This window comes from Miscanthus floridulus, chromosome 9 (assembly GCF_019320115.1).
Source record: "Miscanthus floridulus cultivar M001 chromosome 9, ASM1932011v1, whole genome shotgun sequence".
In the NCBI taxonomy this organism is placed as follows: Eukaryota; Viridiplantae; Streptophyta; class Magnoliopsida; order Poales; family Poaceae; genus Miscanthus; species Miscanthus floridulus.
This window is the reverse complement of record NC_089588.1, coordinates 83,881,044-83,951,869: the sequence shown is the minus strand read 5'-3', so window position 1 is coordinate 83,951,869 and position 70,826 is coordinate 83,881,044. Positions and strand designations below refer to the sequence as shown.

At 49.4% G+C, this 70,826-nt stretch overlaps 3 protein-coding genes and 1 pseudogene across 3 annotated transcripts; 2 read left to right on the top strand and 2 right to left on the bottom strand.

Moving 5' to 3' along the window:
• The first annotated feature begins 21,997 nt into the window (after positions 1–21,997).
• Positions 21,998–25,002, top strand: LOC136482279 (uncharacterized). Its single transcript, XM_066479501.1, has 7 exons — positions 21,998–22,555; positions 23,381–23,524; positions 23,670–23,742; positions 23,858–23,963; positions 24,058–24,154; positions 24,347–24,442; positions 24,538–25,002. The coding sequence occupies exons 1-7, from the start codon at positions 21,998–22,000 to the stop codon at positions 24,679–24,681; spliced, it is 1,218 nt and encodes a 405-aa protein (XP_066335598.1). The 3' UTR covers positions 24,682–25,002.
• Positions 25,003–32,144: 7,142 nt separating this feature from the next.
• LOC136480191 (uncharacterized) lies at positions 32,145–34,186 on the top strand. The gene is made up of 4 exons (XM_066477814.1): positions 32,145–32,372; positions 32,461–33,086; positions 33,170–33,665; positions 34,127–34,186. The coding sequence occupies exons 1-4, from the start codon at positions 32,145–32,147 to the stop codon at positions 34,184–34,186; spliced, it is 1,410 nt and encodes a 469-aa protein (XP_066333911.1).
• Positions 34,187–44,873: 10,687 nt separating this feature from the next.
• On the bottom strand, positions 44,874–55,510 carry LOC136482278 (uncharacterized). Its single transcript, XM_066479500.1, has 5 exons — positions 55,076–55,510; positions 47,701–48,637; positions 47,263–47,358; positions 45,828–45,964; positions 44,874–45,653 (listed from the first exon to the last, which is right to left on the bottom strand). Exons 1-5 carry the CDS (start codon positions 55,279–55,281, stop codon positions 45,488–45,490), a joined length of 1,542 nt encoding a protein of 513 aa, XP_066335597.1. The 5' UTR covers positions 55,282–55,510; the 3' UTR covers positions 44,874–45,487.
• A 4,823-nt stretch (positions 55,511–60,333) lies between these two features.
• On the bottom strand, positions 60,334–67,491 carry LOC136480190 (ankyrin repeat-containing protein At5g02620-like; annotated as a pseudogene).
• Between the last annotated feature and the right edge of the window lie 3,335 nt (positions 67,492–70,826).

Sequence of the window (70,826 nt, the reverse complement as noted above, 5' to 3'; positions counted from 1 at the left end):
CCCCTCCGTTAGCCTCAACTACAGGAGGCTTAAGAGACAGCCCAGTGTCTCCCTCGGACCCTGGCCGTCTTGGGAGGACCTATGCCGCCTCACTCTCTCTTTAGAACACTCCACATGGCATGCCCCGATGGCGCTTCCGTTCAGTCTTTGCAACACCGCGGCGATCGTTAGCCACCTTGTGGCACGACGCACGACCCCCCCCCCCCCCCGTGAACAACGAGTTTGTGGGGATGATCAAAAGCATCACATAATCCCTCCACGACCTCCTCATAGATGGACCGGGGTTGGACTCTAGGTCTGACTCTAGCAGGGGGAGCCATCACCCCTCTCGGGAATGTTTCATGGCGGGTACCCCCGAGGGACACGTGAAAAATGTCTCCGCAGATGAGGCTACCCCGACAGGCAACCTCAGCGATGGAACCAAAGGGGGGCAACGGCCCCACCTCACATAGGGGTGGAGCAGCTGAGAGCCTGAAAGCGGGAGATAGACGAAGTTGGACAACAGCTTGTTCAGGAGTACGCGGAGGTCGATCAGGAGATCGAGCGCTGCGGAGACGGTGGGAGTGCACGCGCATGGCCCGTGATGTGAACCGAAGGATCATCGCTGATGATGAAACCCTTCCTCACTTCACTCGGGCAAGCCAGAACATCACCACTGCAATAGCTTTGCTCCATGGCCTTCCAGAGGCCGCAATGCCCGAGGATCATCGAGCTCACCACAAAATTTGCACGCTACTTGAGCATGCGGCAGCACAGCAGGCAAAGAGCTCATTGTCTCAGTGACACGAGCTTGACACCAGCCAGTGTACGCCCTCGGTGCAACTCGCTAGGGATGCATTAGTCCACCAAGCACCACAAGGCGGCGGGCAGCACGCTGCGATCCTAGTACATCAACATCTCAGCCACAACCGCGACGCACGTAGCACCATCGACGCCCATAGACACGCATACAGCTACCCGAGGGAAGGAGCCCACTGTGGCTATCATCCTTGATGCAGCAAATGCTATGATAGTGGCGAGGACCGAAGGCCAAGCCCTGGCCTACCAGGGCCTCAGGCCTTTAGCTGACACATCCTCAATGCTGCATTCCCGCCAAGGTATCAACCACCTACCAATATCCCTAAATACTCTAGGGAGACAAACCCTAGGCTTTGGCTTAAAGACTATCGGCTTGCCTACCAAGCCAGTGGTGCGGATAATGATGACTTCATTATCCGCAATCTCCCACTGTTCTTAGCCTATTCGCCCCGAGCGTGGTTGGAACACCTGCCGTCTAACTCAATCCAGAGTTGGGCGGATCTGAAGGAGATCTTTATGGAAAACTTCTAGGGCACATACAAGCACCCTAGGAACCCATGGGACCTCAAGAACTATAGTTAGAAGACTAGTGAGACCCTCCATGGGTACATCCGGCGCTTCTCCCGGTAGTGCAATGAGCTCCCTAACATCACCGACACTGACGTGATAGGAGCCTTCCTGTCCGGGACGACCTATGAGTCCTTGGTTCATAAGCTGGGACGCAAGGGCCTATGAACCACTAAGGAACTCCTAGTCATCACCACCAGCCATGCCTCAGGAGAAGAGGCGGTTGGAGCGATCTTCGATCGCCTCGAGGGCAAGGCAAGGCAAGACAAGGGTGCCAGCGAAGGCACCTCCAATTGTTTCGCCAAAAGAAAGAATAAGAAACAACGGCGTGAGGACTCGCTCGTGGCCACTGCTGACCGCAAGGGTGGTCAAAAGCCCACAGAGAGCACTCTAAACCACTTCAAAAAAATGCTCGAGGGGCCATGCCCGAACCACGCCTTTCTTGTTAGGCATCTGCTCAAGGACTACAGCCTCATGCGGCGGTTCTTGTCTAGAGGCTCCAACAAAGGAGAGCAGGGGAAGGAACCTACCCCCACTATGGACGACACCGAGGGGAAGGACGACGGCTTCCCAACGCCAGACGGTTGACTCATGATCTTTAGAGGATTAGTGGCCTATGACTCCAAATGATGTCAGAACATCGCACACCGCCAAGTCTACATGGCCTAACCGGACACACCTTCCTTCCTCCGGTGGTCGGAGTCTGCCATAACCTTTAATCGGGCTGACCATCCGGATACCATCCTACACCTAGGAAGATATCCGCTTGTGGTTGACCCAATCGTTGGCCCAAAGTGACTCACCAAAGTACTGATGGACGAAGGCAGCGGCCTCAACATCATGTACGCCAAGACGCTCGATGTGATGGGCGTCGACCGGACACACCTCCACCCAACATGAGCACCCTTTTATAGCGTCGTGCCCAGGAAGTAGGCCATGCCACTCGGGCAGATCGATCTGCCCATTACCTTTGGGGATCAGTTCAATTACCGGACTAAGACCCTCACCTTCGAGATGGTTGGGTTCTCTAGAACCTTCCACATGATCCTAGGATGACCATGCTATGTGAAGTTCATGGCCATCCCCAACTATACATACCTCAAGATGAAGATGTTGGGCCCTCATGGGGTCATCACCATCAGCACCTCCTTTCAGCGTGCCTACGAGTGCGAGGTCGAATGTTGTGGCCACGCCACGGCAATCGTCGCCTCTAGAGAACTCGCCACCCTTAAGGAGGAGGTAGCCGAAGAAGCACCCGACATGAAGAAGTCGACTGGGTCGTTCAAATCATCAGAGGGCTCCAAGGGGGTCCTCATAGATCCTAGCAACTCTGAGGGTAAAGCGGTACACATTGGTACCACGCTTTCCTCTGAATAGGAAAGCGTGCTCGTTGACTTCCTCCACGGCAACAAAGACATCTTTGCGTGGAAACCCTCAGATATGCTAGGCATTTCGAGGGAGGTCACTGAGCATACCTTGAAAATTCACCCAGGCTCCAAGCCAATGAAGCAACGCCTACATCGCTTCGATAAGGAAAAGCATAGAGCCATCGGTGAAGAGATAGCAAAACTATCAGCCGCTGGATTCATCAGGAAAGTACACCACCCAGAGTGGTTGGCTAATCCCGTTCTTGTATGAAAGAAGAACAAGAAATGGTGGATGTGTTGACTACATGGGTCTCAACAAGGCATGCCCAAAGGATCTGTTTCCTTTGTTGCGCATAGATCAAATAGTCAACTCTACCTCGGAATGCGAAACCCTCTGCTTCCTTGATGTGTACTCCAGCTACCATCAAATAGCGATGAAAGAGTCTGACCAGCTCATGACATATTTCATGACCCCCTTCGGATCATTCTACTATGTCTCAATGCCGTTCGATTTGAAGAATGTTGGGGCTACGTACCAGCGTTGTATACTCAAATGCTTCGGAGACCTCATCGAGCGGACCATTGAGGCCTACATTGATGACATCGGGGTTAAATCCAAGCGGACTGACCATCTCGTTGCTGATCTTGAGCAAACCTTTGCAAAACTCTGAGCGAACGACATCAAACTCAACCCCGAAAAATGTGTTTTCGAGGTCCCGAGGGGCATACTGCTCGGCTTCATCGTCTCCGAGAGTGGCATCGAAGCCAACCTCGAGAAGATTTCTGCCATCACAAGGATGGGCCCGATTCAGAATATAAAGGGGGTTCAATGAATCATAGGGTGCCTCACCGCCCTTAGCCAATTCATCTCACGCCTCGGCGAATGAGGTTTCCCCCTCTATCAACTCCTGAAGAAAGCCGACCGCTTCGAGTGGACATTCGAGGCCTAGGAGGCACTTGACATGGTCAAACTGCTTCTGACAAGGCCCCTGATCCTAGTTCCTCCGAGCGACAGAGAATCCCTCCTGCTATACATAGTGGCCACCACACATGTGGTCAGCATTGCCCTAGTAGTGGAGCGGGAGGAAGAGGGGCACACCCTCAAGATGTAGTGCCCTATGTTCTTCATCAGCGAGGTACTATCTGACTCCAAGACCTGCTACTCCCAAATCTAGAAGCTCTTGTATGTCGTTCGCATCACCAAGAGGAAGCTATGCCACTACTTTGAATCATGCACCATGACGGTTGTGACGTCATTCCCCCTCGATAAGGTGCCATGGGAAGAACCGCGAAGTGGGCACTCGAGTTGATGGATCGAGGCATCACACCTGAACGGTGATCAAGTCCTAGGTGTTGGCTAACTTCATCGCGGAATGGACCGAGGTCTAGACACCACCAGCGGTCGTCAATCAAGACTACTGGATGATGTACTTCGATGGATCGCTGATGAAAAAGGGCACCGGTGTAGGGTTGGTTTTCGTATCACCCCTTGGGGTCCGCATGAGGTACATGGTTCGGCTCACTTTCCCCTCGTCAAATAATGTGGCTGAGTATGAAGCGCTCAACAACGGCCTACGAATCACCATCGAGTTGGGCATCCGATGCCTCGACATCTAGGGTGACTCCTAGCTGGTTGTCAACCAAGTCATGAAGGAGTTGAGCTACCACAACGCTAAGATGGCTACGTACTGCCAAGAGGTTCGATGGCTGGAGGACAAATTCGATGGCCTCAAACTCAATCACATCCCAAGAAGCCTCAATGAGGTGGCTGACGCACTTGCAAAAGCAGTGTCTAGTCAAGAGCCAGTGCCAACGGGCGTCTTCGCCAGCGACCAACATAAGCCCTCGGTATGCTACGAAGGGTCGGAATAGGCCGACGATGGCCTGTCTGATCTAGCCCTGGGGGCTGACCAACAAACTGCTCCCTCTGGCCCTGAGGTCATGGAGCTTGAGGAGGATCCAGCAATAGAGCCTAACCCTCTAGACGACTAGAGAACACTCTACCTCAACTCCCTCCTCCATGACACACTACCGACGGACAAGATGGAAGCTCGATGGCTCACACGTTGCGTTAAGTCCTTCGTTCTTGTAGAGGGTAAACTCTACAAACAGAGCCACACCGAGATCCTATAGCTCTGTATCCCCATCGAATAGGGGAAGCTTCTGCTGAGCGATATCCATAGTGGAATCTATGGTCACCACGCTGCGCCTAGAACCTTGGTTGGGAACGCATTCTGACAAGGCTTCTACTGGCCCACTACAGTAACCGACGCCGAGCAGATCGTATGCACCTGCGAAGGGTGCTAGTACTATGCTCAGCAAACTCACCTCCTGGCCCAGGCACTCTAGATGATCTCCATCACATGGCCCTTCGTGGTCTAGGGGCTCAATCTGGTTGGGCCTCTCAAGAAGGTGCCCAAGGGCTACACCCACTTACTTGTCACCATTGACAAGTTCACAAAATGGATCAAAGCTTGGCCGATCTCCGTAATCAAATCTAAGCAAGCTGTGCTATTCTTCCTCGACATCATCCATCGCTTTGGAGTACCAAACTCCATTATCATGGACAACGTCACATAGTTCACCGGTAAGAAATTCGTTCAATTCTATGATGAACAACACATCTGGGTCGATTGGGCTGCCGTCACGTACCCCTGAACAAACGGGTAGGTCAAGCACGTAGGCATCCTCCTACAAGATCTCAAGCCTAGGATCTTCAACCGGTTGAACAAGTTCAACGCACGCTGGGTTGTCGAGCTCCCTGCGGTGCTCTAGAGCCTGAGGACAACTCCCAGCCGGGCCACCGGCTACACGCCGTTCTTCATGGTCTATGGTTCTGAGGCCATCCTTCCAACCGACCTCAACTATGGAGCACCAAGATTTAGAGCATACGACGAACAGGGAGCCGAGGCATCTCACCAAGACACCATGGACCACCAGCTAGATGAAGCTCACGACATCGCCCTCCTCTATTGGCCCAAGTACCAGCAGGCGCTATGATGGTACCACAACCAACTGGTGTGGGAGCAAGCCTTCAATGTCGGGGACCTAGTTCTCTGCCTCATGTAGAGCAATAAGGACCATCATAAGCTCTCCCTACCCTAGGAAGGGCCATATGTTGTCGTAGAAGTACTCCAGCTAGGCACCTACAAGTTGAAAACCATCGACGATGAGGTCTTCGCTAATGCCTAGAACATTGAGCAGCTACATCATTTTTACCCTTAAATAAACGAATACTTTTTCTTATCAGTTCTTGTCTTCAAAAATCCCTGATCTTTAGTGACATCCGACCCCTGCAAAGTGTGAGGGGTCAGACCTCACTCGGGGGCTGATATAAGTATGTTTATCTTGCAAACACTCCCTGTGTTATCTTTGTAAACATTCTCTGAGTTTCCCCCCTTTTCTCATAGCAAGTCCTAAGGACTTGGATTTTAGGAACAAAATTTGAGTATAACTAGTAGGACTGCGGGAAACCTATGCCACAGCAGCTACGGCCTCCTTGCTCACCAGCGTGATCAGGATTGGCTCACCCGCACTTCAAGTTTTTTGCGACCTTAGCTATGGGAAGGGTCAGAAGGCACCAGACCTCTTTGCCAAAAAGAGGGAGAAGGGCTGAAAAGCTGTTTGCCATAACAAAATTTAAGAACTTGTTCATTTTTTGCACAAATTCATCGCTTACAAAGTAATTTCATCACAAAAAGGACTAATGTATTCATAAATATAGAAGACTATTCACTCAGGGGCTCCCCCACAAACTTATTCGATTATAGTTTCTGATCAGTTCCACTATGAGCACTACTACGGTCGCCGCGTCACCCTCTCCATTGGTGACGTCCTACCGCTCCGTGGGATCCTCAAGGGCACCGTCATCTGCAACGTCGAGCACCAAGTCAGCGATCGTGGTGCCCTCGTCAGGGCATTTAGGTACTACGCCATCATGATCAACCGCAACCCTAACAACGGTGTCTGGATGGGGGGCGTTTCCTACCAAAGAAAGTCCGCCACAAACAATGGCAAAACCGACGATGCTCAGCACCCTCCAGTGTACCTCCTCCTTCGGTGGAAGCGGTCCCTTCTCGGCGAAGGTGACTAGCATCATCTCATCTATGTTGGAGGACCTCCTACTTGACATCACGCTCCGGATTTATGAGCGGATCTATGAGTTTTTCTATCCCTGGCATTACCCTCTCTCACTTAGGAACCGCTACGACGCACGAACGCATTCGGTGAAAAGGAAGGAGAAGAGGTAGCGGCTCAGAAGCAGGTGAAGGAATGGGCTAAGAACTCCCCCTCCCTATTTAAGGAAGAAGCGTAACTGTTGTGGAAAGGCAAAAGGCTAGGATGAAAAACTCTCTTCCTTCCCCTACTCAATGCAGATGGAAAATCGACGCTGATGAGAATCCGAGGGGATGCGCCTGGACCGACAGGACGCACTCTGGTCGACGAGACATCGCTTGGTCAAACAATATGTTGCCTGGGCATGGCCCACCACTACCATGCATCAGGCACAAGAATCAGGGCGCGCCCTCATGTAGGCGACTCCCCGCTTCTCTAGGCAGGACCATGGAATGACCCGACGATGGAACCCAGGTAAAACGATGAACGAACGGCCACTGAAAGATAAGCACATATGTTTACTTACTTTTCGTGTTAATTTCATTACCGAGCTTCCAACCCCAGCAATGGCAGGGGCACAGACATCGCTCGAGGGCTGCCTAGAGTGTCTACTTGTTTAGACATCCTCATTTCCTGACCCCTCCTTATGTTTAAAAACCAAACACATGGGGTGCGGGTGTAAAACTTTGAGTAAAACTGGACGAACCGCTAGACCCTACGCCCCAGCAGCTATGGTGTTTTTTCACCAGCATAATCGAATTCACAGTTCCCTATACCCCAAGCTTTTGCATCTGCCTTCTCAAGAAGGGTTAGGAGGGGTCCACCTATAGAATCACCTTCAAGGAGAAGCTGTTAGGTCGCTAAGTCAATCGAATGGCTCGAATCGCCACCGAGAGACAGAAACAAAAAATCATGATGCTCATGCAAGTCACGCGGTCCCCATCGCAAACATCGGACTCAAACTCCGCACAGACATGTCTGGTAAGAGCTTCTCATCGCTCATGCCACCAAGGTAACATTACCGACCTCAACTTTCGTTTCAATTAAATCATACAATAATCCCATCATCCAAACATTGCATATGCAATCACTACATCCCAACACTTCATGTCATGTCACCAAGTGGTAGTCGCCCCATTCGATATGAGTGGCAAATGCCGAGGTTCGAAGGCCAGCCCACGAAGGGCTCAAGGCCACCTCGCGTCAAATAGAGCCAGAAGAGAAAATCCGTGATGAGCCCCAACGGCCTTGCTTGACCCCGCTCAAAAGCGGACAGGGACATCTTGACCTTTCTCGTTCTATTCTAACCTCGAGCCAAACGCATAGAATCTCCACCTGATCCTACCGAACGGCTCGGGCATCTACCGGGAGGTGGGTTAAGAAGTAGTGGAATGCCACATGAGGGCTCTACTGACCCCGTCAGTGAATGATGGACCCAGATTCCACATGAACATATCCATTAGCGAGCTCATTAAGCGTGACACTCGAGCCGTCGAGGCAAGTGTCGTCAACTCAGCCCCTCCAGTTGCAAAAACCGAGGATGGGGTGATGCGCGAAACACGGCTGACCCCTATCAGACCCTAAGGGGCTCGAGGGCTCGAGCCGCTTGGTCCAAGATCAAGAGACTAAGGTTCGTAGGATGTCCCGAGAGGGGTCCAAGGCCACCTCACATCAAACAAGAGCCAGGGGAGAAAATGCAGATGAGCCTCAGTGGCCTTTGCCCAACCTGCATTGAGGGGATGCAGTGAAACGAATGGAAGGTGGGCCATCTCAACCTTCTAGTTCAATCCAGCCTCTAGGCGAACCCATAGAATCCCCATTGAGGGGGAATCTATTGGAAGACGGGTCAAGGAGCAATGAAACATAACCCGGGGGCTTTGCTGACCCTATCGCAACGCAATGGGATCGGATTTTGTTCGAACATCCCCGTTAGCGAGCTCATCAGGCACGTCACTCGAGCCATCGAGGCAAGTGACGTCGCCCCAAAATCCTAAGTAAGGGGAACACGTGAATATGAAATCATTACATTAGACCTTTTCCTCGCATCGAGACTGGCGGCAAGGTTTGTGGGAACAGATAAACAAGCATGCCTAGTAAGACTGCAAAAAGCCCATGCCCCAATGACTATGGTAACTTTGCTCACTAGCACAATCAAAATTTCCTCTTATACACCTCGAGCCCTACAGTCTTAACGAATGGAAGGATCGGATTGCATAAACCTTTTTCTCGAATGCAAAAGGGAAGAAAGTAAGTTTAGACAAACAAAACAACATTATGAAATGAAACTACGAATATGTTTTCGGGCACAAAAGTACCGACACTTGTCCACATATTATAGATAAATGTTTATCAAACTTATTCTAACTAACTACTTCCTCAAAGGGAGAACCATGTCTTTCAGCCTGTTCGCCAGGTTCCGCGTAATGGGAGTCACCGCCTTCTCAATCTCATCTAGCTCAGAGTTTTTGTAGCCAGGCGCGAAGCCGAGGCTCATTACCTCCAAGTTGATCTCCTAATCATAGTGAGAGCGGGCAACAGTAAAGGCTTGGGTGATCCTGGTGTGAAAGGTGTCCTCCTCAAGCTGGGCCACGCTATGATAGCCGTGTCATAGGCCACAAGTGAGCTAGTTTCCTCCAGCTGCGCCACACCCAGGTCATCAAAGACCACCCCAACAGCGGTGTGTAGAAGATTGTGCTTGTCACTCTTGTCCTGAAGAGTCCCCCACACCTCGGTGAGCTCCATGCCCAACCTGGCAGAGATGCTCTCGGCCTCCAACCTTCGGGTCACTGTGACTCCAAGATCCGTCCGGAGAGAGCTGACCACCTGATGCTCCTCATTGTGCTCTCTAATGGCCCAATCACACTCCTTGTGGACCGTGCCATGCTCTGAGCGAAGTCTTTCTGTAGTCTAGTGCAACTCGTCTTGCTCCCTACGCAACCAGGCAATCACCTCAGCAAGCTAATCCGCCCTCTGCTGTAATGTCATGGACCTATCCTCGGCTTTTAGCTTGAGATTCCGCTCCATCTCTAGCTCATCCAGCAGTTCAACGGCCCATTGGCTGGCCTCGACATCCATCTAGAGCAGCTCATCCCGCTCCTTTCGGACCCTAGTGGCCACCTCCTCATCCAGCTGCACCCTTGCCTATAGGTCCTGGAACATCCCATGAATCTCCTCCATATCCCGACGCGCCTCGGCTTCCCACTGTTGGGCGGCAGCAAGCTGGGTGCCCACATCTCTGCATAGCCAGGCCTCCTCGGTGAGGCGGTCCCATTCTGCCTTCGGCTCATGGAGGAACCAGGACTTCTCCTAGCTACGAGCAATAAGGGACTAAAAAGAAGACTAGTGTAAAAAAATACATGAAGAAAGAAGAAAGCGAGAAGATCAAGCGGATACCCGGCCATTCGGAACAATGACATCACGCTAATGTCAAAAATACATGAAGAAAGAAGAAAGCGAGAAGATCAAGCGGATACTCGGCCATTCGGAACAATGACATCACGTAGGATGCTCCTGGCCTGGTTCAGGACATCCATCATCGTCGAGATCCCTTCGTCAAGACTCCCCCACTCTATGCTCTCGGTAGCATCATTGAGCGAGAAAAGGGTCAAAGTTGGATCTTGGGGATCCATCCACTGGAGCGGCAGCTCGCCCCACGTGAGTGAGCGGCTGCCCCTAACACCATGGCTGAGGGCAACCTCCTGCTGGTCCTCTCCATCACTGCCATGGTGCTCGAGGACCCTCCGGCCATGTCCCCCTCTGTCTGACCCGCCTTGGGCTCCATCGCGTGGGTTGCCAGAGGTGCGGATTGCGTCACCCCCTCGGACACCACTGTGACTGCGTCCGGCTGCTCTTGGCTTGGCACGATCGTGGCCACCTCCACTTGCGATGCCGGGGGCTCGACTTGCGGCGCCATGCCCACCATAGGAGGTGCCACAAACACGGGCAACAGCTCTGTCTGCTCCAGCATAGGCGGCGGAGTCACCTCCACCGTCGTCTGCTTGATGACCCCCGAGGGTGCTTGTTCAGCCCTGTTGCCCTCTTGACCCGCTGAGGGCAAAGGCTGGCTGGCCAATGAGGCCACAACATTAGCGCTGCTCCTACCTAAAATAGGAGCGACATCGGGCGATGGTGTCCCTCCCGCCTGAAGAGCAACGCTCTTCTTGGGTGCCAGCGCCAAAGAATGGTCCCGTCACAAAAGTCTACAAGAGGTAAGAGGCATAAGACCAAACCAAAAAATAGAAAAACATGAAAAAATAGAGAAATCGGAGACTTACTCTGGCGTTGTTGGGCGGTAGGAATGTTTTGGGGATGAACCCCTAGATTCCTGCTCCAACTCGTCTGGGCGGGACCGTTTTGAGCCTGCTCCCTGCTCTCGGGCAGGGGGGCTCATCTCCCTAGTCATCGAGGGCGCGATGGCGGAGCCACCCCCTCAGTCAGTACCTTGGGTGTGGTGGCATATCCGCCCGCCCCTATCAGCTCATGGGGCATGGTGGCAGATCTGCCTCCTCGGGTGTGGTGGCTGATCAATCGGCTCCCACCGGTCCCAAGGACGGGCCGATGATTTGGCCCATCTCTGCTGGCCTCATGGACTCATTTCCCCCCACGTGGAATAGGAAGGGACCCTATGTGGACAATTGGGTGCCCATCAGCGAATCCTTGCCCTCTAGGACATCCCAATCCACATTGCCAACTACCTCATCAAAATCCCCGTTGTCGTTGTTGTCACTGCCTATCTCCTCTCCTCGATCCCGTGTTTGCTGCTTCCATAGCATCTTCTTCTTCTTAAGCTCCCTCATCCTCCTATCCCACTCGGCCATGGTGCGATTCACTATCACCAGGATCTGGTCCTTTGGCAGTGGAGCTAGGCTATCCTCAAGGACGAGTCTCTTTAGCTGGTCCCGCTACCCCGAGGTTAGCTTCAAGAGGTTAAGAAATTCAAGTAGAGAGGAGGCACGGGAAAAGGGAACTTACGAAATCAATGAACCCTAGTTCCGGCCGCATTGGGGGATGCCCTAGCACTAGATACATGAAATCAAGGACAACACCGGCGCTGTCCTTTGAAGGCTCCATCGCCTCCTTGATTCGCTATGCCACTTCGGTGGGGGGAGTGCTTCGTTGACAAGCACCGTCCCTTCAAGCAACGCTCTGAGCCCCATTAGGTACAGGGGAGTGCGCTGCTCATCAATGGCACCACCCTCCGCGTATGGTAGGCGCTGATGATCCCTGATCCCTTCACACCCCTCTCCTTTAGAATTTGGAGGGCGGCGAGATGGTCCTTGATCCTCTTCTTGTCTTTATTCGGGACACCCCACTTCCATGACCCTGGGACCTCTTCGATGATGCACCCGGAGAACACCAGCAAGGGGGCGGCGACGTCGTTCTTCATGTAAAACCAATGTGAATGCCACCCCTTGTTGGAGGTCGACAGACACATTGATGGGTAGTCGTTCACCTAGTTGTTGCACAGATGAATGCTGGCACATCCCATCGGCATGCTCAGCTCTTGGTTCCCAACCCACTTCTTCGACAGGTTGACGACGAAGAGATATCGCCATAGATCGAAGTGGGGGGCTAATCCCTAGGAACCCCTCACATAGGGCGACAAATGCCATAATGTGTTGGACCCCATTAGGAGTAAGGTGCTACAACTCCACCTAGTAATAATCCAATAGCCCCCGAAAAGAACTTATGAGCAGGAACGACAAATCCATGCTCATGGAAGTGAGCAAAGTGTTAGACTGATCTCTAATCCTAAACTGGGCCCAACAACCTAGTTAGGCCTTTGATCCACGCCCTGATCGGGGGTGCCTAGCCCACTATGGCTAGAGGGCCTCTATCACACTATGCAATAAATAGAGGTGGGGGCCGGCGGCTCAAGTTACGAGGTTTGCCTGAGGCGAGCTCCCCATCGACAAACCCTAATCCTGATCTAGTGAGGGGCATAGCCAGTGATGGGAAGCACTTCTGCCATAGCATTGCGCTGCCTCCGGACTGTGTCACCGGACTCCACTGCCTTCACCACCGGTCACCACCACACATCACCAACGCCGTCTTCACCGACCATCGCTGCCCTAGCGTAGACACCGATTCCATGGCGGACGCGAGCAGATCCTCCTTTGTGGTGTCAACAAGCAGACGTGCTAGTTCTATGCCTAGAGATCCTTTTCTAGGGCTAATAATGGTATTAGAGATGGGTTAGTGTAGATCTAGCCTATCGGAATCCTCTATCTAGATGAAGATCTGTCAGGGGTAAGAAACAGAATAGATTCGTTCAGATCTGAGACAAGAAAGGGTCTCAAATCTCAAAAGCCAAAACCTAACCCACGAATCAGTCATGGGGAAGAACAATAGTGAACAAAACCCTAACCCTAACCAAACCCTAATCTCGATCCTAACCATAAATTAGATAGATCCAAGAAAAGAAGAAAGGAAAACCAAAGGAAAAGAAAGGGGAAGGGGAAGAGACCTACCTCGCAGCCGCACCATGCTGCCGCCTCGTCGGTGCACGGGCGGGTGCTCGGGCAAAGGGCGCCACGGCCAGGCCGCTCGATGGCGGCACGCTCACCCACTGGGGAGCGCACACACCGGCGAGAGGGCCAGCGATGGCGCCATCATCGTCTCCATGCCATCGCGAGACTGAGACAGAGGAGGTGGAGAAGAGATCAGGGTCAGATCTAGGGTTTTTGGAGGGGATCAGGGCACTGCCGCCTAGACCGCTCGACGGCGGCGTGCTTACCTACTGGAGAGCATGCACATCGGCGAGGGGACTGGCGACGGTGCCATCTTCGCACTCTCATTTTGCCTGGCTGCTCGCTGCGATGAGAAGAGAGGAGAAGAGAGAGAAAGGATGGAATGGAATGACGCTAGGGTTTTGGAATGATGACTGGTGGGGGTTTTTGATATCCCGAAGTCAACACCTGGCCGTTGGATTTGGATGAACGGCCAGCGTTGATCGGATCAACGTTCGGCCCAGGCAGGAGCGCGCAGGTGGATGGCTTTGCTGGCCCAGGCCCAAGTTGCGGCCTAGGAGGCACAGCACGCGCGCCAGCGGAGCTAGGCTGGGCCGATGTCTTGGTCGGGCCGAAGGAACAGTAAAGAAATGAGTCATTTTTTGTTTTTCTTTTTTCAGTAAATATTTATTTCCTAGAAAATGGATAAATGACTTAAAGTAAATAGAAAAGAGAATTTTCCTATGGGTAAAATTCATTAAATTTAATTATTTTTCTGCTGCGTATTTAAAGTTGTTATTTTCATTATTAAATTCGAAGCAACGGGAGAATTTAATTTTGAAAAATGGATATGTTTTTTAGTTTATTATAATATTGTTATTATTCTGACCAACATTGATTAATGGCAATATTATGATGTTTTGTCATGCATTAATTCTACTTCTGCCAACCGGTGATGTAGAATTAGTGTTGAGGATAATTGTATGTTTTAATTTTAACCAACGTTGGAACTAAGGCATGCAATTGCTATTATTATGTTTATGTTCTCACTCCATATGAACTATGTTTTTAGGTGGATACAACTTGATGGGTTGTATCAAAGAGATCCCCACTCTCAAAGGTGATAACTACACGGAGTGGAAGAAAAACATTGACCTGGCCTTCATCTTGGTTGAGGTGGACTAGGTAGTCGTCTCACCGTGTCCCACTGAGCCTGTGGCACCGGTGAGGGAGACAAACGAGGCTGATGTCGCTTGGGCAACCAGAGAAAGGGATTTTATATCCCAAAAGATGTCCTATGACCTTGAACATAGGAAGTGGGTCACTGCCAACAAGAAATGTTTGGCTGTGATAAAGAACACGATTGGGCCTGTAATTGTGGGCTAAATCCTAGAGTGTGACACCATCACCGAGTACCTCAATAGAATAAAGAGTCAGTTCACTAGCTCTTCAAAGACATATGCTACCCAACTGATAAAGCAGCTAGTGACAGAGAGGTACTCTAGAAATGGTGGCATAAGAGAGCACATACTAAGGATGAGCAATTTGGTATCCAAGCTAAAACCAATGGATCTGGCTCTCAAGGAAGAGTTCCTTATCCATCTGATTTTTGCTTGCCTGCCTAAGGAATTTGATACTTTTGTTGTCAACTACAACATATAGCACGAGAAGTGAGACTTAGAGAGGCTCATGGCTATGTGTGTGCAAGAGGAGGAGAGAATGAAAGTTGCCAATGGTGGCACTATCAATTATGTGAAAGACAACAAGAAAAAGAATAATAATGCTAACTCCTCCTCAAAGTCAAAGGGAAAGGGTCCCATGCTGCATTAGCCTCAGCAAAACAAATTCATAGTAGAGAAAGATCAGTGTCTCTATTGCAAGAAGATGGGACATTATAAGAAAGATTGTCCCGATTACTTAAAGATGATCATGGCAAAGAAAGGTGAGAACATTATTACGTTCATAAATGAATCCCTGTATGTATAGTATTCGAAATCTACTTGGTGGATTGACTCAGGTGCAACTATTCATATTGCTAATTCTTTATAGGGATTCCGTTCGACGAGGACTACGCAAAGAAGAGAAAGACACATTAAAGTTGCAAATGGAGTCCGAGCAGATGTCGAAGCCATTGGCGATCTTTCTCTAGAGCTTGCTGATGGCTTCACACTTTTACTAAGAGATGTACTTTATGTTCCCTCTTTATAGAGAAACTTGATTAGTGTTTCATGCTTGGACAATGATGGATATGATTGCTATTTTGGAAATGGCAAATGTAAGATAACATTTAATAATGCATGTGTTGGTCTTGCTATTTTACAAAATGAGCTTTATTTGTTATCACTACGTGATGATGTGAATGTTGTATGCGATGATGGGAACGTTGCGTGCGACAATGAGAATGTATCCTCGTCTACAGATGTAAACAGAAAACGAAAGAGAGCTCATGATGCGTTGTCGAAATTATGGCACTGTCATTTAGGCCATATTTCGAGGGAGAGAATAGAATGACTAGTTAAGAATGATATTCTTCCTCCATTAGAGCTCTCAGATTTAGAACAATGCAGAGAATGCATAAAAGGAAAGTATGTAAAGAAAATTAATAAAGATGTCAAACGAGTGCTAGAATTTTACAGACTATTCACATAGACATCTATGGACCGTTTCCTGTAAAGTGTGTGGATGGTTATGATTTGTTCATAACATTCATAGATGATTACTCCTGTTATGGCTACATTTATCCAATCAAAGAAAGAACATAAGCATTGGATAAATTTAAGATATTTAAGGTAGAAGTTGAAAACCAACACAATTTAAAGATTAAGATAGTTATGTCCGACCGTGGGGGGGAGTACTAAGGTCGGCATACCCCATATGGCCAAGTTCCTAGACCTTTTGTAAGGTTCTTACAGGAGAATGGCATAGTAGCCCAGTATTCTACACTAGGCGAACCTCAGCAGAATGGAGTAGCTAAAAGATGCAATCGTACCCTAATGGATATGGTACGCAGTATGATAAGTTACTCCACCTTACCGTTGAGCCTGTGGATGGAGGCGTTAAAAACCGCCATTCATATTCTCAATAGAGTACCAAGTAAGTCGGTGCCCAAAACACCATATGAGTTATGGATAGGAAGAGTACCCTCACTAAACGACTTACGTGTGGGGGGGGGGGAGGGGAGATCTGCTGAGGCTAAAGTATTTAACCTAAACATTGGGAAACTAGATCCTGAAATAGTAAGTTGCCATTTCATTGGCTACCCAGAAAAGTCAAAATGTTTTTGTTTTTACTGTCCAAACAGACATACAAAGTTTGTGGAAACAAGACACGCAGTCTTCCTAGAGGATGAAATGGTGAGGGGGAGCATGGTAGCTCGAGAAATTGACCTTGAAGAGAAGCGGGTGTATGCGCCCACTCCGATGATTCATAAGCCATTTTTCTCACTACCTGCTGTTGCTGCACCGACAGTGCAAGATACTATGGTGCCAGCACCTGTTGTTATTCTGCCTATGGCAATAATGAATGACGATGAGGAACCTATTCTTTAGAATCCAATAGAACCCATTGCCACACAAGAGGGGGAGTAACAACAACCTTAAACAGAAGATGTGCCAAATGTGGAGGCCCCTAGAAGGTCTCAAAGAGTTAAAAAATCAGCTATTCCTGCTGACTATGAAGTATACAACACTGAGGAATTTCAAATGGAGGATGATCCCACCTCATTTGAAGAAGCCATGAGAAGTGATCATTCATCAAAGTGGCTGGAGGCCATGGAAGATGAAATGAAATCAATGAATGCCAATAAAGTTTGGGACTTAGAAATAATTCCTAAAGGAGCAAAAACAGTAGGTTGTAAATTAGTCTACAAAACTAAACTTGACTCTCAAGGGAATATAGAGTGATATAAAGCGCGACTTGGGGCAAAAGGCTTTACGCAAAGAGAAGGGATTGATTACAATGAGACCTTTTCTCCAGTCTCATGTAAAGATTCCTTCAGAATCATAATGGCATTAGTGGCACATTACGATTTAGAATTACATCAGATGGATGTAAAGACATCATTTCTCAATGGGAACTTGGAGGAAAATGTTTACATGGCACAACCGAAAGGTTTTGTCATGGAAGGAAAAGAACAAATGGGATGCCGCCTAAAGAAATCCATTTATGGATTAAAACAAGCTTCAAGATAGTGGTACTTGAAGTTTGATCAGACAATAAGAAATTTTGGGTTTAAAGAGAATGTTGAGGACAATTTGTGTCTATGCAAAGTTTAAGAATGGGAAGTTTATCTTCCTTGTCCTATAAGTGGATGACATCTTACTTGCTAGTGGTGATGTCACTCTACTACTAGAGACAAAAAAGTTTTTGTCCTCAAAATTTGATATGAAAGATCTTGGTGAAGCCTCATTCGTTCTAGGGATCGAGATTCACCGAGATAGAAGTAAAGGGGTATTAGGACTGTCACAAAAGGCATAAATAAAAAGAATCTTAAAGAAATTCAGTATGCACAAATGTAGTCCCTCACCTGCTCCTATAGTTAAGGGCGACATATATGGGGATTTTCAATGCCCTAGGAACCAATATGAGATCAATCAAATGAAAGTGGTTCCATATGCTTTAGCTGTTGAAAGCTTGCAATATGCTCAAGTATGTACGCGCCCTGACTTGGCATTTGTTACCGGGTTACTTGGTAGATTCTAGAGCAATCCTAGAACAGAACATTGTAAATTAGTAAAGAAAGTCTTACAATATTTGCAAGGAACGAAAGGTATCATGATGACGTATAGAAGATCTGATTCACTCCATATAGTGAGATATTCAGATTCTGATTATGCGGGAGATGATAGAAAATCCACGTCTGGATATGTATTCATTCTCGCAGGGGGAGCTATTTCATGGAAAAGCTCAAAGCAAACTATCACTACATCATCCACAGTGTATGCTGAGTTTGTAGCGTGTTATGAGGCAACAAGGCAGGTGAACTGGCTAAAGAAGTTCATACCTAGTTTGAAGGTGGTTGACGACATCTATAGACCACTTAAGTTATATTACGATAATAATCTGACAATACAGTATGCTCACAACAATAAGTCAAGTGGTGCTATCAAACACATTAACATAAAGTATTATGTTGTGAAAGATAAAGTCCAGGATCATGTCATAAGTCTTGAGCATATAAGCACCGAAAAGATGCTTGCGGATGCGCTTACAAAAGGCTTACCACCCAACATGTTTAGAGAACATGTAGCCAGCATGAGTTTAAGGGAAAGCCTATAATTCTTGGATAAAAGAAGACCCAAAGTTAAGTATCTATTTCAGAACAGAGTGGTGTGTTGTAGCTGTTAAATCTATCGACAATTGACCATGATGATGAAATATGCTCTATGTGCTAATCTATAATGGAATGAACAAAAGTAAATGATATGACATTGAAAGATAGTAGGAGATCAAGGGGGAGATTGTTAGATTGATCTCTAATCCTAAACTGAGCCCAACGGCCTAGTTAGACCTTTGATTCGCGCCCTGATCGAGGGCGCCCAGCACGCTATGGCTGGAGGGCCCCTGTCACACTGCGTAATAAATAAAGGTGGGGGCCGGCGGCTCAAGTTATGAGGTTCGTCTGAGCTGAGCTCCACACCAACAAACCCTAAACCTGATCTAGTGAGGGGCGCAGCTAGTGACGGGAAGCACCTCCACCATAGCACAGCGCCGCCTCTGGACTGTGTCACCGGACTCCACTGCCTTCATCGCCGGTCATCACTGCGCATCACTGACACCGTCTTCACCGACCGTCGCTGCCCTAGCGTAGACATTGATTCCATGGTGGATGCGAGCGGATCCTCCTCTGTAGTGTCAGCAAGCAGACGTGCTAGTTCTATGCCTAGAGATCATGTTCTAGGGCTAACACAAAGGACATGATATATCCTTCGGGCGGCGATGGCTCGTCCTCATCACCGGGTAGCCACCACTCCTTGACGACGGTCAATGGGCAAAGGAGGCCATGGTGAATGAGGCCCTCCAAGCACTGAGGGGTGATGTTGGATCTGCACCATGGCTCCATCGAATTGATGGGGGAAGGGGGTGGATGCGAGCTTGACGGTGGCTGCGATACGGATGCGAGCTTGATGGCAGCAGCGATGCAGGTGCGGGAGGCTCAAGCGATTGGCGGCAGAGGTTGTAGATGCAAAGGCGAGGAGGCGAGGTACGGAACCCTGGGGCAAACCCCATTGTTTTATAGGGGCGATGGATGCAAGAAGAGCAACCGTCTGCCTCGGTCTTCGAGCCTGCCACGATACACCACCATGTCACGTCGCGGGATATGCATCCGCGATCCCTATCCTTTTCCACCAAAATCACGCTGGGCGTTTCGCCTTCCCAAGCAGACTAGGACTCCTTTCCCACACAGGGGATACATGTCAAAAAAGCTTCCTCTCCGGCCCACCTGGGCCCAGGACTCCAAGGACTGGCCCAACAGTCTCGACGGCCGCCCAACGAGGGATGGGCCCACGAGCGACCAGGACTCATGTACACGAGCATCAGGGGAGCCTCGATCCATAATCGAGTCCCTGCTAGGCTGACCCTGGATGAAATCCTCACGAACGGGATACTAGGGTTTCGTTAAAACTATCCAGTTGACAAAAATCAAATCTCACAGCCTTACCTGCGAAGGGTCCGAATTACCCCCCGGGCGATTCTATCCGAATCACCCAGGGGCTCGGGGGCTACACCCTCTAGCGAATCAAATTATCCCTCAGGTGATTCTGCCCAAATCACTAGGGGGCTCAGGGGCTACTATCGGGAACCTAATACCGGGGTACCCAATAAGGTAGAACTAATAACCATCGAACGTTGATGCTTCTGGTCAGACAAGAATACTGCTACACTTCTTGCCCGAACAATGGACGACTGCACCCTGCTCCTTCACGATGATAAGCACAGGGTACGACAAGACATTTGAGTCAAACCGTAGTACCGAGGACCATGCCCTGCACGCCTATAGGAAGGTACCGTCTGGATACGATGGGATGGGCGCTTTAAGCCCTTTTCGACCTAACAGTACTCGAATAGTGTTGTAGGCGTCGACTTTTGTCCCACAGTGTTGTAGGCGCCGCCATCAGCCCTCGGACGCGGATACTAACACAAGCATACGACAACCGCTACAATCCAAGGAAAAACACACATCATCTACAGTGACAGACGTATAGTCACTTCCCCGTCTACTCCTCACAGAGTCATGGCTCGGCGGCCTAACGCACCACACCGTCCGCCAGGGGAGGATGGGACATGACCACTCGCTGAGACGAAGTTAGAGCCCGGCCCTATCGGGATTGGTGGAACATGCTATCCTTGGTGTGGTCCGCCATATCAGCAGGGTAGGCTCAAGGGAAAAGGGAGACCCGGCACACTCGAAGAACTTTTTTCTACATTTGGTTTTTTCCTCTTTCTCCCATCTGTAACCCCTGCTCCCCCCTTGGTCTATAAAAGAGAGGGCAGGGCACCCCACTAAGGGGACCAATCGTTTTTGACACTCAACAAACAGCCAAGCAGCAACCGAGCTCTTGGTGTCCTTTCGACCTTCAGAGACTTGGGATCCGTCCCTCTCTCGACCGTTTGTACCCCTACTACGAACCTTTTTCGGTACTAATAACACGAGCAGCAGCAAACTGGACGTAGGGACATTCTGCCTGAACCAGTATAAACCTTGTGCTCTTTAGTACACCATCCGAGCCTAACCCGCAACAATTATAAATTTACTAGTTGGTGTTTCTTTGAAACACCGACAACTGTACTTTGTGTTTTTACTGTATCCATCTGTATGTCATGTCAGCATGCTGTAGCGTTCGTCAGTGATATACATTCATATATATATATATGTCAGTCACAAACATGCTGATATTATATTTCTGAATTAAATTGATCATGAAAATACCTAAAATTCTAACATATACCAGGTTTAAATTCTATGGATACGAAGATGGAGTTGGGATTGGCTACACTGAAGATCAAACTAATCACCACCTCAAATGTCAGCGAACCAGGACGCTGGCCATGGGGAAGCGACACGTACACTCGGGCCCATCGAACTTATGGCCCGTGCCGTGGGCCGTGAGCGACTGAGCGGGAGCAACGTACGCTTGGAGGAAAAGGGTGGCACGGACGCGGGTCAAATAAATGGACTCCTATGTCCCTGTCGTCTTTTTCTATTTATTTCTTGCTTCGATTCGATCCGATTTCTCCACGAGCTACACGACGCAGACGTATCCATCAGAGCCCCGCACCCTCACAGGGCACGACGCAGACGTATCCATCGGAGCCCCGCACCCTCACCGGTCACAGCATCGCCTCGTATGCAAGGTTTTTTTTTATCGGCTGAAATTCATGAAAATTTTCGAAATTTCCTTTCTATCCACAGGGTTCGATAAAATTTGACATCGACTAAATTTTTCTCTTCTTTCCTGCATCCACAAAGACAACCAAAATTCAGCCGTACGACAATCCCACGCTATAATGTTTTATTCTTGTCTTTATCTGTGAACAAGTGATGTTTAATAACTTAGGAATAGTTTTAAATCAAATTATACGGAATTTTTTCAAAACAATTTAAATTTTTTTTAAATTTAATCCGATATTTCCGATATATCTTACTTATTCTATTTATCCATGACCTCCGATCAATTTTTATTTCAAAACCTTGCTCGTATGCTTCGCGCGTGCACTCGCGTCGGTGGCGCGGGCGCGGGCGCCGGCGGCCTACGAGAACGCCTCATGGCCTCCCTCATCCCCTTCCCCTCTTCCTCCCCCTACTCCACTCACCTCCCGCGCCAGCCCCAGCCGCCGCCAGCCGCTACCCCGCTCGCCGCAGCCGCAGCCGCAGCGGCGCGCCCATCCCGGTTCCGCCTCCTGTTCGCGCGCGCCGCGGCGCGGCGTGACCCCGAGCCGGCGCCGGCGCCGGTGCCGGTGCCGGCGGTCGAGGAGAGGAGGTCGCTGGCCGTCAGGACGGGGGAGCTGTTCCTGGGGCTGGCGGCGCTGCTGCTGCGCGGGGCCGGGGCCGGGGCCAGGCGCAGGGGCGGGGCGGCGGCGGTGGAGGAGGTGGAGGCGAGGGACGGGGTGGTGTGGGAGCAGCGGCCCGAGGACGTGGACGCGGAGCGGGCGCGGCGGGAGCTCACTAGCCCCGGCTTCAGCTTCTCCGCGGCCGGGCTGCTCTTCCCCTACCACCTCGGCGCCGCGCAGTGCCTTATGGACCGCGGATACATCACCGTAAGCTTACCCCCGCATCTCATATTAATCTCTTCCGTGCGCATGCCTATCTGATGTTGTAATGATGCATTACAGCTTTTGATAAGATTGAAAAGATGAACTGTCAATATTGTGCTTACAAGTTGTGGAGTGTCTTTGCAAACAAGATTGACAAAATTGCACATTGCAGCCAACAACTTAGCATAGTATAGAGCAATAATGGTTGAGTCTGGCATAGATTTCTTTAGTTTAGTAGCTTCTTCGTCTCTTGGGACCATTGGCGGAGCCAAGAATTATGCATAAGGGGGGGCCGGTCAAAGAATTTCAAAATATGAGAATTGAGTGCAGCTTATTTGTTTAGATTTTTATCTCGGAATTAGACTCCTCTTTTTCTGGAATTAGTCACCGAATTGATATTGCTAAGTTAAATACGCGTTCATTAAAAATATGAAGTATAATAAAACATAAGTATTTTAATAAACCAAAAAATTTAATAGATATATCCTAAGATGGTAGGCAAATAAATTTACATAAATCAAAATATAAGTATTATAACAAGATTTTCTTTATTATACTCTTTTAATATAAACATAGACTATTTACTATGTATATTATATATATAAAAAATTTGTATTGTTAGGGTGGGTGGAGGGGCCATGGCCCCCGCTGGCCCCCCCTTGGCTCCGCCAGTCTCAAGCTAGTTTGTATGTTGCATTTACAGTTATGCATGGGAACTCATGTGTCCATGTGGTTCACGAATTTTGTGTGACATACATTATGCACTCTTACTGTTTATGTTGTGCAGCCCTCCTTATAATGATTTTGTTTTTCCGGAACTTATATTAGGAGAAAACTCCGTTAGCCGGCTCATCAGCTGGTGCCATAATCTGTGCAGTGATCGCATCTGGGAACACAATGCAAGATGCTCTGCAGGTGACCAAAGTTCTAGCTGACAACTGCCGGAGTAAAGGCACTGCGTTTCGCCTTGGGGTATGTGTTCCCATTTTTACTTTGAATTCCTCTAGGTTATGTTGCAGATGACATTTGATATCCAGTTACTAAGCAGTCCTGTGTTAGCACTTAGCAGATTCAATTTTATTTGGTTTTAACCCTTTAATTCTGTTTGCTTGTGTAGGCTGTACTCAAGGATGTCCTTGACGAGTTTCTCCCAGATGATCTTCACATTAGGTGCAATGGAAGAATTCGTGGTAAGCTTAATATTTTTTACAAGCACTGCCTCTCCATACTAGATATGTGTTTTGTTCTTGATGGGAAGTAACTCGTTTTTGCCATTTTGAGAAAACTTATATTCTTCTCATACAGTTGCTATTACTCAGCTATCCTGGAGGCCTAGGGGCTTGCTGGTGGACCAATTTGACTCCAAAGATGATGTCATTAATGCAGTCATTACATCCTCCTTTATTCCTGGGTAAGATCAGCTAGCATTTTTCTTTCCTATCTGTTTATGTATCTGTAGTTATCTTTTGATTACAAGTTAAATAACCATCTTGTTCTCATTTCAGGTACTTAGCACCCAGACCAGCTACTTTCTTCCGTAATAGGCTCTGCATCGATGGGGGCCTTACATTGTTTATGCCGCCCACTTCTGCTGCAGAAACAGTATGTGCCTTTTGGTTTCTGCAATTCTTATGCTTAATCTTAATGTATGTGACTGGCAAAATCATATTAGACAAACAGCATATTGTACCACTGGTGGCACATAGTTCCATTTCATGATACATGAATACATGATACGTACCATACTATCTGTTTGTTCTGTGGTGCTCATTACTTATCTGCCTACCATTGTAGGTCCAAATATGTGCTTTTCCAGCCAGCCGTCTGGGATTGCAAGATATTGGGATCAGTCCAGACTGCAATCCAGAGAACAGGGCTAGTCCAAGACAGGTGACTCAATTTTTTCAACTTTTACATACTTCAATTCCATGGTCTATTGCTGACTGTTGTACTTTGTTCTCAAATGCCCTCTAAACCTACTGCAGCTGTTTAACTGGGCTCTGGAACCTGCTGAAGATGAAACCCTAGACAAATTATACGAGCTTGGGTACCTGGACGCAGCTGTATGGGCCGAGCAGAATTCTGCCGAGCTTATCATCAAGAATGGTCAATCCCTTGGCGCTGATTGAATCAAGTTCTGTTTGCTCAAAACTAATTTTGGTGTCCAAAGCTGAGTTCATGGGAGTTTGTGCCTGTAATATATTGTAAAGATAACACTCACTGTCGAAGGTGGCTGTTATGACCGGCATCCCCGCAGGCCCAATAGTGGGGGCTGGCTCTGTTAAGGGGTTTAGAGGCTTAATTTATCGCTTATTTGGTATTTTCTTAGAGATAAATATAGTTCCTTAATTATAGCATCTATGGGGAAGGATAAATACTTGTAATCTGGGATGATTGGAAGATAAGCAAGGCAAACATTATTTGCCTGGCCTCAAGGGCCAAGGGCTGCATACGTGACTTCATTGCCTCCATGCCTCCTCTCACGAACAGCCCTAGGGTAGCAGCAGCGAGCAACCTTCCTCTCGTCGCCACGGCACCACGCCGTCGCCGAGAGATCAGACCTTGCTCTCCCCTCTTCCATCCCTACAACCTCCGCAGCAACTTCGGTAGGACCTCACGTCCTATCAACCTGGTATCAGGACTGTTTCAAGGAGTTGTGCAATTTGCAGTTCGGGCCGGCGTTTCGTAACACCCGACCGTCCGAACTCGCCCGCCTTCCGTTCACCTCCATGGTGCAGGACTACTCAGCTCGCTTCAACACCGTGCTCTGCCATGCTCGCAATCTCTCGGCCCCGCAGAAGGCTGAGCTGTTTGTGGGCGACCTCCCGGAGCATATCAAAGTCGACGTGGAGCTTTGGGAGCCCCAGGACCTTCAGACGGCCATGCATCTGGCCAGGGCGTTCGAGCGTCGGGCTCACGCCACTATGCCGGCCACAGGATAGTGTGGCGCCCGGCCACCCTAGTGGCCAGGTCTTCTAGTGCCCCCCGACCCCTAGCGCCCCTCCAGTAGCTATCGGTGCGGCTGCTGTTCCAGCAACAGCAGGGTCAGTAGCCCCTGCTCGGCCTTTCCGCCGCCTGTCTCTTGCCGAGCAATTGGAGCGTCGCCGCCAGGGACTCTGCTATAACTGCGACGAGCCGTATGTGCGCGGCCATGTGTGTCCACAACTCTTTTATCTAGAGTCCACGGATTTTCTCGACGACGAGGTTCCCGTGGAGGTGGCTGCGGTAGCAGCCTTCCAGGAGGATGCCGCACCTCAGGAGGTTGTTCCAGCAGCCGTCCCGGAGCCCGCAGCCCAGCCCACCATATCCCTGTATGCCATCGTTGGCATCCGGACTGAGAATGCCATGCTCCTCCCCGGTCCATGTTCATGGCCATCGTCTCGTGGCGCTCCTCGACTCGGGCTCGACGCACAACTTCATCAGCGTCGACCTCATGCGCCGTCTACGCCTCTCCACTGCGCCACATCCTTCCATGCGGGTGCTGGTGGCTAACGGGGACCGTGTGCCCTGCGAAGGGGTCGCCCGTGACATCGCTCTCGCCGTTGGTGGGGAGGAGTTTACCATCAGCTGCTTCGGCATCAACCTCAGGGGGTTCGATCTCATCCTCGGCGTCGAGTACCTCCGCACCTTGGGTCCTATTCTCTAGGACTTCGAGGATCTGTGCATGGCATTCACCCGCGGCGGCCGGCGTATTCTGTGGAAGGGCATTGGCTCTCCCCGTGACGACATTCGAGAGCCAGCCACATGGGCGGTCACGGCTACCCCATCACAGCCCCTGCTGGACCGCCTCCTCCACCAGTTCGGGCTGATCTTCGACGAACCGCAGGGGCTGCCACCGGCGCGGCCATATGATCACCGCATCGACCTGCTTCCGGGCACAGCACCCGTCACGGTTCATCCCTACCGCTACCCACAGCTACAAAAGGACGAGCTAGAATGATAGTGTGCAGCCATGCTCACCCAAGGCATCATCAGACCGAGCACGACCCCGTTCTCCGCCCCCGTGCTGTTGGTGCACAAGGCGGATAACTCCTGGCATTTTTGCATCGACTACCGCGCTCTCAACGCCAAGACATCTAAAGACAAGTTCCCAATCCCGGTGGTTGATGAGCTCCTCGACAAACTGCATGGCGCTAGGTTTTTCACCAAGCTCTACTTGCGCTCGGGCTACCATCAGGTGCGGATGCATCCTAACAACGTTGCCAAAACGGTGTTCCGCACACACCACGGGCACTTCGAGTTTCTGGTGATGCCATTCGGCCTCTCCAACGCTCTGGCAACATTCTAGGCCCTGATGAACAACGTGCTTTGCCCCTTCCTCCACAGGTTCATGCTGGTGTTCTTCGACGACATCCTCATTTTTAGCTCTTCATGGGCAGAGCACTTGCAGCACATCCACATCGTCCTCGACGCGTTACGGGCGCAAGCGCTCCATATGCTCATTTGGGGCCTCCTCGGTGGCGTACCTCGGCCATGTGATTTCAGCGGGCGGTGTCACCATGGACGCCGACAAGGGGGCTGTTGTGGCGTCGTGGCCGACCCCACGGTCCGCCCGTGGCCCACGTGGCTTCCTAGGCCTTGCCAGCTACTATCGGAAGTACATCCGCGACTTTGGCGTCATCGCAGCCCCGCTGACACGCCTCCTACGCAAGGATGCGTTCACTTGGTCTGATGAGGCGGACACAGCATTCTAGGCGCTCAAGCGGGCTCTGTCTACAGGCCTTGTACTCTAGATGCCCGACTTCGCAAAGCAGTTCACCGTGGACTGTGATGCGTTCGGCACCAGGTTCGACGCGTTTCTCCACCAAGATGTCGGACCGCTCGCCTTCTTCAGCCAGCCGTTCACTGCACATCATCTCAAGCTCGCGGCTTATGAACGTGAGTTGATCAGGCTCGTCCAGGTCGTCCGCCACTGGCGGCCATACTTGTGGGGGCGTCACTTTTTGGTCCGCACGGATCATTACAGCCTCAAGTTCTTGCTGGACCAATGCCTCTCCACCATGCCGCAACACCAATGGATCAGTAAGCTGTTTGGGTTCGACTTCGCTGTGGAATATCGCCTCGGACGGCTTAACACTATGGCGGATGCTCTGTCCCGCCGTGACGTCGAGGACGGTGCTGCTTCAAGGGCGGCTGTGCACTTGCTATCCATGCCGACATTCGCCCTCCTCGACTACATCTGTGTGGCTACAGCAGCAGCCGGGGATGCTCAGCTTCTCCTTCAGCGCCTCCAGGAAGGCACGCTGGCCACACCCTGGTGCGTCGACAATGGTCTCCTGCTCCACGGTGCTCACATATTCGTGCCATCTTATGATGACCTGTGTCACCAGGTGCTCCTCCTAGCTCACTCGGTGGGCCACAAGGGAGTCCAGAAGATGCTCCATCGCTTATGCTCGGACTTCTACATCCCGGGCGACTGCGCTCTTGTCAAAGACTTTGTGCGGGTGTGCGCCGTATGTTAGCAGAACAAGACGGAGTCCCTGTAGCCCCTCGACGTTCCGTCCTAGGTTTGGGCAGACATCTCGATGGATTTTATCGAGGGCCTGCCCAAGGTCAGCAGTAAATCCGTCATTCTCACGGTGGTTGACAGATTCTCCAAGTACGCACACTTCATCGCCCTCGCCTAGCCCTACTCCGCTGCCTCGGTCGCACGTGCATTCTTCGACGACATTGTTCATTTGCATGGGTTCCCTTCTTCCATCGTCAGCGACAGGGACCTAGTTTTCACTGGTCATGTGTGGCGTGACCTCTTCGAGACTGTCGGCGTCACGCTCCTCATGAGCACGACCTTCCACCCGCAGACAGACGGTCAGTCTAAGGTGGTCAATAAGGTCATCGCAATGTATCTTTGGTGTGTCACAGGTGACCGGCCGCGAGCGTGGGTGGACTGGCTACCCTGGGCGGAGTACTGCTACAATACTATCAATGTTTTGGGTCCGACGGGTCCTCAACTGACTAGTAAAAGTGTACTACGTGCCCCTAATCCTAGATGGTGATGCAAAGAGACACAAGGTTTATACTGGTTCAGGCAATAGGTGCCCTACGTCCAGTCTGAGAGAGCGATCTTGTATTCCTTGCACCGAGGTGCTTGTAGTAGGGGCTTACAAGCTGAGCGAGAGAGGGAGCTAGTCCTAGGTCTCTGCGTAGAGTGGCATGGGTTGCTTGAGATGTTGATCTCTTGCAGTGAGGGAGCATGTGTGTTATAGAGCGTTGTGCGTTGCTTGCATGTCTCCGTTCCTTTAGAAGCGGCCCTGGTCACTCCCTTTTATAGTCGAAGGGAGGCACAGGGGCGGTACATGTATTTGCTAAGTGGTGTTTTGTGAGCGGAGGCGGTATGTCCAAGCCCTGTAGCTCGTCACAGTGGCGGCATGGTCAGTGGAGTGGCCTTGTCCTCGGTGCACTAGAGCGACACGCCGGTCACGCCTAATCCTGTGCGACATGGGAGCTCCTACGGCTTGACGCAGGGCATGACGCGTACTGCGGATGATGTACCGGTCCTAGAGTGCTAACAACGTGGAGAGTCGAGACCTAGTCAGTGCAGAGGCTGAACCATTGTGGGGGGGCTCGGTGGGCGCGAGTCTCGAGGCTACAGGAGCCCAGAAGCGGATAGCCGAGGCTCGGAGGGAGCAGTTGGTCTTGTACGCTAATTCTGAGGCTATAGGGACCCAGACTTGACTTTCCATGCCGCGCTATCCTTGGAGCAGGGGTTAGGCAGCACAGTGCAGCATGGGTGTCAGCTGTAGGCACAGTGCCAAGCACAGCGGCCGATAACCCCTGCCTCGTCCTGTCCCGGACGGCATGGCGTCGATGTGACTCCCGTCTCATCGGCCACTCTGCTGTATCGTGCCGTCGTTCGACTGACATCGCGGGAGTGGTTGGACGTGTTGGTTGGATGTGACGTCCTATCAGAGAAGTCAGTCAAGGCAGCGGTGACAGGGTTGATGCCGAGCCGGCCTCGAGCGAGTCGGTAACTGAGTGCTCGTCCGAGGCCTCGTGACGTGGGTCCTCGGGCAAATCAGAGAATTAGTACCTCATCCGAGGCCTTGCGCGCGGGGCCTCGGGCGAGTCAGAGAATTGGTACCTCGTCCGAGGCCTTGCGCGTGGGGCCTCGAGCGAGGCGGAGAACTGGTACCTCGTCCGAGGCCTCGTGGTTTCATTCTAGGCTGAGCCCACTTTGGGTGAGCCCAGATATTGTTCAAGGTGGGCCGGGTGGTCCAGCCGGGCCTCAGATAAGGTGGGGGTTCACCGGTGGTTGTCTCTTGGCTTCGATATTTACAAGGTCTAAGCGATTTTTTCGGTTCTTGCTTAGGGGACCTCTTTTTATGGTACCCGATAGTAGCCCCTGAGCCTCGGGGAGAGTGTGAGCGCTCTCCCTGAGGTTTTGACGAGACTAGGTTCACGGCAGCTCCTGGCGGGATGGTGTTTCGTACTCGAGGCTTTGGTGGGTGCGCGCGCGAGCGCACCCACCGGGTGTAGCCCCCGAGGCCCTAGAGGAGTGGATTTATTCCTCTAGGGGCTTTTCTCATGTTGAGTGAGGGGTTTTATCACGTTTGCCGGGCCCCCGAGTGCGAGTTTGGGTCGCTGGGCCTCGGCTTGGTTGTAGGAAGAGCCCCCGAGCCTCTGCTCGGAGCAAGAGGGCAATCAGGAGTTTCCCTATCTTTTTTGTGCGGCCCTCGCGCATCCTTTTCGTTTGGAAGGAGGGGTTTTAGCGTGTTTGCCAGGCCCCCGAGTGTGAGTTTGGGTTGCTGGGCCTTGGCTTGGTTGCAGGAAGAGCCCCCGAGCCTCTGCTCAAAGCAAGAGGGCGATCAAGAGTTTCTTGGTCTTTTTTGTGGGGCCCTCGTGCATCCTTTTTGTTCGGAAGGAGGGGTTTTATCGCGTTTGTTGGGCCCCCGAGTGCGAGTTTGGGTCGCTGGGCCTCGGCTTGGTTGCAGGAAGAGCCCCCGAGCCTCTGCTCAGAGCAAGACAGTGATCAGGAGTTTCTCTGTCTTTTTTGTGCGGCCCTCGCGCATCCTTTTTGTTCGGAAGGAGGGGTGGAGTATGCCAGGCTACCCTCGGTGGGCGAGCAGTGACACCTCTGGTGATCTGTTACCGGGTAAGTCCGAGTGGAGGCCCGTGCCCCATTCGATAGGGGTCGGCTAGCGGTCCAGAGACGCACTCCAAAAGTACCAGAGGGCTTCTCTAGTGGGTCCTTGGGCCGTTCGATTGGCCCCGAGGGCTCAGTGCCTCCCTACGGTGGGATCCCATTCAGAGACCTCCCTACCGGTCTCAAACACGACTTAGGGCATCCCAAGCAATTGCTTGCTTGGGCCTCGGCCGTGTACGGGCTCGCCCATAGTCATCCCTAACTCTGTTTGTCATGGGGCGGCTGTCGAGACCCTCGGTGGCCCAGCCTTCGAACCCCTGGACCGTAACGGGCTCGGTGCCTAGTTCCTTAGTCTGAAAGGAATCGGGTGGGGGATATTCCCTTCCCATCGGCTGATGACGGTGGGTGCGCCTTTTGAGGTGGTTCCTCGGGGAAACGAAACGGTGCCTACCGTTGCTGTGGTCGAATGTGACGTGACGTCTGCGGATGTGACATTACTGTGTGCGCACGGTTAATAAGAAGAAGGTGGATGCGTGGGTGGTTTGGTCAGATCTGGATTAACTATGCTAGATCTGAGGGAAACTTCCCTGGTTTTGTCGCCCGTCCGTTTCACCCTCCTCCCTCATAAATACGTGATGAGCCGCGCCCCGCTCCTCCTTACCTTTTCCGCCTATGTTCGCCCTTTCTGCCCTCGAGCAGTTGGTAAGAACAGAGGAAGAGAGTGCCAGGGAGAAGAAGGGAGAAGGGGGAGGAAAGGAGAGAGAAAGAGAGATAGCGAGAGCACGCCTTACCGTCGTAGCCACATTCTCCACCACACCCATGGCCAGCGGCACTGTTGTCCTCTAGGCGGATCCTTAGGGTTCGTCCGACGTGTTCGTGGCGACGCTACAGTCGCTCGTCGATGACGGTCTCCTCTGCCCGGTCACCGACCCCAACAGACCAAAGTGGATTGCTCCGGGGAATGAGTCGGAGCCGAGGCCACGCGATGGCTACATCGTGAGCTTCGTGGCCTTCCACGAGCGTGGCCTCGGCTTGCCGATGGATAGGTTCATGCTGGCGCTCCCGCATTACTATGGCGTGGAGCTCCACAACTTCAACCCCAACTCCATCGTGCAAGCGGCCATCTTCATTGCCGTCTGCGAGGGGTACCTAGGCATTGCCCCCCACTAGGAGCTATGGCTCCACTTCTTTTGGGCAGGGCTCACCACCAAGCCGGTGGGCACGACGGGCACGGGGAAGGCGTTGAGGGCCAGTGGCTACACTCTCCAAGTGTGCTAAGACCGGCAGCCCTTCTACATCCCAGCCTAGCTTGCGTCATCCAATCGCCGCTGATACAACAGCTGGTTCTACCTCTGCAATGATGACGGCAGGCTTCCCCCCTATACCGGGTGGGTCGTGGAGAGCCAGCCGGAGAGGTGGGGGTACGACATCCCATTGGCTGATTAGCCTAAGCTACAGCCGCTCCTAAGGGCGCTGGAGAGGCTACATAGCCATGGCCTTACGACGGCCATGGTTGTGGCGGCCTTCCATCGCCAAAGGGTGCTGCCGCTGATGGCTCGGCGGCAACGCCTATTTGAGATGACACCGGGTGAGCCGATCGATGGCATCCGGTTGTCCGCCGTCGCCCTTTTCGACGAGGAGGTTCTGCATCACGTGAGAGAGATGGTGGAGGGGCGGCAGAGGAGCAGTGATCTAACCCCGTTCCTGATGCGCCTGTCATGGGGGTACATCTCTTTGGTGAGTCACGTGTCGCTGCGGCCCCTGAGGCCTCCTTGTTCCTTACGTTTTCAATCTGTTCCCTTATTTGCGTTTGCCGTTCCTGTAGGGGATGAGGGATGTGCGAGCCTCCTCGCCGCCTATTCCCGAGGATGCAGAGCGGCGAGCGGAGAATAGGGCGCATGCCGAGGCGTATAAGGAGCGGAAGGACGCCAAGGAGGCAAGGTGCAAGAGGAAGAGCCTCGAGCGCGACGAGCTAGAGAAACGTCACCGGCAACAGAGGCACGACGGTCTCCTAGAGGAGCCATCTCCGTCATCGTCGTCGATGGATTCTTCGAGCGATGACAACGAGAGCGAGGCAGGGCAGGGTCCCCTGGACCATCTCCCTGACGTCAGGGAGATGGCTCCCGAGGCATCGGCGAGTGGCCTAGCTCTCCCAGAGGGAGGGGGAGAGGGCACCTCAGTGCTGGTGATTGCGCACCCCGAGGCCAAGGCCGACACGCCCGAGACACAGGCCTCAGGGAAGTGCGCTGTCAGCCTGATGGGCTCGACGGCGGAGGTGGAGCGGGCGACGGCGGGGGCAACTCAACCACCTCCGCAGAGGGCCAAGGGGGCGTTGGAGTCTGGCGAGGGCTGGTCGGTACCAGCGGACACGGGGGCCGTGCCACTACCGCTGCCACCACCATTGCTGAGGACAAGGGACGCGGTGCGGAGGCTATTATGTCCCCGTTCAAGGTAAGTGTTTTGTCAGTGGAGTTTGCAGCATCTCCCACTCGTTCTTTGGTCATATGCTAACCTCGTGAGTGTTTTGTCTTCAGTCAAAAGCGTCAGGCGGAGGCACCTGCCCTGGTGCCACGTAAGACATTCAAGGTGAGCACCAGCTCTCCTGCCCGATGGGTGGTGGACGTGCAGGCCACCATGCAGCGTGGCGTGGTGTCGGCTAGGCCCAACCCGAAGGAGTCGGTCGCCCAAGGAGAGGCTACCGAGGTGGCCACGAAGCAGGCGGGGGAGGGGGCGCCTATGCCCCGTGAGGCTGGGGCCCTTAAGTTAGGTGAAGCCAAGGTGCCTTCAATCGCTGAGGCCACTGAGGGTGAGGGTGAGGCCCCTAGGACCTCTGAGGTCGAGGTGGCGAAGGCTGGGGCTTCCAGGGCTTTCAAAGCCGAGGTGGCGGACGCCGAGGCTCCCAGGACCACCGAGGCTGAGGTGGCAAAGGCTAGAGCTCCCGGGACCACCGAGGCTGAGGTGGTGGAGGCCGGCTTGGGCGCGACAAAGCCAGTGGCCCAGGATGTGGAGATGGAGGTGGGGCAAGCTTCGGTACCACCCATAGTCCAAGACCCACCGCCATCGTAGGAGAGCGCCCAGGAGGTGGAGGTTCATTCAATCGCCTCTGATGATACTTCTCGGGGGAAGGAGGTGGCGGACACTGAGGCGGCCAGCACCGCGGAGTAGCCAGCTCTGACTTCTAGCGAGGGGAGCTCGGCCCTCGTCCGGGTACGACCCAAGCCCCGTGGGTGGGATAGCCCGCATGTCTTGTGGTGGAGCTGGGATGACCCTGAGGGGGAGCCTCTATTCACCCTCGAGGACACGGACAAGGGGGGCACTGGGACTCCCTCGAGCAATTCCACTGGCTGGCAGAGCGGTCGCTGTGGACAGCGCTGTTCGTCATGGCTGACAACCTGCCTAGCGTTGCCCAGGTACGCGCTTTCTTTTCTTGTGCTGTGTCGTCTTTTTCTCGAGTTTTCTCGTAGTGCTTGATGTTTGTTCTGCCTATCTAGGAGCTCGAGGCCGGGTCCCTCGGGAAGTTGATGTTCCTTCGGTGGGAGAGGGACGTCTAGGACCAGCTTTGGCAGCAGAAGGACCTGCTCGCCAATGCTAATGAGTTTCTATCGGCATGGAGCATGGAGGTAGAGGACCTCCTCCTTCGCTGTGCTGACATGAAGGCCGAGGCGACCACGGCTCAGGAGCAGGCCACCCCTTTGGTGGCGCAGATCAAGGAGCTAGAGGAGGAGCTGACCTAGGTGGCCGGTGAGCGGAACACCTTCAGGTCTCTAGCCGAACAAGAGGCGGCCTCTACCAAGGCCATCGCCAAGCAGCTGGAGGCGGAGCGGGGCGTGCACCTGCTGACAAAAGGTGCCCTGGCGGAGGCTGTCAAGGTGGCCGAGGCCTCCCAGGTCAAGGCCTTAGCCTAGAAGGAAAAGACCTAGGGTGAGTCCTGATGAGCCGCGCCCCTTGTTTTATTTGTTTTTCTTGCGTTCGACCCCTAACTCCCCGATGTGACACAGAGCTATAGAGGGAGGCTTCCAGGGCGACCAAGGCCTCTCGGGTTGAGGTCCAAAACTGGAGGGAGAAAGCCGAGGGTGAGTCTCAAAGGCTCGTGCCCCTGTTTGGCTTGTTTTCTTTCATACTTAACCCCATCCCGCCTGTCTTGGCGCAGGGCTGGAGAAGGAGGTCACCCGGGCAGCTGAGGCCTCTGTCGTAGTGCAGGTGGTGTTCGAGGCCGAGATCTAGGAGCACAACGCACTGCAGAGCGCCACTCGTACCACCTGCGAGGCCCTGGAGGTCAGGGGGTTGAGTTGGGTAGCTCCCTCAAGAGCCGATTGATCGCGTTGAGTGGCCGAGTCCACGAGTGGCTCCGGGGGGCGCTGCATACGGGCGTCAAGCGCGCCCTGGTCGTCGTTTCCTCGCACTATGCCAGCATCGACCTCGAGGCCGTCAGCGATAGTTATGTTGTGGCTGAGGATGACGAGAAGGCCGAGGAGGAGGTCATGAAGCTGGTGGAGGCGGCTGAGGCCCCTGGCATGGCACTGGCCAGGTTGTTTGAAGAGGAGGTGGTTCCTCCTACGCCGACCACCGACGCTGGCGACTCTAAGTTTTGACCTAGGCCAAAGGGGCCATGTAAATAGATTAGGACTTACATCATTGTACCATGATGCTTGTGGCCATCGAGGCCTTTTTAAAGTACTTGTGTGTATATGCTTTTTAATCATTTTTATTGTATTTCTGAGCCTCTGCCCTCTGTCTCGTCTTTGAACATATCTCTTGCAAAAAACTTCCTCAGAGCCTAAGCTGCCCTTCGAGCAAAAGGTGGTGAGGGAGTTGTCGTAGCCCAGAGGCGTAGGCCATCTCACGGCTCGGCCGGCCTTTTGGCCCTAAGATAGACTTTCGATCCTTAGGTTTTTTATAATCAAATTATCAGAGTACGCGAGAGAGTTTGGCGTAGATTTTTTTTTTCGAAAAATGACTAAAAATGGTGTCTGGGACTTAGGGGGGGGTCCCCCCTTCTAGCCCCCGAGGGAGGCTCGGTTCTGTAGAGGTAGAGCCGAGTCTCCCTTATAGCGTTATCGTAACGCCGATCCCCCATCGATGGGCTCAGGGGGTTTCTCGAAAAATTAGAACTAAAGAACGCTTCTTTATTGTATTTCGAGAAACAATGTATAGAATGCTTGAGATATTAAGGGTAGAAGTGACATAGCTGTTCTATGTTCCAAGCATTGGTGAGGATTTTGCCCTTTTCATTGGCTAGCTTGTAGGTCCTGGGCTTTAGCACTGGGCGATAATGTACGGCCCTTCCCATGGCGGGGTCAGCTTGTGGCGGCCCTTATGCTCTGCCTCAATCTCAGCGCCAGGTCGCCCACTTTCAGGTCTTGGCTTCGAAAGCGCTGGGCTTGATAGCGTCATAGGGCTTGCTGGTACTTGGCCGAGTGTAGCAGCACAACGTCTCGTGCTTCCTCCAGTTGGTCGAGGGCATCCTCGCGGGCAGTGCGGTTGCTTTGCTCGTTGTAGGCATGTAGCCTTGGGGAACCATACTCCAAGTCAGTGGGGAGGATGGCCTCGGCCCCATAGACTAGGAAGAACGGTGTGAAGCTCGTGGCTCGGCTCGGAGTGTTCCTCAGGTTCCAGATGACCGACAGGAGTTCGGCAAGCCATTTCTTGCCAAATTTCTTCAACCGGTTGTATATTCTTGGCTTGAGGCCCTATAGGATCATGCCGTTGGCACATTCTACTTGGCTGTTTGTCCTAGGGTGTCCTATGGCCGACCAGGCCACATGAATGTGGTGGTCATCGCAGAATGTTAGGAACTTGTGGCTGGTGAATTGTGTCCCATTTTCAGTGATGATGGTGTTTGGAACCCCGAACCTGTGGATGATATTAGTGAAGAATAGCACCGCTTACTCGGATTTGATTCGAGTGATCGGACAAACCTCGATCTACTTGGAGAACTTGTCAATAGCTACCAGCAGATGGGTATAGCCTCCAGGGGCCTTCTGTAGAGGCCCAACCATGTCCAGCCCCCACACGGCGAATGGCCATGTAATGGGGATGGTTTGGAGGGCTTGGGCTAGGAGGTGCGTCTGTCGCGCATAGTACTAGCATCCCTCGTAGGAGCGTACCAGCTTGGTGGCATCAGCAACCGCCATTGGCCAGTAGAACCCTTGGCGGAAGGCGTTTCCGATGAGCGTCCGAGGCGCTACATGGTGCCCACTGGCTCCTGCATGCAAGTCCCAAAGTAGGGCTTGGGCTACCTCGGTGGTGATGCACCGTTGGAGGACGCCAGATGGGCTTTGCCTATACAACTCGCCGTTGCTGAGGACGTAAGTTTTGGCTCGTCGTGAAAGCCATCGGGCTTTGGTCCTGTCTGCAGGAAGTTCTCCTCGAATGAGGCAATCAAGGAATGGGACTCGCCAGTCCGTGCCCTAGTCGGCTTCAGGAGGCTCCGTGTTGATTTCCATGGCCTCGGGCTCGGCCGCAGGGGTCTCGGTGATAGAAGGGGCCTCGAGCCCCGCAGTGGGCTCGACCGGTGGGCCCTCTTCTGCCGCCGAGGCGTAGTCGATGGAAAGCTTGTGGAGGTCTCTAGCGAAGATGTTCGGGGGGACCAGGGCCCGTGCCGACGCCATCTTTGCCAGTTCATCCACGGGCTCGTTGAATTTTCACGCAATGTGGTTGAGTTCGAGGCCGTCGAACTTGTCTTCTAGGCGACGTACCAACTTGCAGTATGCCTCCATTTTGGGGTCATGGCAGTTCGACTCCTTCATCACTTGATCAACGATGAGCTGCGAATTGCCCCGTATGTCGAGACGCCATACTCCAAGTTCGATGGCAATCTACAAGCCGTTGACGAGGGCTTCATACTCGGCTGCGTTGTTGGAGGCGGCGAAGTGGAGCCGGATCATGTAGCGTATGTGCACTCCGAGGGGTGAGATGAAGAGCAGACCCGCACCTGCCCCAGTCTTCATTAGGGACCCATCAAAGTACATGGTCTAGCATTTCGCCTAGATTTGAGCAAGTGGCAGTTGGGTGTCGGTCCACTCAGCCACAAAATCGGCCAAGACCTGGGATTTGATTGCTTTCCGAGGCGCAAAAGATAGGGCTTCCCCCATGAGTTCGACGGCCCACTTGGCTATTCTACCTGAGGCCTCCTGGTTCTAGATTATCTCTCCTAGAGGGAAAGATGACACCACAGTCACTAGGTGGGACTCGAAGTAGTGACGTAGCTTGCATCGAGCCAAGACTATGACATAGACCAGCTTCTGGATGTGGGGGTAGCGTGTCTTAGTCTCGGAGAGCACCTCGCTGATGAAGTAAACAGGTCGTTGGATGGGTAGAGCATGCCCCTCTTCCTGCCTCTCAGCCACTACGGCCACACTGACCACTTGGGTCATTGCGGCGACGTAGAGTAAGAGGGCCTCGCCCTTGGTCGGCAGCACCAGGATGGGAGGATTGGTGAGCAGTGCCTTGAGCTTGGTGAGGGCTTCTTCGGCCTCGGGGGTCCAAGAAAAGCGTTCGGATTTTCTCAAGAGGTGGTACAGAGGCAAGCCTTTTTCGCCAAGGCGCGAGAAGAAGCGGCTCAGGGCCACAAGGCATCCCATAATCCTCTGCACTCCCTTGAGGTCTCGGATTGGTCCCATGTTGGTCATGACTAAGACCTTCTCTGGTTTGGCCTTGATGTCGCGCTTCAAGACTATGAATCCCAAGAGCATGCCTCGGGGGACCCCAAAGACACACTTCTCAGGGTTGAGCTTGATGCCCTTCTCTCTGAGGCATTTGAAGGCTATCTCCAAGTCATCGATGAGATCACTGGCCTTCCTGGACTTGACCACGATGTCGTCCATGCAGGCCTCGATGGTTCGCCCAATGTGCTCGCCAAAGACCTAGGTCATGCACCGCTGGTATGTGGCCCCTGTGTTTCTGAGGTCGAATGGCATAGTCACATAGCAGTACATGCCGAATGGGGTGATGAAAGAAGTCGTGAGCTGGTCAGATTCTTTCATCTTGATTTGATGGTAACCGGAATACGCATTAAGGAAAGATAGGGCTTCGCATCCCGCAGTGGAGTCAATGATTTGGTCGATTCGAGGTAATGGGAATGGAACTTTTGGACATGCTTTATTCAAACTGGTGTAGTCTACACACATCCTCCACTTCACATTTTTCTTCTTAACTAATATAGGATTAGCTAACCACTCTGGATGGGACACTTCCTTGATGAATCCGACTGCCAAAAGCTTCTGCACCTCCTCGCCGATGGCCCTACGCTTTTCCTCGTCGAATCAACGCATGCGCTACTTCACCGGTCTAGAGATGGCCCAAATGTCCAGGGCATGCTCGGTGACCTCCCTTGGTATGCCTAGCATGTCCGAGGGACTCCACGCGAATACATCGGCATTCGCACGACGAAAGTCAACGAGCATGGCTTCCTATTTGCTGTCGAGGGTGGCGCTGATCCTCAGCGCTCGGTCGTTGGAGCAGGTGGGGTCGACTGGGACGAGCTTGACAGCCTTTGTGGGCTCAAAAGTCTCGGCACGATGCTTGGAGTCGGGTGCCTCGCTACCAAGTCAGTCGAGGTTGATGATGAGGGTCTCGGCCTCCATGAGAGCCTCGGCGTACTCGATGCATTCGACATCGTAGTTGTATGCATGCTCGTACGTGGTCTCGATAGTGATGACACCATTGGGGCCTGGCATCTTGAGCTTGAGGTAGGTGTAGTTGGGGATCGCCATGAACTTGGCATAGCACGGGTGCCCCAGGATGGCGTGATAGGTCCCCTTGAACCCAACCACCTCAAAGGTGAGGACCTCCTTGCGGTAGTTGGAGGGAGTGTCGAAGCAGACGGGCAAGTCGATGCGCCCGAGGGGTCACGTGCGTTTCCCTAGCATGATGCCGTGGAAGGGCGTGGCATTGCCTTAGAGCCATGACTGGTCGAGCTCTAGGAGCTCCAGGGTGTTGGCATAGAGGATGTTGAGACCGCTGCCTCCGTCCATCGACACCTTGGTGAGCCGGGTGTTGCCGATGATTAGGTCGATGACGAGTGGGTACTGCCCGGGGTTTGGGACATAATCGGGGTGGTCATCCTGATCGAAGGTGATCGCCTCCTGAGACCAGACGAGGTACCAGGGAGTGGCCACCTCAACCGAGAAGACCTCCCACCGCTCCTTTTGATGACACGCCGTGAGGCACACTAAAGGCCCGCCAAAGATCATGAAGGTGTTGTGCACCTTGGGGAACCCGTCGTCCTTGTCGTTGTCCCTGTCGCTGGCGCCCTTCTTCTTGGCATCATCATTGGGGAGCCCGGGCTTGGCATAGTAATGCCGAAGCATGGTGCACTCTTTGAGGGTGTGCTTCACCGGGCCCTAGTGGTAAGGGCAGGGTTTCTTAAGTATGTCGTCGAAGAGTCCGAGGCCTCTGGCGGAGCCTTAGGGATTCTTGCGATCTGTGGCCATGACTAGATCGGCCTCGAGGACCTCCTGCTTCCCCTGGCGACCCTTTTTCTTTTTCTTGGGGAGGTGGGTGGCCGAGGCCCTAGGGGCCTCGTCCCTCCGCTTCCCCTTGGCGTCGTTGTCGGGGAAGATGGCCCTAATAGCCTCTTCGCCTGAGGCGAAGTTGGTGGCGATGTCGAGGAGTGCGACCGCCGTGGTCGGTATGCTCTGGCCTAACTCTCGGACCAGGTCTCGGTAGGAGGTGCCGGAGAGGAATGCCTGGACAATTTCTGAGTCACCGACGCTGGGCAACTTAGTGCATTGCTTGGAGAAGCGTCGGATGAAGTCTCGGAGAGACTCGTCCGGCCTCTGGCGATAACTCTTGAGATCCCAGGAGTTCCCGGGGTGCACGTATGTGCCCTGGAAATTCCTGACGAAGACCTTTACCAAGTCGTGCCAGTTGTTGATCTACAAGGGAGGGAGGTGTTCGAGCCAGGCTCGTGTCGAGTCTGATAGGAACAAGGGGAGGTTGCGGATGATGAGTAGGTTATCGTCCGCGCCGCCTAGCTGACAAGCCAGGTGGTAATCGGCCAGCCACAGCTCGGGGTTGGTCTTGTCGCTGTACTTTGAGAGGTTGGCCCGTTGCTGAAACCGGGCCGGGAAGGGGGCACCGTGGATGGCCTTGCTGAAGACTCGAGGGCCAGGTGGCCCAGGAGAAGGACTGCGGTCCTCCCCACTGTCGTAGCGTCCGCCTCGGTGTGGGTGGTAGCCTCGGGCAGGCCCATCGTTGTCATGGCGCCGTCGCCCGCTGACCACATCGTGGTCGCCTTGCGCCTCGCGTCGGTCGTCGAGGCGGTCGTGCACCGAGGGGGCCTTGTTGGCTGTCGGTGCCTGAGTAGGCTCGGGACAAACCGAGGCCTCTCTATCCTGCCGAGGCGGTGCCATGGGTAGTTCCCAGGCTCCCCCGCGCTGTCAAGAGGCGGAACTTTCGGCCTACTGTACCACGGCGGTCTCGAGGAGGTCTTGAATCTTGCCGCGGACCCGTCGCCCCTCTGAGGTAGAGGGCTCGGGCATTGTCTAGAGTAGCATCGCTGCTACCGTGATGTTCTGGCTAGCGCGATTGAAGATAGGGGGTTGCTCGCCCCCTTCGTCGTTGTTGATGCGGTGGTTGACGTCACGAGCCCTCTGCCGGGCTGCTCCGCCATCACCGCGACCCCGCTGCTCTTGCTCAAGAGTGTCTCGGAGCTGCTGTAGAAGGAGTCGGTCTTGTTCGACCTTGGCCTGAAGCTCACGGAGCTGCTCCAGGTCTAGGCGTCGAAGTTCCTCGGGGGCGGGGTTCTCATTCCGCGCTGTCGGGGGCTCAACGCGTGGAGGTGTGGCGTCGCCTGCCCCCTTGTGGGGGTGGGAAGCGACTGCCTGCCCCTTCGTCCTCATCGCTCGCCCTCAACATCCCGAGCTCGATGTTGAAGCACTCACGAGTGGGATCATAAGTGTCTTCATCATCGGAGTCGGAGTAGCCGAAGCAGTAGTCGCTCGCGGCCATGAAGCGACGCATGGCTTTAGGGTCGCGAAGCCCGGAGAAGCCTGCTCCGGCCCATGCCTTGTCCTCCTCCGAGGAGTCAGCGTGGGTGTGGGTCGGGGTTGTGGTGATGAGGTCGAGGGCGAAACATTGGTAGGCGGCGGCGGCATTGCCCACCCTGAAGGGGTATGGGGATGGTGTCGTCGCCGGGCTCTGCTCCGCCAGAGTCAGCTCCTCAGGAGGTGGCGGGGCAGAGCTTGATGACGGGGCGTCGCTGGGCGCCACCGACGTCTTTCCCTTGCCTATGCTTAAGCTAGACAGGTCCCCAGCTAGGGACTCTGTACCAACAGCCCGGTGTGGGATACTGGCGGAGCGCGGTGTGTCACCCTAAGCTCGCGCGGTGTCGGGTGGTCCCGCCCGCGTTGTGCCTGGCGAGCGCGACGAGAGCGGCGGCCCGGGCGCCGCCTGTGCCTAGGCTGCTGGTGCGTGATGTCATCGTCGGTCGATGGGGCTCTGGGTGAGAGGAGTACCATATCATACTCATATCCTAGAGACATGAACTCTAGGTTCCCGAACCAGATCACCGTGCTGAGACACAGCGGTCGCACGGGGTCTGCCATTCAAAACTTGTTGGGATGACTAAGCTGACACACAGTATGGCCCCTACCTGGCGCGCCAACTATCGGTGTTTTGGGTCCAGCGGGTCCTCAACCGACTAGTAAAAGTGTACCGTGTGCCCCTAATCCCGGATGGTGATGCAAAGAGACACAAGGTTTATACTGGTTCAGGCAATAGGTGCCCTACGTCCAGTCTGAGAGAGCGATCTTGTATTCCTTGCACCGAGGTGCTTGTAGTAGGGGCTTACAAGCTGAGCGAGAGAGGGAGCTAGTCCCAGGTCTCTACATAGAGTGGCGTGGGTTGCTTGAGATGTTGATCTCTTGCGGTGAGGGAGCGTGTGTGTTATAGAGCGTTGTGCGTTGCTTGCACGTCTCCGTTCCTTTAGAAGCGGCCCTGGTCACTCCCTTTTATAGTCGAAGGGAGGCACAGGGGCGGTACATGTATTTGCTACGTGGCGTTTTGTGAGCGGAGGCAGTATGTACGAGCCCTGTAGCTTGTCACTATGGCGACATGGTCGGTGGAGCGGCCTTGTCCTCGATGCACTGGAGCGACGCGCCGGTCACGCCCGATCCTGTGCGACGTGGGAGCTCCTGCGGCTTGACGCAGGGCATGGCACGTACTACGGACGACGTACCGGTCCCAGAGTGCTGACAACGTGGAGAGTCGAGGCCTAGTCGGTGCAGAGGCTGAACCATTGTGGGGGTGCTCGGCGGGCGTGAGTCCCGAGGCTACAGGAGCCCGAAAGCGGATAGCCGAGGCTCGGAGGGAGCAGTTGGTCTTGTACGCTGATTCTGAGGCTATAGGGACCCGGACTTGACTTTCCACGCCGCGCTGTCCTTGGAGCATGGGTTAGGCAGCACAGTGCAGCATGGGTGTCAGCCGTGGGCACAGTGTCGAGCATAGCGGCTGGTAACCCCTGCCCCGTCCTATCTCGGACGGCATGGCATCGATGTGACTCCCATCTCGTCGGCCACTCCGCTGTATCGTGCCGTCGTTTGGCTGACATCGCGGAAGTGGTTGGACACGTTGGTTGGATGTGACGTCCTGTTAGAGAAGTCGGTCAAGGCAGCGGTGACGGGGTTGATGCCAAGCCGGCCTCGAGCGAGACGGTAAATGAGTGCTCGTCCGAGGCCTCATGACGTGGGGCCTCGGGGGAATCGAAGAATCAGTACCTCGTCCGAGGCCTTGCGCGCGGGGCCTTGGGTGAGTCGGAGAATCGGTACCTCGTCCGAGGCCTTGTGCGTGGGGCCTCGGGCGAGGCGGAGAACCGGTACCTCGTCTGAGGCCTCGTGGTTTCATTCTGGGCCGAGCCCGCTTCGGGTGAGCCCGGATATTGTTCGAGGTGGGCCGGGTGGTCCAGCCGGGCCTCGGATAAGGTGGGGGTTCACCGGTGGTTGTTTGTTGGCTTCGATATTTACAAGGTCTAAGCGATTTTTTCGGTTCTTGCTTAGGGGACCCCTTTTTATGGTACCCGACAAATACCTCCTTCCACACGGCACTGCGCACCACACCTTTTGAGGTGGTCTACGGCCGGCCACCCCCAGCCATTTTGTCCTACACGGCCGGGTTGGCCAAAACGGACACGGTGGATGGCCTTCTTCAGGAGCGCGACGAGGTGCTCGCGGAGATTCAGGAAAGGCTTCTCCAAGCACAACAGCTGTCCAAGAAATACTACGACGCGTCCCACCGCGACCGGGAGTTTGCCGTCAGGGATTGGTTATGGTTGCGCCTACTCCACCATTCTGCCTAGTCCCTCGAGCCCCGCGCCAAAGGAAAGCTTGGCCCTCGCTACGCCGGTCCGTTCCAAGTGCTGGAGCGCATCGGCCAGGTGGCGTACCGCCTCCGGTTTCCGGAGGGCGCCTGTCTGCATGATGTCTTCCATGTGGGGTTGCTGAAGCCCCACAAAGGTGATTCCCCTAGGGGCGCCTGCTCCTCTGCCGCAGACATCGGATGACCGGTTGTTGCCAGCTCCGGAGCGTGCCCTTCGCCCACAACTTCGGCGAGATGTGTGGCACATGCTTGTCAAATGGCGCGGCCTGCCAGCGGAGGACGCAACACATGGGAGCCTCTCCAGCATCTTCGCGACGTCTACCCTGACTTCCAGCTTGAGGACGAGTTGTTTGCGCAGGCGGGGAGAGATGTTATGACCGGCATCCCCTATGCCAGGCACAGGCCCAATAGTGGCTAGGGGGGCTAGCTCTGTTAAGGGGCTTAGAGGCCCAATTTATCGCTTATTTGGTATTTTCTTAGAGATAAATATAGTTCCTTAATTATAGCATCTATAGGGAAGGATAAATACTTATAATCTGGGATGATTGGAAGATAAGCAAGGCAAACATTATTTGCCTGGCCTCAAGGGCCAAGGGCTGCATACGTGACTTCCTTGCCTCCCTGCCTCCTCTCACGCACAACCGGCAGCAGCAGCGAGCAACTGTCACCTCTTCCTCTCGTCGCCACGGCACCACGCCGTCGCCGAGAGATCAGACCTTGCTCTCCCCTCTTCCATCCCTATATCCTCCGCAGCAACTCCGGTAGAACCTCACGTCCTATCAGTGGCATTGTACTGCATTGGATTTGACTATTTGAGTGTGTAAGGGCACATGAAATGGTGATGCCAGCATTTTCATAGCTGTGACAATAGTGCAGAACAGGTGGGTAGTAGGGTCTTAAAAGCTGATAAGCATAATCAAATGTATATAGATGATGAGGTCTGACCTCGGCCTAAAACAGGGGGATAATGTTTGTGCCAGACACTTCTGAAAAACTTTTACATACTAAACTTTCGTGTAATCATAAATTGATAGTGAGTTTTCCTTGACTTGATCAGTAGTAGTCAGTTTTTGATTCTCCGATTGGATGTGAGCTTCCACTCCTGGAAGTGAATCTGTCAATTCTTCGCTCAACAATTTTGTGCAGAATGTGATTATGCATCAGAAAATGTAAAACCGGCTGTACATTGTTATAAATAATGTGCAACACCTTGGCCTATCTGAGGTCTACATCAAACCCGAACCACATGCCTCACAGGAACGGATAAAATCGCACTTCTACAACAACCTTATGTAACTTTGGAACAGGAGGGCATTGGAGACTTCTACAACCACCTTATGTAACTTTGGAACAGAAGGGCATTGGAGACTGGACCACCAAAGAACTTCTACAACCACCATATGCAACTTTGGAACAGATGGGCAGTGGAGATTGGACCGCCAACAATTAGACAGCAAAAGAAGTATTCTTGGAACATTATTGCTCCAAAATATCTCAATTGTTTCTGGGACGTGGGCATCAGGAACAAGAAATCGCTATTCCCGCTTGTCCTCCTCAGCCTCATCTTCTAAGCTGAAAGCACCACTAACACCAGCGGTTCTGTCCTTGTCAATCTTTACCATCCCTACTTCACCATCTCCTTTCGTCAGAGATTGAGATTCCTCATCATCATCGTCAGCAGCTTCACCTGAATATGCATATCTGAACAAAGAAATGGCATATTGATTACGGAGCAGTCCATACACATAGAACAGCTGCTATTTTTCTATTGATGAAGTTGGTAATTGTTTGGCACTTCATGGATGATATGGTAAGGCAAGAAGCTACCGGCAACCAGCTAGATTATGCATCGCATTGAAAATGAAAGAGAACTACCTTTGTGAGCTTTGGGATGGTGCCCACAGATAACAAATCACAAGAAGCAACACAAACGCAAGAACATCCCAGAAAGCAGTTATGATCCAGGCACTCTGCCACCTCTCACTGAAGGGGTCTGTCGCTTTAAAATAGACCTACAAAATGAGTCAACAGTAACAAATAGGTGATTCAAATCTACAAGGTTCAAAACTGAAGATTCTCAAAAAAGAAATTTCAAATAAATTATGCCAGTTTAAATATCATCAATTAATAAGGAAACTATGTTATCTCCTTGTACGGAAACTTCAGAGGTTTATGTATATGCAGAAAAATTGTTTGATCATAGATGCTCATGAATCAGAATAACTTCAACGAATCCAACAGCCTATGAATAATACTGACACATGCATTGGACAAAACCTGCATGCCATTCACAATTGGTTTCATGCCTTTGGTGGTGGTAAAACTTGCATACCATTCATCAATTAGTTTGATGCCATTGGTTTTGGTAGCAAATACTCCATCCGTTCCAAATTATAAGACGTTTTAACTTTTCTAGAATCTAGATACACTGCTTTAACTATTTATCTAGACCTAGTGTATATCTAAGTGCATAACAAAAGATATGTATCTAGAAAAGCCAAAACGTTTTATAATTTGGAATAGAGGGAGTAGCATATTACTTTGAGAGAAAGCTCACTAAAAAAAGAGGGTCTTAGCTATTAGTCTAGATCACTATATCTTATTCTTATGAATTGGCTCCTCAGGTAAAGATGATTTCAATGAAATAAATAACATGGGGAGTACTTTTCTTGAACACACAGGAAAATAAGATGAGAATAAAATGACTATTCTAATCACAGAAACATGTTGATATACCACAATGTTTATGCGCAAAAAAAAAGATATACCACAATTTTATTCAATGTCCAATATTAGCACAATGACTATTCTCCTAAGTAGTTTGATCCAGAGTGGCACAAGACCAGCCATTGCAAATTTGCAAGCAGAAACTTGTTTAAAGCATAATCATTAGTTTACAAAAGTCAGTATTAAAAACTGAAACCTAAGAAAATCTGCTAAAAGTGTAACAGTGACATGTTGATGGTGATATTTTTCCTTCAATGGCAGAAGCGTTTCTTTGAGAAAATATTTGGAATAATAAAAGATCACTATTTTGAATTCAGTGAAAAAGTAACAATCAAATATATCCCTATACATGAATAAGAAAAAAAAATCCCAAGTCCATTGGTCAACTCATTTCCTCGTATTTGAGTGGCACAACTTCAGGACGTTATAAAGATAACGAAAAACTTGGATATTCATTAATCTTACAGCAATTCAATGGACCAAAAGGCAGCAAGATAATCTTATGTTGTTAGAAGAAATGCACCCAAATGTTCCTGTACAGACATAATGTTCACTATGGATTTATTTAGAGATATTTACATACCTCATAACCAATCCAGGCAACTGAAGCTATCACAGAAACAGCCAATGCATTTGTAAACTTTCTGTATATATCCAATTTCACAGAACTCCTCCTTGCCTGATGAACGAGAAAAGTAGCAAGTTTAAGAAGCAACACGAAGACACAATTCTTCATCTAGATTTAACAGGCTTCCTAACAATTTCTAACAGTTCAAGAGGCTGTCCTACTTGCACTATTCATGAATACATGCTTCATCCTTAATACAAGTATTAAGAATTTCTAGCATACTAATCACTATGGCATATCTAAATTAGCCACATTTCCTGAAATAACAAAGGACTACTGCGTTACATGTGGAAGTACTAGCATTTGTGGATCACAAAGTCTATGTATGAATTTACAAAAAGAAAGGACAAATAGAAATGCTTCTACTTGTTAAACTACACTAAATTGGCTTACCTGTAGCTTCTCTAGAGTGCGGGAAAGAGAAGTGAAAATCCAAAGTATGAGAAAAGCATCCAAAAATGCATCAGGAAGGACGAGGAAAAGCCTTGCTTTGCCTGATATATCATTAATTGTTCCAACATTTTCTGAGATGTCCAGCAACTCAGACGCCAGGAAATATGTAAGTCCGAGTAGCAAGACCTTGGAAGTGAGACCTCCCAAAGTTGGACGAACAACACCATAACCCATTGAGATAGAAAGGATGAGTAGACGCGAAACTGTTTTCCTGATAGCTCCAACAGTGACCACCCAAGTTGTGATTCCAACTGGCCGCACACCACTGCTGTTGAAATTCAAGTATTCAAAGTACCATAGTGTCATCTCAAACAGACCAAGTGCAATGACTAGAGTGATCCAATTCTGGATAGGCAATATATCCCTCCAGAACCTTATGTATTGGCTAAACCAAACAATCATTACCAACAGATACGCCAGCGACATGAGAACATAAAATTTCATCAAAGGAGCCATTCGTCCCGGTAGGTACCCATCAGGATTCTTCCAGATAGTCTTCCCACTCATAGCAAGGCCTCTCAGTTTTGGATCACAGGATATGAAGAACAAGTTGTACATGCCTGTCTTTGTAATGCGCACTGGCTCATCTTCTAACTTCACTGAAAGGTGATTAGCGCTGAAGTGCGTGTCTAGCATGTAGGGCCAATCTGGATCATCAGAGGACGGCCTCCTGATTACTTCCCCTTGCTTGCAGCCCTCTAGTTTAGCAAGGTCCGGGGTACAACATATGGACCTCTGTCCGCCATAGGCAGATCCCCCAATGTTATCCCTGTCTGCAGCTTCAAATAGTATAGCCTGTACCAAGCCCGTACTATGTGCCATTTTTGCGTGTGATTCCGCAGCTTCTGGGGTTCTCCAAAATGTAACATTCACAAACCTGAGAGAGTAAGACAGGGCATTTAGTATATCAAATTCAGCACCACACCACATGGTTTAAGTCTTACAAAAGTAGCCAATTAGTAAAGTCAATTGTACAAATTTAAGCCTATTTGTGATCGTTGAAAGGATAACTGTACACAAATGGGATGGAATTCTCCAAATCAGTGGCTAATGCAACAAAAAAAAGGAAAGACCAATGAAATTAAAGCTTGCTCTGGTTCAATGTGGTAGGCAATATAGGTAAGTACAAGTTGAACACAAAGTAAAAATGCAGTCTGTCAGCCACCGTAGTAACACGGCCCAGGAGGAAGATGGAGCACCCAGGAACCGGCCCAGAGGAAGAAGGCCCAGGAAGCCAAACCCGCGAGTCTTCGGCGAGCAATGGGCCTGAACGCTTGACGCTTGCATGCGTGACCGAGGCAGAGCCTTTGTAATGAATATATCAGTTCGGCGTGAGGAAGAGAGACATCATGCATTTTGTAAACATTAAGCCAGATTCCTAAACTAAGAACTCTATCTCTTGCTTCTTCTTCTTCCTCCGATTACCTTCTCCCCCAGTTCCTCCCATCTCCTACTGCTATCGCTCACAAGTGGTATCAGAGACATCGATTCTCGGCACCAGTCGGTTGTTCGGCGCACTTTCTCCATCGATTGCTCGCACTTCACAGGATTTGGTTGGTCTAACCCTGAATCGGAGTTGTGAGCTGCAGTTCCCTTTGGGGATTCCGTAATTCCAATCCCGGAGTCGCAATTTGTGGCGTGCTCCGCCGATCTAGATCCTGCCTTCGTTTCCACCCACGAGCACTACACCCGTCTTCAACGCAACCGTGGTGCCATGGGTCCCGACCAGAAGGCCCTGCTGGCCGAGCTCGATAAGTGTTTCGCCGCCCAGGAGAAGCGATTCGATGGTCTGGAGCGAAAGCTCGATTCAACCGCGACGTCTTCTTCCACCCGTCTGGATGCCTTGGAGTCTGCAGCCAAGGTGTTCAACGAATGGCGCCCAGGGGTCGACGGCGTCATCGACGACCTTCGCCTCGAAGTCAACAAGCTCGCAACACTGAAGCTGGAAGTGGGGAAGATCTCCAAGTACATGGAACGCTTGATGGTGGACGGCCCGTCAGCGACTCCCGGGGTGATCGCGACAGCGCCCGCCACCAAGTCTGCCTCGGCTCCTGCGTCGCCCTGTGCCTCGCTCCGCGACGCCAAGCCCGTCGTCACTCCGCACTTCAAGTCCGCCGGCTTCGGTGACTTTCTGGCTGCCCCGCGCCCATCTGTGGGATCCGCAGCCCCTCGGCCCAGTGGGCACCGCGTCGAAATCATGAACCGGGAAGGTGCATTCGGAGTGGTTACCACTCTGATTCCACCTCCCGGCAAGGGTACATTTCCTTGCCATCCTTTTTCACCGCATCCATTACCAAGTCCTCCACGCCCATCACCACCACGTCCACCTCAGCCACACCCAGGAGGTTATTACGATTCCATCTATCAGGGGGGTTCTGGGGGCGGCCATACCGGCAAGCTTCCCAAGTTTGATTTCCCTAAGTTCAAGGGGGATCATCCTAAGCTGTGGATCAAGCAAGCCATTCACTACTTTGAACTATATCATGTTGAGTCCGTGGTTTGGGTGCAGGCTGCCACTATGCACTTTCATGGTGCAGCCAAACGTTGGCTCTCTTCTGTTGAGGATCAGCTTGAGACAATCACTTGGTCTGAATTCTGTTCACAATTGCTATTGCGCTTTGCCAGGGATGAGCACGAGCCCCTGCTACGTCGCTTGTTCCAGATTCGGCAAACCGGCCCTGTCAATGAATACATAGATCAGTTTGTCGCTCTAGTAGACGATCTGAAAGCCTATACCAAACACCCAGACCCACTCTATTATACTCAGCGTTTTCTTGATGGCTTGCGTGATGAAATCAAAGCTGTTCTTCTTGTTCAACGTCCATCTACTTTGGATACTGCTTGTGTTCTTGCTCAATTACAGGAAGAGGCGCTGGGACTCAACAAGAAGCCTACTCGGCGTTTTGATATAACACCTGCCTATAAGCCGGCGTGGCCTAGTGCCATGGCGCTGCCTCCACCGCCACCGAAGCTTGCTGATGGCGAGAGTAAGCGGCTGCCCCAAGCTCTTCCAACCTCGGCTGAAGACAAGTTCAAAGCCTTACAAGCCTCTCGCCGTGCCTAGGGTTTGTGCGTCCGGTGTGGCGCAAAGTGGAGCCGTGAACACAAATGTCCAGACATGGTGCAGTTGCATTTGGTGCAAGAATTGATGAATATATTTCCGGAGTCTGATGCAGCCGAGTGCTCTGATGATTCATCACCTGACGTTCAGATTATGATGCACCTCTCGGTGGCAGCGGCAGTGGGCTCAGCTTCCCCTAAGACATTTAGCTTGTCTGGTTACCTCCAGGGTCACCCTCTGTCTATTTTGGTGGATTCCGGTTCATCTCATACCTTCTTGAATTCTGCATTGGCTCAGTCGCTCACCGGCATCAAGGATCTTGCGTCCCCAGTTCAAGTTCAAGTAGCTAATGGGGCCATTTTACAATGCACATCATTTTTGCCTAGTGCTCGTTGGTCAGTGCAGGGCTGCTCCTTTTCAACTGATCTCAAGTTGTTGCCTCTTTCATCTTATGATATGATCCTTGGTCTAGATTGGCTGGCCAGTTTTAGCCCGATGCAAGTACACTGGGCTCAAAAATGGATCTCCATTCCTTACGAAGGTGCTACTGCTATATTGATTGGGGACATTGCAGACCTTCCAGGCTCTGTCATTCAACTTTGTTTGGTACAGCTTCCTGAGTCTTCACAGTCCGTCTCATCACTGAATCCGGCTGTGTCGGCCTTGCTAGATGAATATGCCCATCTATTTGAGTCAGTTTCAGGGTTGCCTCCCAGCCGGCAATGTGACCACTTCATTCCCTTGATCTCCGGGGCTCAACCGGTCTTTGTGCGGCCTTACCGCTATGCACCTCTTCTGAAAACATAAATTGAGCGGCAAGTCAATGAAATGCTTCAGCAGGGCATCATTCAGAAGAGTACCAGTGCTTTTGCTTCTCCGGTTATCTTAGTGAAGAAAAAGGATCAGTCCTGGAGGTTTTGCGTCGATTACCATCAACTGAATGCCATTACAGTCAAAGGCAAATACCCTGTTCCTATCATCAAAGAATTGCTGGATGAGCTGTCCGGGGCAGCTTATTTCACAACATTTGATTTACAGTCCGGCTTTCACCAAATCCGCATGAAATCAGGCGAAGAATTCAAAACCGCCTTCCAAACACACTTTGGTCAATTTGAATTTCGGGTTATGTCCTTCGGACTCACAGGAGCCCCGGGTACCTTCCAAGATGCCATGAATACAACTCTTGCTCCCTGTCTTCGGAAGTTCGTCTTGGTCTTCTTTGACGATATCCTGGTCTATAGCAGAACATGGGAGGAGCACCTCACGCATTTACGAGCTGTGTTTGAGTTGTTGTCTAAGGATCAATGGAAGCTGAAGATGTCAAAATGCTCCTTCGCCCAGACCAAGATTTCTTATCTCGGCCATGTTATCAGTCAGGACGGTGTGGGTACTGATCCTTCCAAGCTGGAGTCTATTGCCTCTTGGCCCACTCCGAGTTCAGTCAAAGAACTCTGTTCCTTTCTGGGGCTTGCCGGTTATTACCGGCGCTTTGTTCGCCACTTTGGCATCATTTCAAAGCCACTGACCAACCTCTTGAAGAAGCATGCCTTGTTCATTTGGACTCCTGATCACGACTATGCCTTTCAGACATTGAAAATTGCCCTCTATCAAGCTCCGGTGCTGGCTCTTCCCAATTTTGCCAAGCCTTTCTCAATTGAAACTGATGCATCTGAGTCGGGTGTCGGTGCGGTTCTCATGCAAGACGGTCACCCCCTGGCATTCCTCAGTAAAGCATTGGGCTCCAAGTCATGTGGCTTATCAACCATATGAAAAAGAATTCATGGCGATCTTGCTTGTTGTGCAACTGTGGCGTCCTTACTTGCAGTTTCAGTAGTTTGTGATTCTTACCGATCAAAAAAGCCTGACACAGCTCACTGATCAGAGGTTGCATACTCACTGGCAGCAAAGAGTTTTCTCCAAACTGCTGGGCCTGCAATACCGGATTGTCTACCACTCAGGTTCTGATAACAGGGCAGCTGATGCATTGTCTCGCCACCCCTCCCCTCCAGCTGTGTGTGCAGCAGTCACCTCTTTGGTACCCTCCTGGATCTCTATTGTGCTTGCCAGTTATCGCGAGGACCCTTTTGCTACTACCTTGCTGACCAAGTTGGCGGTTGACTTAGCGGCTATACCTCATTATTCCCTTCAGTCTGGCTTACTCCATTATAAGGGCCGAGTCTGGATTGGCGATGACCCGGCATTCCAACAACTTATCTCCCAATTTCACTCTAGCTCGTGGGGTGGACATTCTGGCATACCAGTAACATATATGAGGCTCAAGCAATGTTTTGCATGGAGAGGTATGAAAACTGCAGTCAAGCAGTTTGTGCAGTCCTGTGCTGTCTGTCAGTAGTCCAAGTATGATAGATCCAAATCTCCCGGCCTATTGCAGCCCTTGCCGGTTCCTGATTCGGCGTGGCAAGTGATATCGATGGATTTCATCGAGGGACTTCCATTGTCTCATACCTTCGACTGTGTGCTGGTAATAGTTGATCTACTGACCAAGTATGGCCATTTCATTCCCCTCCGTCACCCTTTTACTGCTATCACAGTTGCCAAGTCATTCTTTCAGAATGTTTATCGCTTACATGGCCTTCCGAGCTCTATCATTTCGGATCGTGACCGCATATTTACCAGTCACTTTTGGTCTGAGCTGTTCAAGCTGGCTGATGTGTCCCTCTGCCGCAGCACCGCCTACCACCCCCAATCCGATGGTCAGACGGAGCGGCTCAACCCGTGCCTAGAAACCTATTTGCGGTGTTTTGTCCATGCCTGCCCCAACAAGTGGAGTCAGTGGTTGCCATCTGCAGAATTTTGGTACAATTCCTGCTTCCATTCGGCCATCGGTCGTTCACCCTTTGAGGCGCTATATGGATATCCTCCACGTTTCCTGGCTGTTGATCCTTCTGTTGTCTCTCATCCGGAGGTCACCGTCTAGGCTTCAGACCGTTAGTGGATGGACCGGCTTCTCCAACATCACCTCAACCGGGCCAAGCATCGGATGAAGAAACAGTCTGATCAACATAGATCAGAGCACAGCTTTGCAGTGGGTGATCTCGTCTACCTCAAGCTGCAGTCGTATGTCCAAACTTCCCTGGCACCTCGCTCCCGTCAGAAACTTGCTTTCCGCTTCTTTGGCCCATTCTGTATCCTGGCTCGTGTCGGTTCAGTGGCTTACAAGCTTGAATTACCTGCTCACTCAGCCATTCATCCGGTTTTTCATGTTTCACAACTGAAGAAGGCTGTTGGTGCCAATCATCAGGTAATCCCCACCCTACCGTCTGACTTTGCCATCCACTTGGCTCCAGAATAGATTCTGCAGACTCGTATGGTGGCCCGTGGTCCTTCTACTATACCTCTGGTACTTGTCAAATGGAACAATCTGCCGTCGGCGTTGGCCACATGGGAGGACTTTGAAGCTGTTCGCCAGGAGTTTCCTCGCGCCACTGCTTGGGGGCAAGCAGTGTTCCAAGGGGGAGGGGATGTCAGCCACCGTAGTAACACGGCCCAGGAGGAAGATGGAGCACCCGGGAACCGGCCCAGAGGAAGAAGGCCCAGGAAGCCAAACCCGCGAGTCTTCGGCGAGCAATGGGCCTGAACGCTTGACGCTTACATGCGTGACCGAGGCAGAGCCTCTGTAATGAATATATCAGTTCGGCGTGAGGAAGAGAGACATCATGCATTTTGTAAACATTAAGCCAGATTCCTAAACTAAGAACTCTTCCGCGCTATCTCTTGCTTCTTCTTCTTCCTCCGATTACCTTCTCCCCCAGTTCCTCCCATCTCCTACTGCTATCGCTCACACAGCCATAAAACACAACCAAAATGCGCTGGTTTAACACAACCCAAACAGCTGAGCCCCACCATAAGTAAGATGAATGTGGGCAGCACCATTCAAATTAAAACAGGCTAAGCACAGCACAAACCCATCTGCATCCAGCTCCTCAGCACGAGCCCAAATTTCCAAAGCATCGCGAACCCCTTGCACATTCCACAACGAATCACATACTGATCACTACCCAGGAGCAGAATTTTTCCACCAAATGTGGCACCAAGCAAGCAGAGCAGCGTCAGCTCCAGCAACCAGTTCCCATTCCAGTGGTGCGCTCTAACTCCACCGTTTCCTTAGCTCTAGCATCAAACCAGCTTCTAGAAACTACGGCCAAACACTGCGTTCTCCAGCCATCCGAAGACAGGGAGGGAGGGAGGGGGGAGGCGGGCGTGGGGTCGAGAGAGAGAGAGATAGTTCCTCACTTGATGAAGGAGGATGGCGGGGCGGCGGGGTCTGCCCCGTCGGCGACGATGCCCTCGCTGCCGCCGGAGAGGAGGAAGGCGTTGCCCACCTCGCGGAAGGGCTCCCGGTCGTAGGTGTGGATCGACGCCTCCGCGCCGCGGGCCCACCACCCGGCGGCGAGGGCGGCGAGCGCGGCCGCGAACACCGCGAGGCGGCGGAGATCCATAGGAGGGAGCCTGCCCTGGTGGTGGTGGCGAGAGATCTCGCGTGGTGCGGTGGGTGGTGGGTGGGTCGGAGTAGATCGATCACTCGCTTGTCACCGGAAGGCGGAAGCGAAGCCGAGGAGGGGGCCGAGCCCGTGGGGCCTGCTGGTCAGTGACGCCTGAGAAAGGACGGGAGTGGCAGCGCAGCGGACTAGCGGAGGCAGGAAGGCAGGCCGAAGAGAATGTTTGAGGTTCTCGCGGCTCGCCGACTTGCAGGGATCAAGTGCTGGTGGCAGGAGCTTTTCTGGATTCCTCCATCCATTTGGTGTCAAAAGTTTGGACGAGCGAGCACAACACAGAATGTCCCGATAAAACGATGTGGTATAATAAACGTCTCATTAATTCAACACGATAACATACATTAAAAAAAAGAAACCAACGGAATATCTAAGGCCAGGTTAGCGTGAGGTTTCATGTCCTAATTTTTTAGACTCATGTATTAAATAAAAGTAGTATAGACAAGCATGAAACTTATTACATCCTATGAAAATTTTAGTCTTTTTCATCGATACTATATATGTCAGTTTATTTAATGATCATGAAACCTCTACTGAAACTGACCTAATAGAGCAACTTTCGCTTTTAGCTTCGAAGCAGCCATGTCGTGTGAGAAAACGGAGAGGTAAGATTGAAACCTGTCAGGCGCAAAGGGTAGACTACTGTGTATCGGGTTCGACAATATAGGAAGAAGCTAGAGAAGCGTGTGGCTGATAGGCTACTCAAACAGGCGTTCTAGGCTTTGTTGTGCGGAGGCTTAAAGACGGCCTGCATGCCATAGGTTGGGATTAGCCACCGTGCTCTCTCCCCCAATGGGTCAAATTCGGTTAAAACACTGACACTAGGCCCACAAGTACGAGGTGAAGCTGTGAAAAGCTACTATTTTTAGCATCATTCTAGCTCATTCCTTTGTGAGAGTAGAATTTCAGGAGCTTCGAGTTCTCGGCGCCTATGGCGACTCGAGAGGGTATAGTGCAGTGGTTAGGGTTCCTGTTTCGATGTGAATTTGAGTCCACATCCGATTCTTCACTTGTGCCCACGTAAATCCCTCCGATCAGGAGTCGAACCTCCTCTGCTAACTAGTAGTCACGCCGCAACTAAGCGTCGTTAGGGTTTATCCCACCTCGGGGTAGATCCTGCCAGGGAGGGTGGGTGATTCAAGGCTGACGGAAGGAAGATGGAGACCGTTGAGGGAATGATGGAGAAGGTGAAGCTTTCGGAGGCTGAGAAGAAAAGCATCAGGGTGTTGGTGGGGAATGCTGGTGGATTACGATCGGCGGAACCACAAGCCACCGGGAAAGGTGTTGGCAGATCGGTCGGTGAACATGGATGGGCCGGCTTAGGCGCTGGGGAATATATGGTGCCCGATCCATGGTATAGACTGCAAAGACCTCGGATCAAACCACTTTCTGTTCACCTTCCACCAGCCGACAGGAAAGCGAAGGGCGTTGGGGGATGGTCCATGGGTTTTCGGAAAGGATCTGATAGTGATGGTAGACTTTGATGGAAGGAAGAGGGTGAAGGACATCTCCTTCAATCATGTGTCGATCTGGCTACATGCCTTAGGTATGCCGCTGGTCATGATGAACAAGGAGACAGGGATGGTGATTGGGAATGAAGTTGGTTCTTTTGTGGAGATGGAACTAGATGAGAATGGTTCGGCGGTTGGGCAGTTCCTGCGAACCAAGGTTAAACTAAATATCAATAAACCTTTGATGCATGGAATTTTCCTAATGGAAGAGGAGGATGACAATCCTGTGTGGTGCCCTATCGTTTACAAGTTCCTGGTGGAGTTTTGTTACACATGTGGGATAATAGGGCACATTGATAAAGCTTGTGCGATGATCTTGGAGAAGGGGAGACACACAATACTCAAAGAAACTAAGGTACATTTCTGAAAAGAGAAGATGGGACGATGGCAGTTAGAAACTGTCTCATCATGGCGTTCAAATACTAGCTTGGACGAGGAGAGAGGGAGTGGGGGACTTCGCCAACGTCATTATGATCCGAGAAGAAGTGACTTACTCTCTTGGCGCAGGGGAGTGATAAAGCGGGTGGATTGGGTGGTGAAGACAGGGAAGAGCAAGAAGTCATTAGTCCACTAAAGAAGTTTGTTCCTCCCCATAAAAGGGAATAGACCAAGAAGTCTACAACTGAATCTTGAAGACGCTTTGGGCGAGAAGGGAGAAGAGGAGAGGGCGGTGCATGGGAAAGGGGTTGGTGCTAAGGACAGGGTGAAAGAGGCTTCAACGGAAGCTGCTGAGGAAGGTAGTAAGCCACAAAACACCACAATGATAGTTGATGGCAAGGAAACTAATGGAGGAAAGAAGAACATCGGGGCTAGGACCGTGAAGGAGGGCGGGGGCATGGGAGAGGAGGAAGTCGTGGTGAGGACGAGCGTCAGTCACCTGTGAGGGAGACATGCCCATACATATACACATTCTCTATAATCTCTACTGAGTTATGATAAACTTATCAATTATTAATTTATATGTTTTTCATCCATGTACATATTTTTTTGTGCATCTTCAATATGCATTTAATTGAAACCTTACATTAAGTTGTGGTGACTATCATTGTAGCCCATGTCTTATAATAATGTTGTGAATCTATATATTTCATTTTGAAAGTTAGAACTTATTAGTTGCTATATTCTTAAGTTAATTTTAAACTCTCTTATTTATTGACTATCAATAGTATTTTATTAAAAATAAGGATTTTAGTTCGTCCACTACATCCTTAAATGATGATGTTGTGGACCTATGTAAGTACCCTATCCGCATGATATTATCTCAACTACATCTTCAACATTTGAGAAAACATGCTTCACTGGGTTCTTGAAACATATAGCCTTCTTGGCCCCCGTCAACTAAACGAGAAAACATGCAGAGGCGATGACGGCTGTGACGTGAAAGATCTAACAAAAAGGTTGACCAAATGCTTCACTGAGTTCTAAAAAAATGAACATACTCTAAGCCTACAACTACGAGTACGTGGTCTCGGCCCTTGTTTTTGTGCTTCTTATTTTTTAAAAGATTATTCATTAACTAGGACTTTGTGATTGTAGTTTCCATTTCGTCCTTATAGATACCAAACTTGCATAATCATGTATCAAGGTGTGGGACTCGAAGAAAAGGTCACTTTCTCAGATCGATCCCCGACTTACATTGCTAAATAAGTAAGTGAACCCAATAACATATTATTTTCTAATCACATAACATATTCTAATGTTGCCACATTTCACACTTTATAATGTGACACAGTATCAAGGCAAACATGGACGAGGACAGGAATTCCCCATTCGAGGTTGATCATATGCCATTGGAAGCCCTAGAACAGCCGATGGCCAACAACGAATGCAGGTTCTACGTAATGTGGGCAATGCTCCATTACCTCAGAGGGAAAACAAAGGAAGGAGATGAAATGGTGTGTATGCTTCACATTTTATGTATATCGGTTAATTCAATGAAACGATCTACTGTTTTGTCTTACATTTGTGCATTTCTACATCATCTTGCTTGAACAACAGCGGAAGAAACTTGGCCACTAAAAGCTGTTAGACTTTGAGATAGAGGATTCCAAGAGAGGAGCTAGCAACATTCATCTTTGACGAGGTATTGACTAAAGATGGAGCATTCTCCATTGCTTGAGGGATTTGTGATAATGTCACCGTCTTTGATAAGTACATTTTCATTGTAACCGTAACATTTGTAATATAAATATTGATGGATTTGTGATGTATGTGAGTCTAGTCTACATTACGGTAACCATAGGAAATATAAAGTACCACACAAAAATAATAAAATAAATCATTAGATAACAAAATGCGAAAAAAGATCATAGCCGGTTCACCAAAAATCATCGGTGATAATAGGCATAGCACTGCCGGCTCAAGTACTAAGCCGATAGTGTTGCCCAAATCAACACTACCGGTTGCAACCATGAATGGGCAGTGATCATGGGAATATCACTGCTAGCTTGGGTGATGAACCGGTTCACAATATTATCAGTTGGCACCACGAACCGGCAGTGTTGTTCGACTCAATACTATCGGTTGGCACCACGAACCGGCAGTGTTGGCTCAACAAAACACCGATAGTGAAGGTTGTTATCACTACCGGTTTAAAAAAACCGGCAGTGACAGGACCGGTACATCACTATCGATTTGGTACTGCCGGTTCAAATTATGGCAGTGATAGACGGATTTTGAATCGGCAGTAAAGGACGATTCGGTATATCAGCTGCTTGCTTCTTCACCGATTCACTGGCAGCACATATGCTATGTATAGCATGCAAGGTTTAAAATAGCGGGCTATTGCAAATAGCGGCATCTTTTTTCCAGAAGCTATAAAGCTATAGCGCAGCTATAGCGGAGCTATGACAGATAGCGGGTTTTAAGAAAACCATAAAAAATCAAGTAATTATTTCATAAAAACACAAGAATCGTGAAAATTACTGAACACAAATATGTTTTCAAGGCTTTAGGAGTCTAGGGAATATTATTTAATATGGCATTATAGCACAATTTGTGAGACTCAAGTGTTCAATTTTCTAAAAGATCAACTTAACAGGAAAAAATAAATATATAATAAGTAGATTGTCAATCTAAAAGCTAAAGTTGAAATAGCAGCGCTATTTTAAAGTCACAGCTAATCAATTTAGCGACGTTAAAGCATAATATAGTGGTTATAAATGACATAGCGGAAAAATAGAAATAGCGTAGCGGGAGCTCTCTCCAGAGGCTATAGCGGCGCTATAGCGTTGCTATAGCCCGCTATTTAAATCCATGATAGCATGTCTAAGTGTATATCAAGTGTATAGTAAAATTAAAGCTACGTAGCTAGAGAGTCAAAACATCTTATAATTTAGAATGCACAGAGAGAATAATATAATACAAAGCAAAGTCACATCTAATAAAGAAAATCACCCTACATCAATTATAATTAATAATCAACGATCGATGATGAATGCAATAAGATACCATACATACATTGAACCAATTCCGGGCTGTGCCTCGATCAGGTCAGTGAATTCCAAAGATCTTTTATATATGCGAGGAAGCCGGCGATGACGACGTACGGCCACAGAGCCAGGAGGGTGATAACCACGGAGGAAATCGCAACCTGGAGGCATACTGCGTACCACCCACGCCTGTTGAGAAGCGCCCGCTGGTCCTTGATCAGTATCCACGTGAACCCAGCGATGTCAGCCACCAGGAAACTTGTGAACACCCATGTGAGGACAGCAGCTGCGCGAGCAACCGGAGCCAACACCGCGTAGGTGCCGAATGCAAACGCAGCAGCGAGGCTCCGGGCGGAGCTGTTGAGGAACCAAATGGATACGAGGAGGCCCTCTTGCGCATGTGGAGGCTGACGGTGGACACTCCGGCGAACATGACGCTGAAGGTGGAGATGGCGGAGCAGAGAGCCGCCAGGTTGTTGGCCACGACCAATGCCTCGAAGGAGTACACCTTGACGAGCTCCGGTGTGCCTGCTGGCTGTTTGTTATCATCGCCAGTACTGTATCCTCCAGGAAACTGGAAAGCTGCGGCGAATGAGGTCGTTATGATGAGCACTGAAGCGATGCCAATGGTCGCTGTGGAATCTTTGATCTTCTCTGCCTCCTTCTCTTCGTTTGGTTGTTTAGGGTCTTCGTCCTCCTCGCCACGTGGGCGAAAACCAGGTCTAGCACCGGCAGCCCTTAGCAGATAGAGTATCCTAACTTCTGGGTCCTGAAAAGTGACGAAAAACAGGGAAACCTCGACTCACACAGCCTACTTGTACGTTAATTAATTATGATTTATGCTATATATCTGTTGACAATTTTTTCTAATTTCTATCTGTTGAATTATGGGCCCTTCATTTTTTGCTTTAGGATTCGTGCAGCTTCTCGGACGTATACACTCTCACTAACGGGTCCAAAACGGCGCCTATCGAACCCGTGAGCCTGTTATTTTTCACGAACTTTTCCCCCAATCACGTCTTGTCCCTGCGCGGTCGCTCAGGCCATTCAGCTCTTATTATAAATCCAAACAAAATATCATTTCATGTGCAAACACATTACATTTTTAAACATGAGATTTTTTTATAATATACTCCTACAACATTTTTTCTCTTCTTCTTTCTATGTATCTCTCATACATGATCATTGTTTTTAGGGCCAACTGCATTACTACCCTCGTTTTCAACTCTAAGTGCACATTTGCCCCTATTTTTTCTAAAGTTTGCAGATGTGCACCCTTTTTTGAATCGAAGCTTCCCCTTGGCCCTATTCCATGAAAGAAACTTAACGGTGTTAAGTGAAGGCTAAACAGACACAAATGCCTTTGGCATAAATGATCCAATAATAATATGATTTTTTTATTTGCAATCTTATTGTGGATATAGTTTGGACAAATGACAACAAACACTAGTAGAGAAACGACCTTTCATCCATGGCCAATAAGTATTTAGTCCCGGTTTAAAAATTGCAACCGTGGCTAAAGGGATGACTGGACCTTTAGTCTCGGTTTGTAATACAAACTGGGACTAATTCTACCCTTTAGTCCCGGTTGTAACGGTTACCGAGGTGTGTCAGAGGCACGTCAGTGCGAGAATCTTTAGTCCTGGTTTGAGACATGAACCCGGACTAAAAGTGTGACTTTTAGCCCCGGTTTGAGACACGAACCTGGACTAAAGGTACCTTTAGTCCCGGTTTATGTCTCAAACCCGGACTAAATGTGTCTTCAAACTGAATTTAAAAGGAAAGCGTATCTTATCTAAGTTAGATGTGTGGTGGTAGGTGAGATGATAACGCGTGCAAGAGCTGAAGTGGAAGGTCGTAGGTTCGAATCTCCACAGCTACAACTTTTTTTACCCAATAAACACCTCTACTCCCGGTTGGAGGAACCGGGACTAAAAATAAGACCTTTAGTCCCGATTGCATAGTCCCGGTTCCAAAACCGGGATTAAAGGGGGTTGAGAACCGGGACTACAGCTAGGTTCTCTACTAGTGAAATATTTTGTGTTAAATGTTGAAATGTAATATTTTGCTAGCATGACATGATACAAGTTAATATTTGGAAAGCGCGCCAATGTATGACACTACGAAATATATTTTCATAATGTGTTTATCTGGTGTTATAGATATTGATGCTCTTTTATATAAATTCAGTTAAATTGTAGGCTTAAAACAACTATAAGCATTATTAGTTTATTTAGGGACCGAGGAAGTAGATAGACAGATACACACTAGGTTGTATATATATAGTTAGATATGTAGACTACAGCAACGTACCAATGCAAATAAAAGCCCTGGAGGCCTCGTCATCCTTGCAAGATCCAGCGCGCTGTTTTCCCTTCGTTGTTTTGTAGATTTAACCGAACTTGTCTGTACCTAATGAAATGATACATAGTCCTGTAGCTCCGAGATTTGGCAGCGTAGTGTACCGCGGTGTTGCCTTGGTTGTCCTGCATATTCATGGTGGATGCAAACCTCTGCACAGCACGCGCGTCGTCCTTAGGGTTTCCTCGCAGAAAAGAAGCAATCCAGCAAACAAGACCATCGTAGCCGTTGAGGGCGGCAACGTGGAGAAAGGTCCTGCCCTCGGCATCTTGTAGCTGGGCGCAAGAGGGGCACTTTTTCAGCAACACTTCAATCACGGCAAGGTTGTTTCTCAAGGCTGCCACATGGATTGGAAATGATCCCTTCTTGTCGGACTGATATGCTGATGGTTCGTAAGCATCTAATAGAAGCTTGGCGGAAGTCCAGGTTCCCCAGGATGCGGCATAATGCAGTGGCGTGCTTCCGCTTGATCGGTCTCCTTGTTTAATAAGGCTCTGCTGCTGCTGGTTCCACTCTAGTAGCTTCTTTGTCATGCCTACAGTTAGTATTACAAAAATAAACTAAGACTGATGCAAAATGCTAGCTTCATATTATTATATAAACTCGCTCATCAACCTGTGCTCCTACCCACGTGCAAGAAACTTACGAGACATAAGCATAAGCTGTGTTCATGTTTAATACCTACAAGTAATAACAATTACTTCTACTCCCTCCATTCCAAATTATAAGTCGCTTTGACTTTTTTTTGTACATCTATTTTGCTATATATGTAGATATATAATGTATGTCTAGATACACAACAAAATAGATGTACCAAAAAAGTCAAAACGACTTATAATCTGGAATGGAGGAGGTATTAATTTGCACATTCTTTTTTCTTTTTACATTTTCTAACTCAATATGCATATATATACAACTCTGTAATCTCTATTGAGTCACAATAAACTTATAAATTATCGATTTAAATGTTTTCATCCATATACATAGTTTTTCCATACATCTTTAATATGCATTTAGTTGTAATCTTAGATAGGGTTATTATTGTGGCTATTGTTATAGCCCATGTCTTATAACGTTGTAAATCTATATATTTTGATTTTGATAAAGTTATTAGTTGCTTTAATTTTTATCCCCAAGTTAACTAATTTGAAACTCTCTTGTTTTGTATCTTTGATTGACTATCAATTGTATTTTACTAAATATAAAGATTTTAGTTCATCGACTGCACTCTTAAGTACTACGATATAACATAAACAAACATTTAAATCTACTCCAAGTCAGCTGAAAATCAGTGGTAGAGCTTCAAGCAAGATCTAGTATGGAGGTAGCGGTACTAACATCAAGATAATATTAATATATGAAACTTATAATTACTGTTTATTCTAAAGTATTCTCAAAGACTAGCTACGTCAAAGCCATCTTTGTTCTGCACTATCAATCACCCCCACCTCCCACACATACGCCTACACACACACTTCTCAAGATATTGATTTTTTCACATAGTAAGATTTGGAGTATCTTAAATGAGTATATATACAAATATACCAAAACTAATAAATGAGAATGCAACCATATGCATGATGGTTTATTGAAGATGAGAGTAGTTATACCCGGGAGTAGAAAAAATGCATCGTATATATTTACACCAAAATTTGGGAAGGAGAATATGAAACTCGAAGCTTTCAGGATTGTGTCATGAAGGAATCGATTGCGTAAGGTTCGATATTAGCTGATTCAGGTGCGGTACTGGGATCGGCTCTTTTTGGATGACATCAGCAGATAACGTCAATGGACTATGGTACGGATGGTGTCGGAGAAAATATATGTCGGACTCTACAAAAATAAAAAAAAATTAGGGTCCAAATTATTTTTAAGTTAGGAATATTTTCTTTTATTCCAAGAATTGTAATGAATCGTATTTGAGTAGGATTCATGTTTAGGTTCCGGGTATAAATATTGGACTCCGGTTATTGTACAAAAAATGAACAATCAATCAATACAATTACTTTTCAAACTTCATGCCAACCCTAGGAGTAGGAGTACTGTAGAAACTCGGTGAGTTCTTCAAAACAGGGATGCATCGTATATATAGTTATTATGCTTGACGGTTTATTGAAGATGAGAGTAGCTATACCCGGGAGTAGAAAAAATGCATCGTATATATAGTTATTATAAAAATAATTCATTAACTTGCATGCTTATTTATACGTTGATTGAGGCAGATTTAGTTTTCTTTTTATATTGGCATGTAATTTAGAGTCAAATTAGAAGGGTAGCCTAATATTATCTTCTATAATAAGATGTGGGTATTTTAGATGCTATGGATTACTTTGCATTATCTTTTATAATAACATATGTCGGTAATTTATATATAACTAGCAAACATGTCTGTGCGTTGCAACGGAAGAAAAAGAAAAACTATCAAGCGTTTAACTTGTTCGTTGTATCTTATTGCACAAGTGCAGTGGCCTGAATAACTTAATTTCTGTAGGTGTTACTTTTGATGTGGTGAGTGGTTGTCGCAACAATCACAAACGCACGGGCTCGTTAATGGAAACAAGGATGGCAATGTTAAATATCTATTTACTTTTTATCTTTCTATATAATTAAAAAGCTATTATCTATTTATGTTGATCATGATATCTATAATATAAGGTAATATTGACAATATCCTATGAATTATTGATTGAATTAAAAACAACCTACATTTTTTCCATTGTAAAGAACAAAATATTTACTCGCAAAAGTATCGTAACTTTAGTTTGTATACTGACTGTCCATGTATTGGTAGAGTTAGATAGTAAGTTACGTGACTTCTTTTAAGGATCCATAAAAATATGTAACTTTAATATTTAGTTGTCGTGGCTCGGTTCCCAAATTTCATATATGTGGACGGTTCGTAGATTTGCACTGGTATGTGCAGACAGCTTAGAGAAACATTTATTTTGATTAGAATGGATGTGAAACCGCTCAAGATTTGAGTTTACATATTGATTAGTTAGACCATCGACTAATTCATGTCATATTAGTAATTTGTTTCTAATTAAAACCAACAATTTAATAGAAATATTTGTTTATATTAAGTAAAGGTCAAACTTTCAAAGACCCATAATATTGTATTTCTATTTATCTTTATAAGGAAAAGCAGAGTTATTTATCAAGGAAAAAAATAAAACACGGCAAGGGCATTACGGGAGGGAGGCAAGCACTTTCCTAACATGACTCTCATCCTCGCGGGAGGAGCCTCAGCAGAGCGTTTTTTAGGGTTGTTTGGTAGGGCTCCTTCCAGGCTCCGGCTCTAGCTCTTTCGTAGGAGCCCTACCATACAGATTAGATGGAGGAGCCGTTTTGAGCACTTTTTCAATGAAAAAAGGGGAGCCGGAGTCATTTTGGAGAAGCCACGCCAAAACAGCTCCAGCTCCTCCAAAGAAGCCTATGGAGAGGAGCCCTCCCAAGCACACCCTTACTCGTCCGTCGTTCCCGTTTTCGACCGCCCAAAGACTGCTCTCCGAAGGAAAGGAAAGGAAAGAAAAAATTGTTCCAAAGCTCCAAATCAAATAAAAAAGAGCTCTAAATCAAGTAAAAGACTGCATATGATTTTTCCTCCACACATGTTATTATGTTTGAGTCCATTGTTTAGGCGTGACCGAGAGGGAGTTGAGCCATGGGATTGAGGGGGGGTAATGTAAGATCTCGGCCGACGAAAGGCTCATATGACACGACGTATAGATCGAACGGTTATTAATGAGGGAGAGTAAGATCTCGGACGACGAAAGGCTCATATGAATTGGTATCAAGATCAAACGGTTATGAACGAGGGATAGCCCCTCCCAAAAAAACTTGCTCTTTTATAGTGTGATTTTAGAGGGTTTATTTTAAATTATCTTATGGAATGGCAAAAGTAGCTCATTTGGGCCTCTTAATTAATTAGTCAAACAAAGGAGTATGAACTGCGGTGAACCATTTAAAAGGTTTATGGACCTAAAAATTCTTTTAGAGTTGTTAATGGATGTAACCGAAACTTCCACGTAAGTTAATGGACCTGTGTATTTAAGGATATATACCGAAGCTTAACGGAGATATACCTAAGGAAAACAAGGACATCGTACGTGCAAGACAATGCAGAAGACACTTACGTTCGCACCTTACAACGGCAACGTGCATGGCGTTTTGTCCGTCTGGTCCAGAGTAAGATAGCTGGCTGTCCTTTTCGTACAGTTGCTCTGCAATATCATAGCGCTCCAGCAAGATGGCCAGGTACAACGGCGAGACGCCGTTGCGCGGGAAACGCGCCAGCTCGTCGTCCGTCGCCACCAGCACTCGCACCATTTCCGCGTCGCCCCAGCGGATGGCGTCATGTAGGACCGTCTCCCCTCGCCTGTTCTCCTTCCTCAGCACCACCTGCAGCACTGAGGCGCCGCCGCCGTCGTCTTGGCGTCTCGCCAGGTCGATGAGATGGGAGACCATCTTGGTGTTCCCGGCTCTAGCGGGCAGTGCAGGGGCGTGTCGCCCCGAGCGTTGCGCGCGCCCAGGAGGTGCTGGGCCTTGCTGCAGATCACCGTCGCGCTCATCATCAGGGGCTCATCTGCTGCGCCGCCGTCTCCACCGGACGACGACGACGACGACGACGCGACGACGTGGAGGACCGTGTCCGGCACATAGTGCACGCTGGCGTCCTCGATGTCGATGTCGACGGTGACTTGGGGTCCCAGTGCGCCTTCGTTGCTCATGAGATCATCTAGATTCTTCCAGTCGCCGCGCTTCGCGGCCAGTAGCAGCTCCGGGGGCAGCGGCACCGCCATGGAACTGGCCATTGCTAGCATTGATCACTCGATGACTATGCCGCGCGTCTATTCTCAATTATTGGCACTCGCAGCGTTTCTTCGTCTGTATGATGATGGGCACATGCATATATAGTTTGTCTGCAGCTGTCGGCCTGTGAAATGTATACTTCACTAAAGCCCGCTACAAAATTGTCCTGAATGTCTCTCCAATGGAGATATCGATTCTTTGCCTCCGGAAACACGCCACGATGAGCATAGAATTTTGTTCGGTGTGCAGTCGTATCCACTTGATGAAGCAAGGTATTTATCCATTGATTCCGTGAACATCAAGGCACGTTGTTCAGATGTAAAACCTAGGTCCATGAACTTTTTTTCCGCTCATCTAGGTCCATGAACTTTGTGACATCCTAGCCACCATTCAAAGCAGGCCATATAGGACTCTACTGCCTACGTAACCGTTGATGTAGCGCCACGTGAGCTCCTTTTTTTATTTCATAAATTGGTTGAAACTTTAAAAAAATGGTATAAAATCATAGAAAAATCATAAAAAGGAAAATTCAATTTTGCTAGACTCCACATGAGTAGATCTATGCAATACATATATAATACGGCATGCTTTAATTTAAAGTTTTTGCTGTAGCTATAGATCTGTTATGTGTTTAATTTATAGCCCCATCTTCTCTGATCCAATTGTGGTGAAATTATTATGGTAGGGTACTCATTGTATGCTTGACCAATTGAAAAAAATTTAGCTTCAGGGGAGCATGTATGGCTGAGTTATTGATTTACCTAGGTTTATTCTTGTTTAATAGTTAATAAATAGTTAACAAGGTGTAAAAATGGAAAAATGCGGTTCCATTGCCTTTTGATGATTTTGTTATGCATTTTGAACACTTAACATCACCATGTTATCACAGAAAATGTTGAGCTTTAGATTTATCTTTGCATCACATGCTTTCTTGCCATTAAAACTTGTTTTTATTATAGTAATTAATCTACTAATTCTGGGCATGTAAATTTTTTTTATAGTAGCTATGTTTTGTTATCATATATTATCCATAAAAATCTTAGCTTCAAATTAAATGTTTGGTACACCACCAAATAATAACTATTTATTAACTTTTAAACAAGCATAAACCAAATTAAATCAATAACTCAGTCATACTTGCTCCACTGAAACTGAAATTTTTATCATATAGCCAGCATACAATGAGTAGCCTACCATAAGAATTTCACCACAATTGGAGTAAAGAAGGTGCAGTTATGAATGAAACACCGAATAGATCTACAACTATATATAGCAAAAACTTTAAACTAAAGCATGTCATATTATATATCCGTTGCATAGATCTACTCATGTAGAGTCTAACAAAACTGGAGTTTCCTTTTTACAATTTTTCTATGACTTTATACTATTTTTCAAAGTTTCAGCCAATTTATGAAATAAAAAAAGCACATGGCGCCACATCAGCGCCATATCAGCGGCCACGTAGGCAGCAAAGTCCTATGTGGCCTGCTTTGGATGGCGGCTAGGACGCAGACAAAATTCATGGACCTAGATGAGCGAAAAAAGTTCATAGACCTAGGTGAGAAGTGAGAAAAAGTTTAAGGACCCACGGCATAATTTACTATAAAAAGCGCTATATATATAGGACCATATTCGAAGGCAAGAATCATATTCCAGTAGTGTTCCTACAAGAGAATTCTACTTGAAGAGTGTCGTCGCTACGTTATCAAAAAGCAGGTCACAGCAAGTTGTCACGATTCATATAGTAATAATGCACTATTCACTTTTTATTTCTGGAAACTGTCCTAAGTATCTTACATGTTGTTGGGTTCAAAAACTGTAACGCAAACGCTAACGTAATAAAAAAACAGGTAACGTTAATGAAGAAACAGATCACTTGATTTGTTTGTTTTCTCCACGGTAACGGAAACGGAAAGGGAAGATCTTGAGTGGGGCCCACGTCCGGGAAGATCTGGAGCGTAGAATACATGCAACCAGCCTACGTCCATTCTATTCCATTCATGAATGCATGCGCTCGGCATCCGCTTGCTTGAATGCGCCTCGTCAAGATGCGGAACAGAGCGGACGCGCCACAGGTATCGATTCGCGCTCTTACAGCAGGGGTAACAAATTCCTATAGGGCGGTATCTGATTATGGCGTGATTGGATTACGGTTGAACCGAAACAAACACGATCACACGTTATCTATTACCGACGTAATCGGATGACGCGTTACAAATCCGTGAAACAAACAGCTCGTTAGCCTCTTGCAGTGTGCGTGTAGTGGTGACTTTGTGTGTGTGTGTGTGTGTATATATATATATATATATATATATATATATATATATATATATATATATAGAACTACTATCCTGTAGCTGGCTACAGAATAACTTATTCTGTAGCCACTTTGAGTTATGATAATTACTATGTTAATTTTTATGAGATTATAGTAACTCCTTACTAAGTGGTTTCATATAATGTTATGGTAAATATCCCCATGTGTTATAGTAACCCAACTATCGTAAATATGTATTGACATTATGGTAAATTAGTATATAAAATTATAGTAAATGGAGGTGGCTACAGAATAACTTATTTTGTAGCCGGCTATTGAATAGCCTCTCCCTATATATATATATATATATATATATATATATATATATATATATATTATATATATATATATATATATATATATATATATATATATGCGCTATTTAATTTTCCTAAAAGTTATTAAATATAACCAAATCGAGAGTACTAAAAAAATCAAAGATAATTTCTCTAGATATGTAAAGGAAGGTTTATTTCAAGATAAAATATTCTTTGGGCATCTGCACTCACTACCGGAGACAGTCTCTTTGCCAATTGTCAAGTGGTTTGCCGAGTGTTGTTTTTCGGGCACTCGGCAAAGACGCCTTTGCCGAGTGTTTTTTTGACACTCGGCAAAGAGCTTCTTTGCCGAGTGTATTTTTTTTACACTCGGCAAAGAAGCTTCTTTGCCGAGTGTTTTTTTTACACTCGGCAAAGAAAATTTTAAAGTATATTTTGAAGCAGTAAATTAATTCAAATGAAAAAGTTTTCAACTACAAAGTTGTATAACTCATCAAGATGTACAATGTTTGTTTTGGTCTTTTCTTTATATGACAAAGTGAAAGTAAATTTGTTCACAAATCTAACATATCTCTACAAGAGAGATATATAAGATTTGTGAATAATGTTAGAACGACCATATCGGATGAACAGATGAGTAAACAACCAAAATAAACTTTGTATATCTCGAAAAGTTATGAAACTTTTTAATTTGAAATCATCTTGTCATGCAAAACTGTGTTTGAATTTTAAAATTTTAAAATTCGAACTTTTCAAACGACCTTGGATGAAAAAACAACCA

What these genes read in the sequence shown, in the direction of transcription:
- LOC136482279 (XM_066479501.1), top strand. Translation starts at nt 21,998, where the DNA reads ATGCTTCGCGCGTGCACTCGCGTCGGTGGCGCGGGCGCGGGCGCCGGC. An exon ending in ACATCCTCCTTTATTCCTGG is followed by an intron (nt 23,964 to 24,057) that starts GTAAGATCAGCT and finishes TTCTCATTTCAG; the next exon opens with GTACTTAGCACCCAGACCAG. An exon ending in CCACTTCTGCTGCAGAAACA is followed by an intron (nt 24,155 to 24,346) that starts GTATGTGCCTTT and finishes CTACCATTGTAG; the next exon opens with GTCCAAATATGTGCTTTTCC.
- LOC136480191 (XM_066477814.1), top strand. Translation starts at nt 32,145, where the DNA reads ATGGTTGTGGCGGCCTTCCATCGCCAAAGGGTGCTGCCGCTGATGGCT. An exon ending in CATGGGGGTACATCTCTTTG is followed by an intron (nt 32,373 to 32,460) that starts GTGAGTCACGTG and finishes CCGTTCCTGTAG; the next exon opens with GGGATGAGGGATGTGCGAGC. An exon ending in TGGAGGTGGGGCAAGCTTCG is followed by an intron (nt 33,666 to 34,126) that starts GTACCACCCATA and finishes CTGCCTATCTAG; the next exon opens with GAGCTCGAGGCCGGGTCCCT.
- LOC136482278 (XM_066479500.1), bottom strand. Translation starts at nt 55,281, where the DNA reads ATGGATCTCCGCCGCCTCGCGGTGTTCGCGGCCGCGCTCGCCGCCCTC. An exon ending in GCACTCTAGAGAAGCTACAG is followed by an intron (nt 47,359 to 47,700) that starts GTAAGCCAATTT and finishes CTCGTTCATCAG; the next exon opens with GCAAGGAGGAGTTCTGTGAA. An exon ending in TTGCCTGGATTGGTTATGAG is followed by an intron (nt 45,965 to 47,262) that starts GTATGTAAATAT and finishes CTCATTTTGTAG; the next exon opens with GTCTATTTTAAAGCGACAGA.